At 39.1% G+C, this 72,089-nt stretch overlaps 1 protein-coding gene and 1 long non-coding RNA gene across 2 annotated transcripts; one reads left to right on the top strand and one right to left on the bottom strand.

The window, feature by feature from the left end:
• Positions 1-34,571: 34,571 nt before the first annotated feature.
• Kcna4 (potassium voltage-gated channel subfamily A member 4) lies at positions 34,572-42,194 on the bottom strand. Its single transcript, XM_006975852.4, has 2 exons — positions 41,742-42,194; positions 34,572-38,507 (listed from the first exon to the last, which is right to left on the bottom strand). Exon 2 carries the CDS (start codon positions 37,744-37,746, stop codon positions 35,782-35,784), a length of 1,965 nt encoding a protein of 654 aa, XP_006975914.1. The 5' UTR covers positions 37,747-38,507; positions 41,742-42,194; the 3' UTR covers positions 34,572-35,781.
• Positions 42,195-42,339: 145 nt separating this feature from the next.
• On the top strand, positions 42,340-64,410 carry LOC121828768 (uncharacterized). Its single transcript, XR_006071318.2, has 4 exons — positions 42,340-42,458; positions 47,510-47,653; positions 51,620-51,859; positions 61,980-64,410. It is a non-coding gene; the product is annotated as an uncharacterized LOC121828768 (long non-coding RNA).
• Positions 64,411-72,089: the final 7,679 nt, after the last annotated feature.

The raw sequence follows: 72,089 nt of genomic DNA, 5'->3' as shown, positions 1-72,089 counted from the left end.
CTAGTTAGTAACAGCACTACCAACAACTGTCTTTCAAAGAAATTTGACTCTGGGCATGGTGGCTCATGCCTTTCACCCCAGCACTCAGGAGGCAAAGGCTTGTGAATCTCTGTCAGTTCGTCAGCCTGGGCTACAACGTGAGCTCGAGGACAGTCAGGGCAGTTATAGAGAAACCCTATCTCTAAAAGGCCAAAAGGAAGGAAGGAAGGAAGGGAGGGAGGAAGGGAGGGAGGGAGGGAGGGAGGAAGGGAGGGAGGGAGGGAGGGAGGGAGGAAGGGAGGGAGGGAAAGGAAGAGAGAAAGAAAGGGAGGAAGAGAAAGAAAGAGAAAAAGAGAGAAAGAAAAGAAATTTGATATTCTTAATATGCATATGCACTCCCTAAATTCAAGCTCTAAATAAACATTCTGAACTATTCTCTCTCAATCATTCTTCAACCAAGAGGATGAATGCACTATCCCTCAACAAGAATGTTATTCTTTTACATTTTAGGGTCCTTGTAATTTTCCCAACCTGATATTGATCTCCATCTTCACATAGTTCATATCTCTCTGTCTGCTTGGTTTAACATGGTTTGTATCCACTCTGATCCCCTCACTTGAAGGTATACTTTCTGTGTTGCAATCTCTTAGAAAGCTCAGAGAGTCTATCAACATATTCTGCTTCTTGTCTAAATATAAATTTTTAAATATACTATTTAGTAGAATAGAATATTAAAGACTCATGGAATTTGGACATCACTTATTCTCTCAAAAGCAATGCTTCTGATTTAGTTAGTACTCAACCAATGGCAGAGTCTTGTTTTTCAGTATTCTAAATTAAAAATACTGTTTACAACGTGACCTCTCTCATTACCCCATTTTCTTTACAAATTAAAAAATATTAGTGTCTTTAATGCATGAGTCACTCCTGTATTTAAAAATTCTTAACTAGAGCCTTCTTTTTGAGATAGCAAATCTGACATTCAATATGTTATAGGATATTTATTTTTGTCCCCTCCAAATCTGGCATGCCTTTATTCAGTGCTCACCCTGGCACCCTACCACCTACCATTGCTCAGAAACAAGACATCTGGTCAAGCTTTACATTCTGTTGCTTGTACTCTGAGGGAGCAAGCCAGTTTTGTTTCCTAATTATGCAACTATTGCTTTGAATAGTTTTTGGATGTTTGTTTTGTTGAAAAATCACTATTGCCGTCACTTTGGATGAAGAATAGCAACAGTAATGCTGACTCTTGCTTTGGCTCTCATGGCTTATACGTTCTCATTTGGGTGTTTATAAAAACAGACTCTCTCATCCTGCTCATTTGGTCTGATATGCACTTTGACTTCTATTCCCTTCCATAACAGTATGGTGCCACCAATATTTATTTACTCACACCAATGACTAGAAACACATTGTGAAATTTGTGAATTAGTGATGAAATGGAACAAATCTGCAAAATAAAGTAAAAAAAAAAAAACTCAACAAGTCTATTCATTTGCTTTGACAAGAGCAATTTTGTGTTAATTACTTAGAGTAGGAGATGTGTTGTAGCATGTTTTCTCAAAGTAATTAAGCCTCATTTTCCCACCATGGTACTCAGCTTACAGAAAAAAAAAAGAAGAGGGAATACACATATTTCATTGAAATTGGTAATGGTTTGTGGATTGAGGGAAAAAAATATGAAACTCCTTCAAAAGACAATACCTGCTTCTTTTCAATACATATATGTGCCTTATGATTATCTGAAGAAAAATGAGTATTTATTTGGAAAGATAAATGGATATTAAATGAATTTGCCTTTGTATTTGAAAGGTATTTCATTCCTACTCCAAGGGGAAATGGTTTCAACTCTACTGTTTTAATGTTTGTAGACTTTCAGGGATGAAAGGACTACCAATCTTAATATATTAGTAGATATTACTAGATTTAATATGATGTATTTTATATCTCATATATCACATTGTAAAAGGGCTCAGTCCTCCACAGTTAAAAGAAGACTTTTTGCTCTGTGGGGAATATTTAAGTTTGGTGCTAGTTTTTGATTCACATATTGGAAAATACATGATCCATTATGAATAAAGAGCTTTGTGGCAAATCACACCTTGTCCAAAATCTACCACTTCTCCATAGTGTAACCTGAGATATTCATTATATTCATATATATCCTATCTCTTTCTCTCCTCACTCTCCCCTATCTCTCCCCCCTCTTTCTTCTCTCTCTCTCTCTCTCTCTCTCTCTCTCTCTCTCTCTCTCTCTCTCTCTCCTGAGAATAAATCCATGGCCTCACACATACAAGATAAATGTCCTATCATTGATACTGCATCTCCATATTTTTGTATTGTTTGTATTTTGAGATGGGTTATAAGTTGTCCTGCATGGCCTTAAACTGTGACTCTCCTGCCCCAGCCTCTCAATAGCTAGAATTATGAGCTCGTGCCACTAAGTCCAGCTTGGGCATATTCTTTACACTTTCTAAGTCTCAGTTTCTGAGCCTGGGTGTCTAGGTCAGTGGTATGTGCACTTGTCTAGTATGCATAAGACTTTAGCTTTCAAATTTAAAAATAAAAATAAAATAACAAAAATTTGAAAATAAAATAATGATAATTTAAACAAAAAATGGAAACAAACATGCTTGCCTAAATCTCAGTTTACAATCTTTTTTGTTTGTTTGTTTGTTTTTGTTTTTTCTAGACAGAGTTTCTTCATGTAGTTTTGGCACCTGTCCTGGATCTCACTCTGTAAACCAGGCTGGCCTCAAACTCACAGAGATCCACCTGGCTCTGCCTCCTAAGTGCTCAGATTAAAGGCATGCACCACTGCTGCCCAGCTCAGTTTACAATCTTCTAAAAAACTCAGATAATAATGACTGATTCCTATTTTTTTGTTCTGAGAACTTGAGCATGTGGAGTATTTACTCCATCATATGGTAAGCAATGTCAACTATTTATAAGACTATCGCTATTGTCTTATGTGACAGTTTAAACCAAACACAAGTTTTAGAATCTAGTCTCTCTCATAGATTTACTCATTAATTAGGCTGAACTAATGAAGTCTCCCAGTAACCTGATGTTCATCCCATGAAGCTAAGTTTGGTAATTAATTTTTTAAAAAGAGTCTATTCTAGTTGAACATAAACCCAGAACTATCCAGGCTAACATCTTCCAGCACATAATCAAAAGACCTATTACTTTTATTTTACACACAAAGTATATTATGTATATGTCACAAGCCTCAGTAACTCATGTGAATACTAGCATATTTTAACTCACAAAATTCTCTGACCCTGGAGGGAAAAGAGATGCCTGAATGACTTTTTCCTGCTTCCGTCATCAAGTATCTTCCAGAAGGAGAGAGGGAAATATGGAAAGGGGAAGGAGAAGTTGGGAGAAAAGAGGAAAGGGGAAAGAGGAGGGAGGGAGGGAGGAAGGGAGGGAGGGAAGGAGGGAGGGAGGAGGGAAGAAAGGATGAAGGGAGATAAGGAAAGAGAAAAGATTAAGTAGCACTTTTACAAACCCACATCAAACCTAAAAGTTCTACATTTTAGTATTATTTCCCATCACACTCTTGGAGCAAACCGAAGACCATCACGCTGCAGGTCAACAGCAGGCAGCCATCATCTATGCATGATTCATTGGCTTGCATCAGGTCCCATTGTGAAAGTATCTTCCAGTTTATAGAAAGTTTTTATAGTTCTACTTATCATTCAAAACCTCTCCATTCTTGCTCTTTAAAGCCCCAAGTCCCCAGGTTGCCCATGTATCTTAATGACTGGATATCTGAGAGGCAATTAAACTTTGAACACAATTTGATGATTCATTATTCTTCACCAAAATTCTAATGGGTGTGTAGACATCAGGGCTGAGCCAAGAGAAGCAATTCAAAGGAAGAAAACCATACTCAAGGATGTAATGTGTCCGTAGCCAATAATCTAAATAATAGAATCAGACTCAACAAACTCAAATACTAAAATAGACAGCATGTTATTAGAACAATTGATTTAGCAACTGTTTCAACTTAATTAGTTCATTGAATTATTTCTTCACTCATTCCCAAAACCATGCCTGGCTTTTAATTAACATTTTACCTAGAAATGTTTCATGTTATAGGCTCCCTTACTCTTTTTGTCTGCTCTTATGTCTATTAAAACCCAAAGAGGAAAAGACATGATGTGGGGATTCTAGTCAATATACTTTCTTTTCCAGAGCAGTGCAGGGATTTGCAGGGAGACAACTATAAAAGATGTTGCCCTCCTCTCTCAAAGAGGATTATCCATCATGCTATGATCTCCTCTGTCCTGTGCATCAGAGATGTGATCTATAGAAAGCTTTGTGAAAGCCAACACACAGACATCAAGACTGTAAGTGTAAGCTTACAAACAGATCTGAAAAATATTTATCCATTTTTCCCTGCCTGCTCTCCCCATTCTTTACCTTTCCTAATGCAAGAATGAGGAAACAATATTCTGTACAGGTATTTGATTTAGTTTTTTATTGTCTTCAGATGCAGTCTTAATTATACAGCAACAGCGCTGAATATACAGCTGTAGAATATGATAGATGTTGTATTTTTCCATTACATAGCTATGATATATACCCTATTATAACAGTCAGAGCCATTCCTCTAAATGTAAGAAGAGGTGAATACAAAGGAACTCCAAATGATTACATACAAATCACAATTGAGGAAGCTACACCCAAGTTCTTTGTCCTAACTCTATTATCAAGATGGAAAAGCTTTAATTTGAAGTTGTACGGGGAACAAGAAAATACAGCAAAACCAAAACACCATGTAGCAGCATCAGCACAGAAACATGGACAACAGAGTATACAAGCACCCAGCAGATTTTATGTCACTCAAAAAGTTGTAGTTTATAGCTAAATATATCCCTGCAGAACTTGAATTCATTCATTTTTCACACTGGGCATCTATAGCATGTTGAATCTGTCTTGTTCTGACAAACTGGGTGTATCAGACATAAAAAGACGTGTCTTTCTATTGGTATTACCAGATTTTTATTTACATAGCCTCAGGAATATGATTAAATCATGATTTAGATTCAATTATTTTGACACTTTAGATATGATAAATCTGATCCCTTAGATCCCTGATAAAGTATTTATAATCAGACTGTAAGAAATGCATTCAACAATCTGAAGAAGAAAAACTTTTAATGAGTCCATCAATTGTATACAAATAGGGGTTTCTAGCTGCATATAACTCTTAAATAATTCTCTGTAACAAGACTGCTATCAGAAAGAATTTGAGTGAAGAATTTGAGGAGCAACAGATCCTAATTAGCAGGAAAAAGCAGCTTAGAGAAATAGCATTGTATTCATCAAGACAATAAAGTATTTCATTTGAATATTGGACCACTTAAGGAAAATTTAGTGCTGAAGACGGTAAACAGCACTTGGAGAAAGCAGTTTTTTTTATATGATAGTCTTATCCCAAAAGATAAATGTGTGACAACTGATGCAACTTAGTCATTGATTTTAGTGATAATTTCATGCTTTCTTATGGATACCAAATATGTAGCCCAATTCCATGAGGGTATTTCCCTTCTCATGACCAGGGTAGATATTATTAATCAATTGTGTCTCTTGCTCCTAGCATGCTCAGACCAGAACTTTGGAATCATTCTACAGATACCATTTTAGATATTAAAGAGTGATTAGATGGCGCAAGTGGAACAGACATAAACAATTTATTATCTTATCTTTAAAACCCCTCTTTAATTACTGATAAGTTTTCATGTTGAAATTCAGCTAAGAATTTGTCCTAAGCTGAGTATATAAGTGTCAAGATGGATAAAGGATTAAATGGTTGGTATTACTTAGCATCCCCCATGGTATATTTCCCATTCAACATTATGCTTTACAGAACAAACAAATAGACTCTCTTGCCAAAAACTTTGTAAAAGGCCATAGAATATTCAAACATACATGGAAATTATCAAGGCTTGTAGCTACATAGTGCTTAGGTCTGAATTTGTGTGTGTGTGTGCACGCGCATGCTGCCTAGGAAACAATATAAGGAAAAATTAAACAAATTTTAAGTATAATATAAGTGTATCACCTAGCTGCTTATTGATCACCAGCCTCAATACCTTAGTGGAATACCTTTCTAACCAGCTCACCACCAGACTCTAGGAAACAGAGACCATCTTTAATCTGGGAACATCAAACACGTCTAGATGCTTATGACCAAAGCTGTGGCATTGATGCCAAGTGTGTATGTATCATTTTGGAGCTTATTATGAATAAAAACAGTCCTCTCTAGAATTCAGTGTATATATTAGCATATTATAGGCTCCGAGGAACACCATCTTGGGGAAAGAAAAGCAAACAAAAAAATTTTGCTTTGTTTGATTCAATATGTCAAAACAGAAATTATTTTGACCATTGACTAGTTATGATGATCCTTTGGGAAAATTACTATAAACTATAATTTCTTTTAGCTAACAAAACAATGTAACTTGCAGAGGTCTCCTACTATTCACACTTGGGATCTAATTTTATTCAAAGACCAAGAAGATACATGAAGTCTCTGGTATATCTGGTTCTAAAAACTCCAAAAGTAAAAAGAAAATAAAAATATTGGCTTGGTCCTCAGAATGACCTATATCAAAACAAACAGAATAAGATTTTTGCTGCATTAGATTGTATTCATGAAGCTCCTGTTTGCTTGGAGTCCAAAATAGAGATGAGCAGGCAATTTGAAACTGATCCCTGTCAATGTATGTGAACACCATAGGAGGCCACTCAATGACTTTGATGGCCTCTGCTCATGCTTTCAAGCTCAAAGTCCACAGTCATCATATTGGTCAAGATGAGTCACAAACACCAAAAACCAAGTTCTGGCCCGCGTTGTGAATATTTGTATAGATTCACAGTGAGAATCCTTCCCTCCAGCTGTCTAAAGACTATAATCAATAAATTAGTCAAATACAGAGTACCACTTCACACTCAACTTATCTGTTCATTCTGTATCACATGAACCCATACATTTTAAGAAAGCAAATATTGCCTAAGGCAGTAGCTAAATAAGAGAAGCTGGGGTGGTAACAATAACAAAATATCCTATCCCTTTATTTCCTGTCTGTCTTTCAGATACATCAAATTGTGAGGTTCTAGACTCATACACATGTGGTGGTATTGTGTTCCCCCAAATATTGTGTACCCTAATAAACTTATCTGGGGTCAGTGACATAACAGCCACTTAGACACAAAGGCTAGAAAATGGTGGCACTCACACCTTTAATCCTAGCATTCTAGAGACTGAAATCCCTCTGGATCTCTGTGAGTTCAAGGCCACATTGGAAACAGCCAGGCATGGTGATTCACGCCTTTAATCCCAAGAAGTGAGCCTTTAATTCCAGGGAGTGATGGTAGAAAGGAAAGATATATAAGGCGTGAAGACCAGAAACTAGAAGCATTTGGCTGGTTAAGCTTTTAGGTTTTGAGCAGCAGTTCAGCTGAGCCATTCAGGTATGAGAACACAGAGGCTTCCAGTCTGAGGAAACAAGATCAGCTGAGAAGTTGGCCAGGTGAGGCTAGCTGTGGCTTGTTCTGTCTCTCTGATCTTGTAGTGTTGACCCCAATAACTGGCCTCAGGTTTGATTTTGTTAATAAGAACTTTTAAGATTCCTGCTACATACACATACAGATTCTTGTCAAATTCTCAGTTTCTGTCACTTCCAAAAGAAGATATATAAGTGGGCTTTTTAATTTTACACGCTCAGAATTTTGTTGAGTTTTAATTTCTAGACAAGTGTTAGCCTAAAGGAACACTTCAAACCAGTTATGAAAGTAGCTGGGTCTCCTAGGGAGAACCAGTATCTGTGACCCATGCATCACTGAGCTGCCCACTCAGATGAGCAACACTTGATCATAGGACTGAAGACAGAATCCTCCTCTGTAACAAACTGCTACTTGTGGGAGCCCCAATTCAGAGGAAAGAACAAAAGAACCCCCATGGGCACCTATTTTGGGAAGCAGATGTTGTATTAGAATCATCATGAGCAAGATCTCAGACAGAGTGATTTAATACTAGAAGCTCCCTGGCTTCCAATACATCAGCATCAAGGACCCAGCTATATAAAACTATTCGTTCCAAACCCAAAAATGGAATCCTTGGGTAAATTTTGATACGAGGCCAAATAGACAACCATTCAGACACTTACTGAACATATACCCAAAGCTAAATGCATTCTCCTACATTAGCAGCTATTAATAAGTGATAATAGCTCTTGATACTTTATTCTCTAACCAGATGTATCCCTCTCAAGGTCAAAAGTTTGGTGCTGAAATTTAAAGGGTATTAAGTATTTGTCACAATTGATACCCAAAGGAGAGAAAAGATCTGCTGTAATAGTAGTGTATAACAATCAACAATGTTTGAGCTACAAGTATGGGTAGATTGATAGACAGATATAGATGCAGACAGACACACATACACATAAATATTCATGTGTACACACACATACACACTAGATACTAGGTTACAAACTTAATCCCATGTCGTAAAATATAGGTTAAATTTGAATGAGAAAATAGAGTCACAAAGTAAGAGCAGTGAGGTGCTTTAAATAGGTCATGTGACTTTGAAGCTAAATAAGGAGGGGATGCCAAAATTGTGGATTTCAGCTTGGTCAACCCGTATGTCAGTAGAAGACAGCTACTCCAAGAAACTTTTCAAAAACTCATCTGGAATGAGTTAATTTCTAATCAGAGCCCCAGAGGCTAACAGAAGTGGTTCTGCTGTTAAAGTGAACTACGATGCCAAGTCACATAGGTGGAGGCAGCTGTGTGGGCAACTGTCACAGGATCCCGAGTACCACACAACTAAGGGAAAAAAAAAAACACCTCTGTTTTTTTATCTCTAGAAGAAACTCTTGGTTTTATGGGAGATGAACTTCCATCGAGATTTTTTTCCCCAAATAACTAGGTTCCTGCAAACCAACACCATATGACTAATGTGACCTAGCTCCTGACAGAAGTTATTTAAGGAGCAAAAATGATTTTACTCTTAAAACATAAGTAAAAATTATTATATTTGGCACTAGTGTGGTGATTCACACCTTTAATCTTAGCACTTGGGTGGCAGAGAGACCATAGTGAGACGTTGCCTCAAGAAAAAAAATAATAAAGCTTCGTATTTATGTTATGCATGCCTTTGGGAAGTCTGAAAACAGTAAGTAAACTACCAGGAAAGCAGAGTATCCTTTGATGACACTTACATGGAATCAAGAGTTAGATTGGAATAGACAATGCCAGAATATAGAAGCAATGGACAACACAGAAAACATGGATAGGAGAGTTAGAGGAGAGATCAGCCATGAAGCAGGAAGAAAAATCACAGGGCTGGTTATCTCTACATGCTAAATCCTCCTCCCCTTTTAACAGCCAGCTAAAATGCCATGAAAATGCTGTGACCCCTGTCATTTTATCATTTCTAAACTGCCAAAGCTCCTTAGCTGGACATTTCATTGCTCCTGCCTGGTCCTAGAGGTATTTATAGGCATCACACTTTCTCTCCTAGACTGTGAGGAACACTCATAACAGCTCCATGCTTTATGCTCAGGACCAGACACTGTTATTTAGTATTTGCAGATGCATCACCTCAATGGAATTCTAATAACGGCCCTGTGAGGTGTGTCTCTTTAGTCACTTTGGGGGGTAAAAAGAAAACATGTTCCAGAGGCCTAAGTACTTACAGCGTTCTTGTTTTTACAGAAGCCAGAAATGGAGACAAGATTTCAAGTGAAATCTGAAAATGGTGGTTTTCCTGCTCTGAAAGGTTATCCCATTCATCATGGTATTCCCAGCATAGTTCTAAGAACACAGGTGGTGCTCCACAAAGCTTTGCTCACTGGACTAGGGGTTACAGAAATTCTAATGAATATGAAAGACAAGATCAATCATCTTGTGTTTCAGATCACTCTCTAAAATGCAGCCTAGAAAATAAAACAACATCAAAATGACTGGTATTCTTCTCTACAGGCCACAAAATTTCCAACTACAAAAAGAGCACAAGAGAAAGGGGAAATGGAGACAGCGAGCTTATTTCTAATTTGTCCTTGGGTCAGCTCAATAGAAGACACATATATTGTACATAAGAACAAACTGCTCTAACTGACAAGAGCATCCTACTTCCTTACACGGATGAAATGCAGAAAATCAGATGGGCACCTAAAAGCTTAAAGTCTATCACCTGAGCAATAGCATACCATACATTCAGAAATGTCAGCTGTTTATCCTGGAATTGTGAATATTTCCTGACTGTGGCCTGAATAAGAAGGACCCACAGACTTGAGGTTTTCTTCTCTGAAGGAGAAAAATGCTGGAGTGGGAGACATCAACATCAGCCACAGTCAGACATTTCAGAGGCTTTTGTGAAGAGCCCTAAGGCATTATTTTCTTTTTAAACAAATGCCACTAAACCAATTTTAATGTATCCACCTATTCTGTTAAGTGTATCAAAACTGAAGTCCAAGAGGGTTGACTCACTTCAGATTACACATTAGCCTCTGACCTAAAACACTATTTGGTATTTATTTCTAACATGGTCTCTAACAAAAACTAATTAGTAGCTGAGGGTACTGTGTTAAAAATGGTGCATTGAAACTGTGTAAAAAGTCACTGAGTAGAGATATAAGATGTGGATTTTAGTATGGGGTATTTTAATCCTTGTTAAAAATTTCCTCATCAATAAAAGGGTTGATTTAATGAATGCACTTTTAGAGCTAAAGACCTGTGGTCTCATCTATCAAGTACCATTGCTTTCATTGTATCTGCAACAGGCACTACAAGAGACCCATCCAATGTCTACATCCTGAGCCTGGTCCTCAGATTTTTCAGGAGAGATTTCGTAACCATATTTAAGAATCTTGAGATGGATAGATAATATGAAACCCCAGATCATCTGTGTGGACCCAGTGAAATTCCAAGAAAGGTAAAAGAGCCGGGTCAGTACAGAGAGGGCTGGGAGAAGTTAGAGAGATGTGTTTGCTGCTTAGAAGAAAGCCAGGGAACCATGCAAATGGTCAGGTCCCAGGAGGCAGAAGAGCAAGGATTCTTCCTCGGGGTCTTCCAAGGGAGTGAAGTCCTGCTGACAGCTTCATTTTAAAACTTGTGACCTCCATAATTTTAAGATAACAAATGGGTGTTGTCTCAAATCACATACTTGTGGTATTTTAAGCAGTAATAAGAAATTAATGCAAAACTAAATATGCTTTGGTAAGATTTGTACACAGCTATGTCACAAAAAGGAAAATCCAGAAAAATGAGCTTTTGTAAAAATTGATTTGATATCAAAGGTGAAAAATGTCTATTGTTAATGGTTTTGAAGTGAGAAAAGCCTCTGTGGGTGTAGTCATGAGATGTCTACAAAAGCGAAGCAGAGTCATGAGAACAATAATCACAGTAAGGAATAAATATTGAGCCGTTATTACATGCTAGGTGCCACAGTAAGAATGTGGCAGGTGCTATTAAGCCTTGTCTTCAGCATGCTCTGATTTCACTGACCATCCTCCTGCCTGCCCTGCCATTTCACGTGATACATAAGAGCAGCATTTAACCCAGCAAGAGGGACAAAGAGGAGCTGGGAGCAGATGAAAGGATTCGATAATGTTCTTCAAAAGAGAAGCCCGAGCTCACTTATCCTGCTTTAGTTCAGAACATACTCAGGGTTGTGAGTGTGAAATAGGAGGCAGGGCCTTTCATCAGCCTCATGTCAGACACCAGTTGACAGTATCCCAGACTCTGCTTCTTCTCATGGATGACCAAATACTCAGGCACCCCATTGAAAACCCATCTCCTCTAAGCCAAGTGCAGACACTTGAAGGGGAAAGAGGCATATCACAGATCTGCTTACCAGGTAGTTTTCATAGGAAGACTTACAACTGCTCAGCTGGGATTTACTATGCTGAATTTTCAAGAGAGTGGAAGGATGTGAAAAAATATAGTGATGAGCTGCACATTCGTCCTTGACTCAGTTTCCCCAGAAAGTAAAATAAACTGAGTTCTACTATTTTAATCTATAGATTTCTACTTTATTTTCTGTATACTATTTTATTTTCTGTGCATGGGCATTTTGCCTGTATGTATGCCTGTACCCCATGTGTATGCAGTGCCTGCTGAGCCAGAGAGGGTATCAAAGTCAGTCCCAGGTGCACAGATATATACATAGAACAAACACTCTCTCCCAGTGTCACTGTGTAGGTAGTGGGTTGGAAGAGAACCCAGGTCTTCCAAAGAGCAGCCAGTGTTCATCACCACTGAGACATCTCTCCAAGCTCTCAAATCCCACTATTGTTAAAACTATTGAGTAATACCTTCCCCCCTTTTAGATCACTCTGCACAAGATATAGATGCTGAGCTTACCAAAGCTGTCTCTGTGAGCACCATCACAGCAGCAACTCCTAAAATACCTTGTTAATGAATTAATTATGGAAATTAATCGTGGAAACAGCAACAGCCCATAGTAAATCTCAGTGTCTAGTTCTAGACTCATGTAGGAAGCACATGTCAGCATTTATCAGAACACTCCTGCTTTCGCTTCATTCTAGTCACGTGTCCTCGGCGTCCTCTAAATATGGACAACAATGCTTCTTTTCATTATTTCAGAATTTCAAAGACAACTGACTACATTACTAGGGGGTAAACCTCTGTGTGGAAGCACAAGTCCAACTGTCTAATTGTTATATCATTATGACTGAGCTAAAGAATACTGTGATTAGTTTAGCATGAAATGGAATGAAATAGAATCCCTGGAGCCTCACAAAGTGCAGGCAAAGCAACTATGAGAAGGAGGGAAATACTGTTATTGAAGTAGAAGAGGAACAGCTTTGTGGGGCTTCATTACTTCCTTCACGATGTGAAGATGTGTGTCCTATTTTACACACAGGCATGTGAGCGCAGGCACACACACACACACACACACACACACACACACACACACACACATTTGTATTTTATATAAATAACTATTACAGTGATTAAGTGGCCAAACATTTTGGCAAAACATTTTAAGTATATGGATTTAACTAGAGTTCTCTTTGGATAGCAGTCTGAATACTACTACAAAGATCTTAAGGCAGCTTCTAAAACAGTCATCCCACCGGGATTAATTCTAGGAGTTCTGCCAGGGTATAGGAAGCAGAACTAGCTCTGGCAGTATTGTTGAGATTTCTATGTAAGAAGAGCAAAAACTCACAGAAAAAAATGTCAAGATACAGAACTGGACAAATAAATTCCCTTTGAATCTTCAAGTATGCCCTAAAAGATCTGTTTGGCTAGAGGAAAAGAGGGTGAGAGAGAGTAAGAGAATGGAAGAGGGAGAAGGAGGTGGTGAACCATGGAAAAGTAAAGGAGGAAGGAAAGAGGGAGACTGATGTAGGAAGGAAGGCAGAAAGAACTGTAAATATAAGTGCAAAGTAAAAGGGTAAAAGCACTACAGGGAAAGAACAGAGGGTTGGAAGGGAGATGCGAGATAAAACTTTAAGTGAACACAGACATTAGTATTAGACTCAAGGGACTACATCTGAGGATGTCCAAGACAAAGATACAAGAACAATTCTCTAAACTATCATTGCTTCTTGCTTTAACACTCACACAAAAGTTGGCGGTTCAAATTGGTCTTCATAAACTTGCATCTGCATAAGTTATTCTTGAATGCAACCTGTAGCTCAGATAATTATTGTGTAAAAATACTAAAGTCTCAAAGAGTTTGAGCTTTCAATAGATAACAAACATTTCATTTCATTTACCAACTTCCATGACCTAAATCCTTGTAAGTGTCATTTATGGTTTTTTGAACCAAAGAAGTGCTTGCTGGAGGGTTATATGTGTACCTGTGTATCAGCATACATGGCTATAGAAATCATCAATGTTGCCATCAAAGTGACAAAATGAGATAAAATAGCCTCTTGAAAAAAAGAAAGGAAAGAATGATGCATAATTATCTGAATTTCCTTTAGGAAAGAATCTATTTCCAATAGATTTTTAAAAGTTATACATCTACTTACATATGCTTGTCTTACATAAGCTCTGAATTGTATATTGGCTCTCCTTAAGTATAAAGAGAATGATGCATCCAAGTCATACAGTAAAAATCAGAATATGGATGAACTTAATATTGAGTGATGAACTGTTATACAATGTACAAAGAACAAGACTTACTAGTGAAAAACCACATTAAAGTAAGATAAACTAGATATTCATCAAGGGGAATGATTCATCCATCAGGATAGACCAGATATCCATCACCATGAACCAGCTGTTTGTCAAGATGGACCATGGCTGCACAAGATGCTGAAAATAGTGTTGAGTCCCAAACAAAACAATCATATCATATCCTCTCAGGATCAGGGAACTTGTGGAAGAAAGCAGAAAGAGTACCAGACAATAGGTTGAAGCACTGTCAAATGCCATTTTCTGTGCAAGACATAGCAATTGAAATTATAAACTCAGAGCAGCTGTAGATACCTCCATGAAAATGAGCAATCAACAATTAGGCATGGATGAATGGCCCTACCCCTCACTGCTGGACCATTGACTTCTAAGAAATTCCCTTCAGTTGTATGCTATAAAAGATTAAATGCCCTCCAAACAAAAACACAATTTATAAATCTAGGAAAGAAAGTGTTAAGGATGGGAGGGGTGATGGGAATAGAAGGGAGATAATGGGAAGGATGTATGATCAGAATACATTTATACATGAATAAAATTGTCACAGAACAAGATTAAGAAGTTAAGAAACATATTGTAGGTCATAGATAACTATGGCAAAAATGGAGACTCAAATATATGGATATCAGATTATAGTATCTGCTATCATCTGTAAACTCACCATTGATTTATTCCATAGAAGGAAGAACTACTTTGGAATAACTCATATCTATATAATAATTACCTAATATTTGTTGTGAATGAAATACAAACAGATATCCATCAATATCAAGAAAATATCCATCAAGGTGAATCAGATATTTGTCCAGAGAGATCGGTAACTATCAACATGGACCAAGTATCAGAAAATATGGAACAGATATCCGTTAAAGTAGACAGACTCTACCAACATAGATCAAATCTCCATCAAGATAGAATATCTGTCAAAATTAAGCATGTATTTATCAAACTATACTGGATATACACCAAGAGACAAATGGGTAAAGCAGAATGTCCTGAATCTATGCCCCAAACAGTATCGAACAATAAAATGAGAACAGCTGATGGACTCAATACACTAAATGGAAAGTAACCAAAAACAAGAGATCTCACAGTAGGTGATTCTACTTATCTAAAATCTATAAATTTCAAACAGATGTAGGTGACAACATAAAGAGTTTTCTTATGTGTTGAATCCATGAGACCATTTGAAGAAATAGACTGTGGACTTCAAAGGATTGTGGTGGTAAGTTGTGGAATTCCAGTACATATTTCTTAAACTTTATTTAGTTATATACTTAGGTGTTATCATTATACATCACTAGTACTTTAACAAAAAAAAAAGGTCTTGTACAATGCTGCACAATATTAATAATGCATCAGAGGCCTAGAGAGATTGCTCAGTGGTTAAGACCATTTGTGATCTTGCAAAGGATCTGAGCTCAGTTTCCAGCAACCCATGTGGTGGCTCACAACTTTCCCTAACTCCATTTCCAGGGTATCTAATACCCTTTTCTTACCTCCAGAGTACCCAGTACCCATGTAATATAGATGCCTACATATAGGCAAAGTACTCATACACATAAAATATAATAAATAAAGTTGAAGGATTTTTTTAAAGGGCACAAAATTGGCTGGGAAGGGAAGGAGAGTAACCCAGGAAAGGTTGGGGAGGGAGTGAATATGACCTAGTAAAGCTAACAAAAATAAATGTAAAAATTAAGCCAATACCAGCTGCGTAGTGGTGGTGCATGCCTTTAATCCCAGCACTTGGGAGGCAGAACCAGGCAGACCTCTGTGAATTTGAGGCTAGCCTAGTCTACAGAGCAAGATCCAGGACAGGAACCAAAACTACACAGAGAAACCCTGTCTCCTAAAAACCAAAAATAAATAAATAAATAAATAAATAAATAAATAAATAAACAAATAAATAAATAATAGCCAATATAAAAAATTGTGAGAGAATGCTTTAAAACGATGATGCATAAATATTTCAAAAATCTAAAAGAAAGGATTTCTGAAAATTTTTATCACAAAGCAATTATACTTGAGGAGGCATTATGCAATGTATACATGCATTAAAATATACTGTTCCCTGTTAATATGTTTTATGTATCAGTCAAAATTTTCATGTAAAGAGCAAGATAACAAGTAAAAAGTAAAGTGAATGCATATATAGATAGATAGAGATAGATAGATAGATATAGATATATTTCCCCAGATAAATTCAGAAGTCATTTGAAATTCCTAACCATTCTATGATGAATGAGTGGAATTTTTATGGTAAGAACCTCTCCTCTCAGGATTTACCTAATGTTTCTGATACTTCTAATTCCCTGAGTAAGTCAAAGGAGTGAATGCCACTGATCTCCAGTGATGGAGGAAAAAGATCAAACCCTGGAAGACCTAATGAACAAGACAGCCACAAGAGAGAAAAAGGGGTCCAAGAAAATAATGTGTTCTTTTGCTTCTGGAATGTGATATGCCTTGATGCGAACAGATTTACCTAAAAGTCTCATCAACCCAGTAAGCCCATACCCTGGAAAATTTTGACAAACATTCCATATCACACAATTTTGAAAGCCTCTCAGTCCTTGTACCTTTGTGCTTACTTTCTGAACACATTTCACCCTCTGTTTTGAATGTTGTCAGCCATATAATTGGGCAAAGAACACCGAGAATGGCATTTCATTATGCCACTTATTTCCACATAAAAAGGTAACAAAATATTTAAGAAAAAGCAAGTGGACTTATTGCATAGCTTTGGACAACTCCTGTCTCCTGTAACTAAATGCAGGAGCACACTTCTCAGGATGTTCCGCTAGTCCTTGGAAATGGAGCAAATATCAAATGAAACAACTCATGCCAAGTAATTAATACAATAATTTTCTTGCTAACAACTATTTTAAAAATCATATTTACTCCAATTAAGCCACAGGATTTTAGTTCTAGGATTTCCCTCCGATACCCAATCTGTGGATGCTAAAGTCTCTATGACAAATGATATCTCATTTACATGGACTCACATCCTTCTATATGCTTTAAATCATGCTGAATTATGTAGAATACCTGGGACAACACAAATCATATATAAGTTGTTAAACTGTCTCATTTATGAAATAATGACCAAGATAAAAGATCTGTATGTATTCAGCACATATGCAATTGTTTGTAAATATATTTCATTCACAATTGGTTGAATTTACCAGTGTTGCACCCACAGATGCAAAGGTTTTGTTCTGTTATCCAAAATTCAATCTACATATACCCAGAGCACACTAAGAGTACTCTGTTTTCTTGTGTGCATAGAGAATTGACTCTCTCAGAAATGTAATTGTTGATGGCATCCACAGAAGAGGTCTATTTTCAGTTATTAAAGAACCACTGCCTTCATCTTATAATGGCTACTTGGAAGAGAAAGGCAATTCTTAAGCATGAAAATGCAATATAAGGAAGCAAAGTCTTTTATGAATAAGAGCAAAGTATTTTAAGCCATGGGAAGCAAAAACCACAACCACATGTGTATCTATTCAGCCAAAGCAGGAAAGATAATTAAGTAGCTAATATTATGACTATAGTAGACATGAGATTTTTTTAATAAATAAATCAATTTTTCTGCTTCAGCAATCACTTTTTCAAGGAACCTGAAAAAAAAAAACAGTTAAGAATTTGCTAGCACATATATTAAGAAACATGTCTTTAAACCATGGGGAGAAAGAAAAATAAGCTGTCTCAAGTTTTTTCTTCACACACATGTCAGAAAATTCTCTCAGTTCCTTTATCCCAGGAGTAAAACATATTCCTGGCCAACATGGCTAAAGACATACAGAAAGTCAAACAGAACTGTTATTGATGACTGCAGTGAGCAAGGATGAGTGTCTGAAATTGCCTGAAACAGTGGACAGCTCTGAACTCGCTAGCAAGCTGTACTAACTCTCAATTTGATGTTGAATGTTCAGCAGACTAAACTGTTGATATTCACTAGGTAATGGCACTCACATTTTCTACTTTTATTTTCTAACCAAACACCAAAGGGAATGAACATTAATTCTACAGAACAAAACAATGTTTTCAGTTTAAATTCAAGGCATAAAGAGATGGCAAATTTTATTAATATAAATATTTATTGTATTCTATTAATTGTTTTTAAACAACTACAAAAAGCCACAATATATCACGAGCAAATATATAAAATATATAAACATGCTTACTGTGAAATTCTTGTCTGTGTAGCCAGGGTAACCTATAGTTTAGGCAATAATACTATTTGTGTGCCCCTAGACTATGAAAGTTTGCCAAAACACACAGTGAGCTCTCTATTCCTCAAAGCTTATAATTTGCTCTACATAAAAAAAAATGTAAGATGTAAAACCTAATAGAAATGAAGATAACTTTAAAACACGCTTTATAAAATATTATCTCCAAAAGTACATGTAATCTAGACACCATACATATCCTATGGTTCAAGGGTAAAGAGTTTGAAAGACAGGCTAAATTAGACAACTCTTTTCCCATGCGTTGTTTCTACACACAGAGACAAGTTAGCTATAATATTTGTTCTGGGGAGAAATTCTTCATAAAAAGAGATATGGTAATAAGCTGTTATGAACTAAAGAAGGATATGAATAGTTCATAATTCCTGTCATCAAACAGTGAACTCTGTCTTCATCTCCTGAATCTACAATTGGCCATATGACTTGTGTGGCTAATTAAAACATTAACAGAAAGACAGAGATAATACAAATAGATGCTTGAGTGGTTCATCCATGATATTTACTCTATCTTAACTGCTTCAGAGCTCAGTTTCATGGGAAGCTTACCCTACCCCACTGGGTTTTGAAGATGGATTTTTGGTCACTCAGGTGACATTTGTTTAAGGCAGTTTGGGGTGAATCGGCCAAGAGTATACCTCTGTGCTGAGTATAGCCACATATGAAAACTCTGATGATCCCAAAAGAACCAGCCAAGGGAACTCAGCCAAACTGCCAATACACAAAATCACTACATTCTGAAGTTGGTTGGTACTTGGAAAATGCTAACTGATACATGTGCTAAACTAACTTACAATGAAAGCCTTTAGCAATTTGAACTGGGATTTATGGCCCTATTTATTATAAATTGGTTCCATTACATGCAGGATTAATTTACATGGACTGTGGTCTAGTGAAAAAGAAAGAAATCTAGAAGATTGGAACCAAAGTTGATTTCTGAAATATAAACAGAATGGAGAAATACAAATTAAACTCTAGAACTAATAGTTTCATAAACTAAATCCCATAAAACGAATTGCCTTAGCATTGGAACTAAGTTTTGTAATTTCTCAAGGGGTCAAGAATTTACCTTGAATTTATGGATCTTGAAAGAATATAAGGGGGATATTCCAAGACGCTGAAGACTCAATGGTTTCCACATATCTGTTGGCCTTTGATCAGTAGAGCCACATTTCAGGCTCTAGCAAGCGGCAGAGCTATGACAGTGTGCGAAAGTCCGTTCCAAAAACAGCCATGAGTCTTTAAAATCAGAAGCGTTGTCATAACTTTGCTACCTCATGTGGCATATTAATGTGTTTTAGGTTTTTATGTGCTTATTTTAGAAACTGTACAGTAGCTCTTGGCTTTATAGCCTGTTTACAGAAGTAACTGAATCCTGACTATGTAACTATGACTTGGGGTGTCAAGACCTCTCTGGAAAACAAGGTACACTTAGAAGAAATAGAGAATTTATTATAATATAAATGTATTCAAATTTTTAAAAGATTACTTGTTTCTTTCAACAATGTATCTCTACTAAAAAAGGAATAATTGAGACCAGTTATAGTTTAATTGAGTCAATTATTCCAAAATTGGTAATCACAAAGACGAATGGCTAATAAGAAATATAATAAGGTCTCAGAGGTTAGAATGAGAAGTATTTGAAAAGTATTCCAGGATGCTTCAAATGTTTCATAAATCTGGGAGAAGAACTTGAAAACAATGGCCATAGTGGTGGGGAACCTAAGAGTCTTTCATTAAAATTTTGAAGCTGGGAAGTTATGCAGACAGACTGTCCCTCAAGGGCATGAGAAAGTACCAGAATATCCTGTGCTGTTTTCAGAACACAGTGAAAAAACATATCATCTGTTCTCCTTAAAAACCAGAGTTCTATGCAACTGGACTCAAGCAGGACATGGGATTCAGTCCTCCAGTGCTGAGGTGCTAAAAGATGGGCACAAATAAGAGAAGCATTGACTCCTCAATAGTAACACATCAAGTCAGTGAAAAGTTAGATATTCCTTTATGAAAATGTGAGGAAAATGAATAAAGTGGAGGAGGAAAACAAAAAGGAGGAAAAATGGAAATGAAACCTGTGTTCAAGTATAAATCTTCCAGAGCGACATTCCTGTGAATCTGCTGAGAAGTATGCAGACAGTGAGTATCTTAAGACATTATCTTTCTTGAAACTGAATAAAGGCATAAGGGATGATATATAGTGTCATTAAGCAAGACAAGGTAACTGAAGCAAGGATCTCCAGCTAGAATGAGAAGATAGACATATAATTAACCTGATCTCCATGATCCAAATGAGAAGGAACAGGGGACCACTTAAAAGAGGATGGAGAACTAAGAGAAAAGACTTTGCCTTCAACTGCTTCAGCAACATTTGTCATTCTAAAGCAATTTACTATATGAATAGGCAAAGCTGAGGTCAACATATAGCCACTCTATTATTGATAATATTTAAATGATTCATGCTGCTGAGCTAAAGAGAACAGCAAAGGATTCCCAAAGTTGTTTCTTGCCATACCAGTTTCATTATTGATATAATACATCCTCTTGTGAAAAAAAAGGCAATGTCAGAGAAATAAAAATCCTTTTATTTACAAGTGTTCAATTTTCTAGGGAAAGCAAGCATCAAAAGATGTTCAAAAACTAAATATATATGTGAAGATACTTATCACATATTTGTTTATAATAAAAAACGTTTAAAGTTGAGAAAATACACACCATATTGGAATGAACAAGAAAAATTATGCACATTGAATGAATAGAATATCGTATAGGTGGAAAATCTTCATAATAAAATAAAATAAAAAATAAACTATGTAGTAATAGTAAGAAAATGGTAATGATATATGCTCAGGGATAAATACAATTTGTATTATAAATATATGACAATTGCTATGAGGTAGGATAGAGATGCATAGAGGAAAGGGAACTGGAGAGATGTTATTAAAAAGCTTTTCCTCTCTGTTCTGCTTTATATATTAAAAACATAATATAGTTATATTATTATAGTAAACCAGTTATTTAAAATAACTCCTAAGGTTTTTATTACAATAACTATGGCTTTCTTTCATTATCCCTGCATGCCATCATAGTTACTTGAGGTCATTATATTAATCTATATTACTATATTACTGTCATAAGATAAACATACTTCAATAACACTCTTTAAAAATACATAACATTGACTGTGCAGCATTCACAAAGCAATGAGCAAATAATGTCTTCAGCCTTCTCAGTATAAATGTACAAGTTGAATCCCCCAACAATGTGTGTGTTCATGTCTCTGTGTGTCTGTGTGTATCTGTGTGTCTGTGTGTGTGTGTGCGTGTGTGTATATAAAGGTGTATACATGTGTGAATGTGAGAAACAACCTGAATGTCTGCTTCCAACTTGTTTAAGACACAGTCTCTTCTTGTTCAGTGGTACATTGCTAGGCTTGCTGGCCCACAGCTTCTGGGGAATCCCATTTCCACCCTTGTATCTTGCCATAGGAGCTACAGGTAGCCGGTGCTACCATATCTGGCTTTACATGGATACTGAAGATCTGAACTCGGGTTCTCACTCTTGGAAGCAAGCTCTTTACCTATTGAGACACCTTGCCAACCCCAAAACATCATACACATCAACAACTGTTGAACTACATGGAGCACACCACATTCCCGTGGGTCTCTATACCACTGAGTAGCATAAGCCAGGGAAAATATGTCATTTAGTTTCTACTAGAGTAAATGCAAATGAAGGTACTTTTCACAATTGTACATTAGTCTCTTCTAAAAGACTGCACATAAATAAGAAGCACAAATTAATCATTTTATTCACTCAAGGAATAAAAAGATATAGGTAACTTGATTTAGATGTGAACAAATAAAGTGAGCCCAACTACACGTTCATCCAACTCTTTCTCCCAAAACTTCTATTGCAACAGTATATGAAAAAGCCTAAGCACTTCCTTCTCTGAGCAGCTGAAAGAGCTTGCTGTTGTTGTTGCTGCTGCTGCTGTTGTTGTTTTAGAGCATTGAGCACAAACATGTTTATTGTCCTAGTAGAGAGGGACAATGACAAATTCTGGTCATGTTGTTCTTCTGCTGACTCTTAGCTGGCTGTATTTATCTCCACCCCCAGGCATCCATAGAAAATAACAAATTATTTCAGTGTGATGATTTTTAGCAGAATAATGAGAGATTCTATAATCTAGTAGGTTTGAGTTTTCATCACTCATGCAAGTATACAAAGACGAGTTTTAATTATTGATGATTAATCTGGTTTTCAACATTTTGTCCATGTTATCCATTTAGAAACCAAGAAATATCTCTAAATAGAATTTACTTATAGAAGTAGTGACAGTATCTAAATTAAAACAAAATATTATTTTATGTCATAATAAACCCTGTCTACTGATTATCCTCCTTAATATCTTATTTGATCATTTGCTAGTAACCAACATCTCACAACTAAGGTGATCTGAGAGGTTGGTACTAGGTCAACACTGAATCTGCTAAGAACCTGTGGAGTCCTAAGACTGAATCATCTGAGTTGTCTGCCTAGTGCTTCCCATTCACTATCTGGGAGTTGCCTAGAACTGTTCTTGAGTACATTCTGTGAAGCCATCTTTCTGGCCAGAGTTTCATAATGAGATACTTTTACTCCTATTCTAAGGAGACAACAATGTTTACTTCTTCATGGCAAATGACCAAGTTTTATATGTAGAATGACTAAACTGTAAATAAACAGTGTACTTTGTGAAATTATGTGTTTAAAAATATTACGGAATAGAAAAGCATGATTATTGAAAATTTGTTTTAAATAACTAATAGAAAAAGAAATGACTGTGACCTTATTTTTTCTAGGGGTCAATGGGGATTAATCATTCCTCTGTTTAAGTATAAAACTTAATACTTCTATAGAATAATTAAGTAATTGATAATCAATGTTAATTAAAAATTTTCTAGTGTCATAGAATCCATTCATTGATTCTAGAAAAAAAAGAAACCTAAAGTCAAGTTACAGAGATAAAATCTAAAATGAAAGTTAAAGGTAATTAGGCTAATATATTTATGTTCAAATGCACACATAAGGAGGCATTTTCTTCTGAAAACATAACAGCCCTTCCAGGGATACAAACCTCCAAATTGTCAAAGTTTGTTCTGCAATCATTCAAACACAACTTACAGGCTTTAAAATATTGCCCCAAACAGGATAATCTTATATGATATAAAGTTATTTAATAACTAAGAAATGTAATCTACTTAATGTAATTTTTCAATTCCAAATTCCACTCTCTGGCTAGGTGAAGATGCATCTTAAATGCATTTTCTTTCTCTTAACGTGCTTCTGAATGAACCACACAGAACATTCTGGCATTGATTATTTTCAATGTGTTTCAGAAACTGTAAATAAATACATGTCCTTTCATATCTAATTTCCAATATTAAGAAAAATGTCTACCTCATTTCCTCCTTCGCAATGTGTCAACAAGCAAGTCAACTGTTTCAATCCCTTCAAATATTAATGATGTGCTAGCTAATTTAGGACAATATACATTTTCAAGTATATAGAGACTTCAGATACTTTCACAAAAATTATGTAGTGTAGAAAAAATATCTTACTCTCAAGAATTTGCATTTAATACACAACATGTCATATTTTGAAGGCACCAGGAATAGTCACCACTTCCTAAAGTAAAGCCAAGAAATCCCATGAGATGATGTTTTTATAATTAAAGGTATTTTTCCAGAAAAATGCCTAGAAACTGAAAAACTTTCAAATTTAAAGAGAATCCAGGATGCATTTGATCCTAATGGCTTTAATGAAGCAAAATTGAACTAATGCTCCACAAAACCAAGCAATCCACTTGGCTTTATTTTGTTCAGTTTTTTATTTATTTTCCTTTCCATTCACTGACCTGACCAAGTGTTTTGGCTTCAAGTAGTAGCAACTTCAATTAAAGATAATGTTTGTTTGGCTTGAATGAAGCCTCAGACCAGGGACTCTAATGTCAGTCCCAAGATACTCAGAAAATAAACAAGGTAGTCCTTAAGGCACACTTCACAGAAGAGTAGGCTGTTCTCAAGGTAATGATAGCAGGAGAGACCCGCAGATGCCATCTCAACTGCATCTCAATATTGGAAGCCTCACTTCCAAGACAGAAGATCTAGACATGGTATGACTTAAATTTAAGTTTAAAAGAGAAGCTGGCATGAAGTTGCCTTAAGGATGAACTTCATTAGGAGACATATATTCACCATTATAATCATCCATGACCAAATCTAGAAGTAGGAGAGCATTAGAAATGATGGCCACCAAGAATAGCATGAAGGGGTGTCCTAAAGAGACAGACCTTTCGCTCCAGAGAACAAAAGCACTTTTCAGTGGCACCAGGAAGTTTTCCCCATACCATGTGGTTTAGTTAGATCTAAGCTATGTCTGAAGGGGTACTAGGCAGGTACTACAAGCTTGTCCTATTGCTATAACCTGCAAGGCCACAGAATAGCATGCTTTCTTATCAACTTTCTGTTCCAGAAAGAGACTGTAGGGATGGAGACAAGGCCTGATTTCTGGAAGAGAGAGAGGTATATGGAGTCTCTACAAGCTAACAAGACAGTGTCTTGAGAACAAATGAAAATGTGAGCCAACACCAGCTATATTTCAGCAATGCAGACTAAAAGTCTCACAGAAACATTAAAATTGATCTCACATTCTCTCACTTGACCAACTGCAATGATACAATTCTGTTTTCTAATAGATGTAGTAGAAATACCCACCCCAAAAAGAAACTTTTTGCATTTAAGAACAAAATCTATGCCCTTATTTAGGTCAGACTTTGTGGAAGCAATATCGGTTGTATTTTTTTAAAAGAAAATATTCTTATGGAAACATAAGAATGATGATCTCGGAAATGCTACTCAAGAGATTTTTTAAAATAACATTTACTCTTTTTCAGATATTTCTGATTTGTGTTGTCTCCTTTCACTTCTGTACATCTCTTTGTCTATCTGTCTACCTATCTACACATCTGTCTATCACTCTATCTGTCCATCATCATCATCACCACCATCATCATCGTCATCTGTCCCTATACTTCTCTCTCACTATAATTTGCTCACATGTTACTAAGTTAAAGAATGTTGAGAGGCAGAGGCAGGTGGATCTCTGTGAGTTCGAGGCTAGCCTGGTCTACAGAGGGAGTTCCAGGACAGCCAGGGCTACACAGAGAAATCCTGTCTCGAAAAACAAAACAAAGGAAGGAAGGAAAGGAAAGGAAAGGAAAGGAAAGGAAAGGAAAGGAAAGGAAAGGAAAGGAAAGGAAAGGAAAGGAAAGGAAAGGAAAGGAAAGGAAAGGAAAGGAAAGGAAAGGAAAGGAAAGAGGGAGGGAGGGAAGAAGGAAGGAAGAAAGGAAGGAAGGAAGGAAGGAAGGAAGGAAGGAAGGAAGGAAGGAAGGAAGGAAGGAAGGTAAATTCTGTGGAGGAAATACTTCCCACACAATTACCATCACTATTTGAAAACACTAACTAATGTTACAGCTTTAACAACCCCCCCCCCCAAAAAAAGTAAGTTATGTCAGCTTGGATTTAGAACTATTTATTATTCTGTTGGTTCAGAAGCTATTATTTAAAAAAGCACATTTCAGGAAACAAGATATGATTTTTTAGAGTGTCATTTCTTCCTAATAGTCTGGCAGTTCAAGCTCCAGTAAGAAACTAGACCCTGTCACACATGTAGGTAGCTTCTGAGAAAGAGGAAAACATAGGAACAATGGGCAAAATTGGATTTTTTTTACAAAAATGAATCTTTCCATATCTTAAAAATTCATTTACCTAGATATGATTTTCTGAAGATTCAGGACATCTTACATAGCCCGGCCTGCACTTAAGGAACATCTATGGAAAAAATAACTGCTGAATTAGAAATCTGTACACAGGATTTTTCTTCTAATTCTAGTCTGGATAGGACACCCATAAATATCATTAGAATTGTTTTTTCCCTTTGGTAATACTATACAGTAGGATAAATCTGAAAATCTTCATAATAGAACACTTCATTGTCTTTGTTCAAGCTTCCCAGTCAGGGTTGATGTCAGCCACAAAGGGACCAACCTAAAAATAGACTGAGTGAGAGGACTATAGCTTGCCTGCTGTCAGCTCCTCACGTTAGCCCTGAGTGGAAAATTCAGGTGCTGCCTCTTTGTGTATAAACACCTCCCCTTAAGCAAATCAATGTAGCAGTCAAAGCAGTTTCAGTAGCCTAAGGTGTAACACAAGAGGCATTTAGAAAGCTGGCAAATCAACATTTTTGTCTAGGCATCAAAATGAGGCTGATGTTTATGTTTATGAAAATGAGGACATGTTTATGAAGCAAAAGATATCAAACTCCCCTTAATTGTGACTCAATACCTAATAACAACTATATCAGAACAGATTTTATTGTTGTTATTATTATGTTCCCAGGTCGTTCCACACCAGCATTGTTTCTACACAGTACTAAAGCATCTGGATGAAAAAATGGGAAGAAAAAATCTAATCATCCAGCTGTTTCAAAAATCCCAGCTGTTCAGTAATAGGCAGAAAAGAGCCAGCATAATGACAGGACAGAACAGACTCACAATGCAGGTGACAGCGGGAGCCCTCTGGATGTGCACTGCTATGACCTGATTTATAAAATAGCAAGACATCTACTTAAATCACACACAAATAGCTCCTGCTAAGAAATGTGTGAACAGAGAATGGCAATGTCCTTCATACTGCAGGCTCAGGTGGAAGTAATGATGTGTGACAAGAGTGAGGTCTTGGGAAGGTGGGCGAGCCAAGCATTTTCTCTGTCTGTCTCTTCAACCTTAAAATATGCTTAGTAATCAGGTGAAAGATCAAAAAGCAAGCAAAAATGACATCTCTGTATACTTTACTTTTTCTTTAGTTTAAACATACATTAGAATCTTACACCATTACTCATCATCAAACCCCTTCAGGGAAGCAACAAAATATTTTCAAATCAGATGGCTTTTTTAATCTCTTGCAAAGGTTATAATGTAACTAAACCTTTATAAAACTGAAAGGGGGGGTTCCAGCATGTGGTTTCCAGCATGTTTTAGCAGTGAAGGTAGGATTTACCTCCTGTGACATGATCTCTGAGAGTGACACCATGGATGTACAAGGAGGAAACGGCAGTTCCTGAAGAGAACTGCTCCCATCTAAAGATTCCTCTCGATCCCTTGAGAGAATAAAAATAGGCTGGCATCACAAGATGACTCACACCTTGAGATACTGTATGTTGCTTCATGCTTATCTATCTAATCTAACCCTTTCTTTCTCACACTGCCTGGAAGCCTGTGAAATATGTGGATTCTGATAGTGAAATGACACCTCTTCTCTGCGTGGATGAAAAGCAGTCACTGCAACAGCTAAACCAGCAAGGAGCATATGACAGCAGAGTTCTAATTAGGTTGCACAACTTTTATGATTTCTCCATTCCTCTAAGCATTACACACAAGCAATAACCAACATAAACATACCACATAGCTCTACATTAGTGATGTTCATTCCCAGAGCTTCTGTTGGCTACCTAGCTCAGTTTCAATGTACGACCAGTGCCTAAGTGTCAATCTTTGAAAGATGTGAGAATACCCTTTGCAGAAGGGAAAAGTGAGTTTTAGCCTGATTTTGCAGCAGCGAGTGTAGCTCTCACATGTAAGGAGACAGAAAGCAGAGAATTGTGACAGTGGGACACACACATCCGTATGCCTACTCTAGGAGATACATGCACTCTTCTAGATACCTTGGGTTAGCAAAAATATATAATTAGCATTATAAAATGCAGCTGTTTTTAGACTGATCTAGCTAATCATTCCAACAAATTGATGACTTCATTTAGGTATCACTCCTTGCTTGTTGCCCACCTACCTCCTACTCCACCTGTCTCTCAGTTGGCTCTGGTCCTAGATTCTAATTCTATTCTGGAAGAAATTGGTCAGGAACTCTGAGGTCACTTAATAGATACTCAGAAAAGGTACCCTAATATTCCAACAGTATCTGTTTACTATGATACAGTGAGCAGGTACATCTTGTGTTGTATTTTATAATTACTGAAGACAGCTTAAAAACAGACCAAAAGCAAATGTTGCAAAAGAAGGCATCAAATACACCTGCCATCATCCAATCAATGCACAAGTGCCTATTACTATGTTAGAAAGCCAAAATGGTTAAATGAAATCTATCAATTTAAATATAATATTGAAAGTCAAGGAAGGGAGTACAAAAATACAAAGGGATTTCATTATATTCTCAGGAAGAATGAGTTAAATAAGTCACTATTTCTAGGCTAAATCTCTCTCCAAACAAATAGTTCTGACTATATATTGCAACCTCCAAATAGATTAATTTCTTAAAATGCTTAGCTAGAAATATGCCTGAAGTTAATAAAATAATATGAAGCTTAGGATCTCTAACCACTCTTTTCTCAAATCTCATTCTATTATTAAGACAATCAACCTGAAATTTAAAAATTCTGGGAGAAGGACAGCTAGTTTATTTAAGAGCAGCCCCTGGCAGGTCAAACACATTCCAGTGAATGACACACACCTAAGAATACATAGGCAGCACTAATTGGCTTCGTTGTTTTGAATGCAAGCACAAAGTTGAGTAGGTATGGAATGGGAGATAGATATGGAAGAAAACAGGGTAGGGGAGCAAATATGAACAAAATGTATGAAATTCTCAAGAATTCATAAAAAATATTTTTAAAAATAGATAATGACCTATTAAAATTTTGTTTCAACCAGAAATGGCAAGTAAGTAAATAAATCTTAAAACAAAGGCTTTCCCTAGGGAGTCTATAACCTCTTCACAGACATCAGTCCAAAGAGACTCATTAATTATTTCCTACTCTCCCTGGTAGCAACTGAAAGCCTCGTTTGGATCGTGATCCCTACCATTGAGAAGGAAAAGAAAGACTCACTCATGTGCTATCAACGCCATGAGTGTTCTTTGGGGAAATCACCAATCCATTCAAGTACAAGCTTATTCAGTCTATAAATAGAACAGCATGCATCTTCCAAGCTAGGGAATATGGTCCTTATCATGACTGGGTATGGATTCAGATAATTATCATCTGGTCTTATTTGAAAGCCTGCATTCTCCAACTATTTTATGTGAATGCCTTCAGAGACTAAGAGATATTAATGACATAAAACTTTTAATATTATAGTTAAATTGGACAATTGAGGAGACAAATCCAGCAAAATTTACAAGAAAAACACAGAAAGATAATAGCTTTAGGTAAGTCTAATTTCTAAAGACTACTAGGTTCCTTTCCATGTGCATCTTTTATAGAATGAAAATAATGTGTCTAAAAATAAACATTTTGCAATGTCCCATGAAGGAAAAATCAAGCTTTCTTCCTGAGATGGACATTCCTTGTCCCTGTATCCCATGGGACTCCTCAGAGGTTTGCTCTAATGCCATTGTAGGTCTAAGACACAAAATCTAACCTGAAGTTTAAAAAAAAAAAAAAAAAAACACTTTTCAATCCTTAAATATCACCATTTCTCCACAACGCATATTTTCTTACTAATGGAAAACTTCACCTTTTCACTTCAGGCTGTCTTTTTGCAATATCTCAAATTACTCATTTGCTTATACATATTTTGTCCTAACAAAGAAAGAATAAGGAATGCGTAATACATATAACATAAATGTATGATATGTAAATGTGATTCTTCTGAAACAAACGAAATTAGTTGGTCCAGCTTTAGTTGATACTCAGACTCTGTTTATATAACTGCTTTTTGAAGTGGTGGACCTCCACTAACCAGTAATTAAAGAAGCTGTGGGCCAAAACATCCTTGCTTTCCTGATACATGGAAAAGTGAAAAGAATAAAGCACATTTCTGCATGATATTAATGTCTAGAAGAAGAGAGACCATCCTCTATATTTACTGAGTTTTCCTAGATGACTGTTAAGAATACTGTTAAGATGAGCTAACATGTCATCTGACATTTCACAGAAAATATTAACCTGCATATTTGATCCATAGTTACTTTCTGGTTTACAGTGTCTACAACAATCGCCTCTTCATTATCTCTGAAAACCACAGGAACCAGACAAAACTGCCCTGTGTATTTCATATTTATCTTCTGCACTGGCTCATCAGACTTAGCTGCACAGTTAGGTCTTGCTTATTTTCTGAATTCTGATTTTTTTTTCTTTACACGGTGTTTTTTTTTGAGTCAAGGTTTTGATACATATCCCTGAAACCACTTATGTAACCCAGGCTTGTCCTGAACTGGTGACCTCCCTGGCTCAGCTCCTCAAGTGCTGGGATTAAAAGCATGTGACTCTAAGTCCAGATCTGCATACTCTATTGATGTACCCTTTTATGGCTTTGTACTTCCAAACTGTCTATGTATCAATAGAAAATGGAATTCAGAGCCTGAGTAAAGACAGTCCCGAATGACAAACCAACTATGAATAATCTATAAAATAGATCACTCCTAGGTCAGAAAGCAAGTTAATTAACTATTTCTGGATCAAATCTCAAAGTCATCTAGATGCTGGTGACCACCATACAAATTTACATTTTAAGACACCAGTAACAGCAAATAGATATAAACTAAAGCTTAGGTCAGCCCCGCTGTGGCTCATGAATTGGAGAATATAATTTCCAGAATGATAAGGCTTCATAAGGAACACGGAATTGGCCTGATAAATCCACTCTGATCCTGAAATCTGAATGGGGAATGCCTGGCTCTCTCTTAGAGCCTCAGCTGATAAACATGTGCTATGCTCTTCAAAGGTACCAAGTCATGCCTGGGGTTTAATCTTTCTCCCTCCTCTCCAAAATGATCACATTTTCTGAACCTCAAATTGGACCAGATGGCCTGATACATATTAGCATACTTTTATGAAGAAGATACTGTGAGAAATCAGGACTGCTATGGAAACAGACAACGAAGCCAGAAATAAAATTCCTATCACAGTCCTAATCTTAATTTACTTTTTAGAAGTACACATTCCCATTTACTGAAAAAATAGCTTTGGTTTCTTCAATCTTAAATAAAAAATATTTCATCAGCCTTCATTCAAATAGGAATTCAGATCCCAGTATTAGAAAGCAAGATTGTGGTCTAATCTAGGGAAGCTACATTGGTCTGGAAAATTATATACTTAGAATCAAGTTTCTTGTCAGCAGGAAAACCAAGCGGTACCTTTTGTCCATATCAAATGTCCCTTGCAGAAGAATTCAGAATGACTTTTGGGTCAAGAAGATTTCCTGGAACAGGCCCTTTTGTCACTGAATGACAGCCCATAACCATTCTAAACTGTATCAATAAAAAAAAAAAAAAGACACAAGATATCCATTACACTCTGCATGGCGCACATGAGCATGTCACCACAGGAGCACTTTTTAAAATGTAAACAAAATCTACATATATTTCCACTTGATTTGGTAATGACATTAATATGATAGACACACCAGTGCCCTGAAAATTGGCAATGGACAACACCATTTCTGATTCTGTTGAAAAGCAGAGTTCTGCTGTTATTATTTAAATGAGATGAAAATTACTTCCCATTGATTGATAATGACTTTTTAATGAACTAGGACAATACATATGTTAGCCCTGTATATTTTCCTTGGTTATATCTATTCATAGTTTGGGTTTTATTTAAACATATGCATGTTTAATGAAAAGGGCTTTTTGTTTTATTTTTCAAAGCTTCAATGGTTCTATGTGAAATAAACTCGACAAGAAATGCAAAAATGCTTGTAAAGTACTACACGCGTCTAAGCATAAAATGAGTTCCCAGCACAGGTCAGAACACTATGACAACACTGCTCTTCAATAAAGAAAAACAATAAAAATATTTACTTACCAACCTTCACTTGTATGTATTCAACTGGAGACAGAGGAGGTATTTTTCACTAACTGAATACCTTCCCTTTATAAGTTTGTAGAATAAAGAGCTTTAAAATACACCCTATTGACTCAGTTTGGTTTATATTTTAAAATTCTCAAATTCTTGGTTTTTCAATTAATTTAACAATGATTACAAATATTATGATGTTGTTACTTAAAAAAAAAAAAACCTCTGCAGATGGTGTTATCATCTCAATAGCGTATTTAGTTAAATCAGAATGGTCTTATCAACTCCATAGTAGAATCTGGGTACTGAAGGGATAAAATAAAAATGTACCCCAATATTCCAATTTGTATTTTTAAAACGAAGTAAAGAAATAATAAAGCTTAAGAGTCAAATGACACAATCTGTGCACAGCTCTCGTGATTTCCCTGGACCAACCATCACTCCCCTGGCACCATCTCCCTTTCACAGAAATGAAAAGAATATCTGCTTTTCCTTTCTTTCTCATAACCATTAGGTATCACTGCTTCCTTTTCAAGAATTTGCAAGAAATAACAGTGCATCGACCTGTGAAAGGATCCTGATTGAGATGACATTCAGATGGTGTGATCTGGATGTCATCTGGAAAGGGCTTCTGATCCTGAGCATAATGATCTTGAATGGGATTGCTTCTGTTTTTCTTCCCTGTATGGTAAACCTGTACATATTTCAAACCTGTATGGTGGCATCTAAGAAAATACAGTTTCCTAAATCAGTTTACAGAGCAACATTATTCCTTGGTAGAAAATCTTCACAAAGGTCTTAAAGCACTTTGCATAGCTTGAACCTGGGAATCCCTGTCAGTTCACAGGTGAACTGAACAGCCAACTTCCACATGAAGAAGTGCCACTTGCAAAAATGCCCACCCTCAAGGCAAACGCCTAAAGCTTTCCTCTCAAGGTAGAATTAATCCACGCACCCTAAGATAAATGCATCTTGCATGGAGGAAAACACTTTGAATGACGATCTAATATTTGGTTTGAAAGCACATGACTGACAGTTCCATCAGTTTCCCTAAAAAAAAAAAAGAAAAAGAAAAGAAAAGAAAAAAGAAAAGAAACCTCTGTGAGATAAAGGAAGCCCCAGGATTCTTAATTATCTATAGCTTATGAAGTCTCAGAATTATCAATATAATCCATATCATCAAGTAAACTTAATATAACTTTTCTGATTTAGAAAGGAAATGCCAAAGAAACAAAGAAATTCTAAACATTTCCCACCTTATTACAGACAAAGCATTACTGTTACTACTACAAAATACTCAATGAATGCCCCATGCTAGAGAACTGTTGAATAATTTAGTAATCATATCAAGCACTTGCATTAAAACGCAACATTTGAGAGCTTTCAAGCTTTCCTTTGCTTTCCTAAATCCTGGGACTTAATATGCTTTTCTACTCATTACAAAAAAAAAATGAGGTGTAGACATGTTTAAGTGACTTTTGCCAAGGGATTATGACCATGCCTGTCAAAGGCTCATTACATTTTACTCCAATGCAATGTATTAGAACGTCATTGTATTAGAACATCTGTACAATGCATTAGAATGTCATCTCTGGAATCCTGATCACAAGGTGCCACCGTCTCATTCAATCATCTCCACTGCTTGCTGTCTTTCCTTCTCCAGAGTTCTAGCAAAATGTTTCCCTATGAGTGTAGAGAAAAGACAGGAAGAGAAGCATTGATTGACTAGAACTCTTGTGAATTGACTAGAATTCACTTTAAACACCATTAAAGGAGAGGGAGAATGTATCCAGGGATTTGGAGGACCAAAAGTATTTGAGAAAACCAATTATAAGGGTGATGTGGGGTGTTTTCTTTGTTATTTTGGGTTTTATTGGGGTTTGTTCACATTTGTCACGTTTGTTACAGGCTGAAATGGCAGACACGGTGTTATCCCACAATGCTCGGGACAACCATTTTTTAAGAAGATTTTATTTTGTTTTGTTTGGAATATATATATGAGAGTAAGGCCTCTTCTGTGTTTTACTGAGTGGTCTGAGCTGTATTTCATGGTGACACAGTGGTGCAAGGCTCATCACTTCATGCTACCTCAAATTCAAGAATACCTGTTGTCAGTTAAATGGAAGTGTAGTCCTCGGAGACCCTCTGTGATAACCATGATACTGATTACAATGCCGATAAGAAACCAAATGTTCCAAAACCATTCCTCTCTAGCTCAGTTTTAGCAGAGTGCTTTAGCATTTGAGGTGAATCCCCAAATTTTGTGTTTGTTGTTTTTGTTTGTTTGTTTTTGTAGCTGCACACATACACACATACACAAAATGGACTAAAGTCTAGCATTTTGGTGCATATTTAATAAAAAAAAAAAAAGACCTCAAGCCATAATTGCTGTAGCTGCTGGGTGCCTTATTTCTTCAAGAATTCTTTCTGTGCATGCAATAACTTTGGTTAAATTATTCTGGACTTAGAAGGCATAAGAGTATTTAAAATAGTACGGTTTCTGAAGCATCATTGTAACAAACCAATTTCAAAAGATTCAGCTGCTGAAATTTACTTCATAGTCCCTTTGTAGATCAGTTGTTCAGATTTTAAAACAGGAATCATGTGCTGTTATCTGTGTAGTCATTAGTCTCACGAAAGGAAAAGAATGATAAAATAAGACTAAGAAAGCATTCTTCCAATGATTGTCATTGAACTGATCAGTATTTTAGTAAACATTCACAGTATGAAGTCTCTCTCGGTCTTCAGCATAGAAAGTAGTGCAAAAGAAAAAAATTCCAGTCTCATGACCTGTGAACAAAACTTGGTACATTTCCTCCAGAATGTTAGGCATTTGCTATTATACCTCCCCAAAATTAATAATAAAATATAATCAATTTCTAAAGGCCCCTGCAGCCTTTTCAAAAGTTAATTTCCAGTTAAAAATAAACTTTAATTAAATCCAAGATTAAATTGTGACCTATATTCTATTAAATAATTTACTTTCTCTTTTTTCTACACAGTAATTCTTACAATTTCTAAAAAAACAACTACGGAATCCAAAGACATAGGAGATATTATTAAAACACTGATAAAAGACTGCTCAAATTCATTAGTTCTTACATAGTAAATACTTCAGAATGCCAACTTTTCCCATCACAGCACAATTCCCAACAATGTTGACAATTTACTTACATACCCATGTGCACACACACTCACACATACACACACACTCGCTCTCCTCAGGACCATCTTTACTATTAACATTTTTCCCATTATGTGCAAAATTCTTGCATTCTATTAAAAAATATAAAGATAGATCTGCTCTATTTAAGCCTCCCTCTTCTCCAAGATGTATCATTTATTTGATATGCAATACAAATTTAGTCACAATTATGCCATGTATTACCATTAAACAGTGTACTACTGTATGCATTGCAATCATTTGCATATTTCATTTTCATAACTGCACTCTCTATGCATGAATATATTTGGAGATGGGGGGGCAGTGGCAGGTGGAGAAAGCGATTCACACATCGGTCTCCACAGCCTTTGCATTAGAACAATTGTTTTTATCTGTCTCACTATCATCCCCCTTTCCCTGACACTTCTCTTCCTTTCCACATAGAGATTCCTTAACCCCTTCTTCCATCTCTAGATACTCTGACTTGTCCCCCAGGGATGAAGAAGTGGAGCTCCGAAATTTCTTGAGCAAATTAGAAGGGAGGTATGGACAACTAACTGCATTTTGTGTCAGCTGGGTCTGCTCCTCATTTTCAGTCTCTCTGTGGTAGAAATAGTTAAAGTTAGACACAATCACCGGCACAGGCAAAGCAATGGTTAAGACACCCGCGATGGCACACAGGGACCCCACAATCTTTCCTCCCACTGTGATGGGCTTCATGTCCCCGTAGCCCACAGTTGTCATGGTTACCACAGCCCACCAAAACGCATCCGGGATGCTTTGGAAATGGGTAGTGGGTTCATCTGCCTCTGCAAAATATACAGCACTGGAAAAGAGAATGACCCCGATGAAGAGGAAAAAGATAAGGAGGCCCAGTTCCCGCATGCTGGCTCTGAGGGTGTGGCCCAGGATCTGCAGGCCTTTGGAGTGTCTGGAGAGTTTGAAGATCCGGAATACTCGAACCAGACGAATGATCCTGAGGATGGCAAAGGACATGGCCTGCTGCTGCTGGCCATTGCCACCTCCTTGCTGCTGGGCCAGATCAGTGCCCAGAGTGATGAAGTAAGGCAAAATGGAGACAATATCAATGATGTTCATGATGTTTTTGAAGAAGAGAGCTTGGCTGGGGCAAGCAAAGCATCGAACCACAAACTCAAAGGAAAACCACACAATACACACTGTCTCCACGATGAAGAAAGGGTCATTAAATATTGTGTGCCCTGAGTTCTCCAGGTGGGATGCCGATGTGTCATTCAGCAATCTGCTGTGCCCACCTGCACTCAGGGCCATGATGAGATCTCTATCATCTCTGAACTCGGGCAAGGTTTCCAGGCAAAATATGACGATAGAGATTAAGATGACCAGGACAGATACAATGGCTATACCCCTGGCAGGGCTAGAACTCTCTGGATATTCAAAGAGAAGCCAAATCTGTTTTTTAAATTCGTTCTCTGGCAGAGCCCTGTCCTCCTCTTCTCTCACAAAGCCCTCATCCTCGCGGAACTTGAGCAGGGCTTCCTCTCCCAGCTGATAGAACTTCACCTCCTCAGTGAAGATATCAAAGGGGACATTGACTGGCCTCTTCAGGCGGCCTCCTGACTGGTAATAATATAAAATGGCGTCAAAGCTGGGTCGGTTCCTATCAAAAAAATACTCATTGCGCAAAGGGTCGAAGTACTGAGTCCTCTTCTCAGGGTCTCCCAACAGAGTTTCTGGAAACTGGGCCAAAGTTTTCATTTGGGTTTCAAAGCGTAGGCCGGACACATTTATCACCACACGTTCACAGCAATCACTGTAGCGGACTGAACTGTAGCCACCACCACCCCCATCATCCTGTGGCAGCAGGTCTGTGTACGAACACCCATCCCCATGGTCATCTTCACTATAGTAAAACCTTCCCTCCTCTTCCTCCTCCTCTTCCTCCTCCTCATCTTCCTCTTCCTCACTCAGCTCCCTCAAGATCTTCTCTTCAGAGCCACTGGGCATCAAGTCTGAGCAATGAGGGAAACTGCTCTGCCGATGGTGGAGTTTCTTCTTTTCAGTTCGCTGACGACGCCGCCTCCGGCTCCCTCGGCTGCCTTGAGGATCATGGGAGGAGTAGGCCCCTCGCGTCTGGTGGTGATGATGGGGGCCTCCACCAGAACCCCCAGTGCCTTCAACAGCAGCCGTGGCAGCTGCCACAGCAGCAGCTGCAGCCGCCCTGGAGTGAGCAAGTCTCTCCCGCTCTCGGGCCCGGGCCTGGGCTGCATAACCATAAGGCATATGACTGTTGCACCCTGAGCTCTCTGCACTCACCATTGCAACCTCCATGGTGGTGGTTTGGGGGAATGGCTGGTTCCAGTTGTAAGAGAAGAAGAAAGAAAAATAGGTCAGCTTATTTTCTTACCAAATTAAGGTAAGTTTGGAAGCCTTAAGCAGATTGCCTGGAAGACTTAGGATATTTTCAGTCCAACTTTGCATTTTCTGTTTTTAAATCAGCACACCCCATGCTCCCTCTTCTCAGAGATTCAGCGTTGCTTTCCAGAGCTTGGCTAGTCTAGACAACAGCCTAGTGCTCCTCAAACATAAGTCATGAAATGTTGCGGTCTCCCAAACACCTACGTGTTTTGGGGTAGATGTTCAAATCGGGAAGTATGTCTGGGATGCGGTTGGTGATGACGCTACAAGACTCAAAGGCAGCAAGAATCTGACAGCCAGAAGTTGTGCCTAGAAAATGAAATATATTTTTCTGCATGGAAATTGTCCAAAGCCCAGTCCATCCAATTTAAATAAAATGTAAATATGTCTTTAGTCTTAGCACTTGCCTTCTAGTGATGGCTTGACCCATGTTAAGATGTGGCTTAAAATATGTCCAACCATTGCTGCTCAGTCTATGAGGATGATTTCTAAGATCATTAAAGGCTTCATGGACCCACAGACAATGTCAAGTTGTAGAAAGAGGCAAAGACCATGGAAGGCAGAGAGGGTGGAAGATGAGGTTCCAGCAGAGGCAAACCCAACTCTGAGGTCTCCATAGAAATCAGGAAATGAAGAACATCCTTTGGCTAGACTCATTCAGAGAATCACTTCACCTGAGGAGGGATGGGAAACAAGCACAGGAGAAAAATAAAAAGAATCAAACCATAGAGAGCAAACAGCCCTTTAATCCTCATACACTTCTTCTCTTGTCCTCAAGCAAAACATGAGACACACACCAGGAGACCATAACTTTTCAAGAGCACAGGGCAGGATGCTCTAAAATCTCTCCCACTCAACATCCATCTTGCTTTCTTCTTTGGTTATTAGTTCAGCTCGGTCCAGTGTGTGTGTGTGTGTGTGTGTGTGTGTGTGTGTGTGTGTGTATGTGTGTCTGTGTATCTGTGTGTCTGTCTGTGTCTGTCTGTGTCTGTGTCTGTGTCTGTGTGTCTCTGTGTGGCAACTCATCTATTTTGCTTCTGTCCATTCTCAACCCACATGGGTCTTGCTTTCCTCTGCCCCTTCACCAATGCCAGGTTTTAATTTCCACCAGCATTCTCTTCACTCCACACTAGCAATGCTGTGGCTGTTTTCATTATTCATTTATCTCAAGGAATTCTCTTTAAAATTTTCACTCATGAAATGTTGCTGAATTAAGAACCCTTCCACTTTCTTTTTATGACTTTACTCAGAACTAAAGAAGTGGGGAAAAAGAAAAAACAGTTGTCTTCAGTCTAGACTGAAACTACTTGAATGAACATCAATTACCTCACCTATAAAGTGTAAACAACACAGTCCATCATCCCCTCCCCCCCTACACACACCTTTGTAAGGACCAACTGAGATCATAGATGCTATCAGATGGCACACTATCATGCACATAATGAATGGCAATGATATGACAGTTATGGATAACACAGCATTAAACTATGTGGTCACCTACCCACAGTCTTTGCCACTGTCTAAAGTAGGGAAGGACGGAACTTGAGCACATCCAGGGTACTACGACACTCGCCAGCGCCTGTGAGAAACTGAATCTGGCATTCTCTGATCCCATGAAACATGCCCCTGTGGTTTTCTTCTCTACTCCAGCTTCCTGAACGCTCCCTACCACCCACAGCCTCGAGGCAAATCCCAGTTCCCACATCTCTTAGTCACCATCCCCTCTCCTTGAAACCTCTGTGTTCACCTGCTCTACTCTTCTGGAATGTGTGGATGTTGCCCTTGGAGTGCACACTCTACCCCCTTTTAATCTTATCCTGCTCTCTCATTCTCCAATTCACCCCACAATTTTTGGCAGACCCCAATCTGTCCTGCCATCACCTCCTGGCCCTCTTTTCTTACTTTGCTCTCCTAAGTCCATTGAATTCATCTCCCCAGCCAGAAGTTCAGAAACCTTCTGCCCCTAACTCCAGTCTCCTCCTGCTTCTTCCAAGAAGACTTCTAAGAACACAGAAAGTGACCCAAAGAATTGGGAAGGCTGATAACAGGTAGAATTCAGGGCATCCTCTGGCTTCTATTATTGGAAACACTTGGGCAGCATGAGAGCAATGGCTTTGTGAAGCCATTAACAGGATCCTACCCTTGAGCACCTGCTGCTCTTTGCTGGTGGTGTCCCATAACTTAAATGACAAGCAGGAAAATGGCAAACAGAAGATCACACACACACACACACACACACACACACACACACACACACACACACACACACTTGATTAGGAAAAAAAAAAAATCCAGGAAATACACCTCAGAAGTTATCCCTGGTGACATCTCCTCCTCTGTCTGACTCATCACATCAGCTTACATTCAGAAGTGTTTACCATGGAGAGGTCTCCAAGACTTTACTTATAAAACTGTCCTATGACTACGTATGTTCACTGTGGCATGTCAGCCAACATCCTTAAGATTGGCACAGTCCAAATAGCCTGGGAATTTGTTCAACTTCTCAATATCCACAGTTTGCATAGATATCACTTTAAAAAGTCCTGAGTAACTGACATGCCCATATATTTACAAATGTACAGATCCCCCTCCCACCCAAGCATCTCTCCCAAAGGTCGTGGATTAGAGGATCTTCTAGTTCACTATTAACTCTACCAGCTCTAGAACCACCTTCTTTCTGCCCTACAGCAAATGTTTCCTTATTCATTTGTTTATTTAGGCTTGTTAATTACTGTTTTTCTAAGTCACTCTTCCACATTCAAAAAGCAAACTGTGTTCCTTTTAATTGGCTCCTAGTTACCTCACTATCCTAGAGAGACAGAAAGAAGGAAAGGGAGAAGAGAGGAAGGGAGAGAAGGAGGGAGGGATGGGGAAAGGGGAGATGGAGGGAAGGGAAAGAAAGAGAGAAAGAAAGAAAGAAAGAAAGAAAGAAAGAAAGAAAGAAAGAAAGAAAGAAAGAAAGAAAAGAAAGAAAGAAAGAAAGAAAGAAAGAAAGAAAGAAAGAAAGAAAGAAAGAAAGAAAGAAAGAAAGAGAAAGAGAGAAAAAGAAAGAAAGAAAAGAGAAAGGATAAGCTCATCAAACCATTTTTCCAACAAACCCAATTGGTTTAAAATCTCTCTTTCTCCAGGTATTCCTCTTAGGAGAATCAAGCATACTTTGTGCAAGAGACCTTTGCAGGGGTTTTCCTCCTCCTTTCTTAATACCGTTAAACTAATAGGATTTTGCAAGGTACCTATTCCTGTCTCTATACTCCCAAACACCAGCCAAGCATCCCTCTTCTCCTCTTATCCAACAACAGCAAGGCTGTTTTCCTCTCTAGATGCTAATTTCTGCAACTGTGGTAGGGTGGTACCTGAACCAAATCTGAGAGAAGAGCAGAAAGAAAGGGGACAAAATTAACAATTAAAAAGGTGATAGAATCAGACAAGTCAAGACCATAAGAAACACGTACTTCATTGCACACCATTTATCCAGTCCCTGTGGACTGCTCAAACACTCTGAAAATGCATGCCATCCTAATGTTGGGAGAGGCAGCAATACAGACCCGCTCATCAGCTGTTCGCAAAGGAGAGGAACGGTGAGGCTGGGATCAGGCAAAACGAAAACGATGCTGAATCTACACCCCACCTCACTGGGGAACGACATCTTTAATTGCGCCCTGGCCTCCAGACCTGGGTTCCCGCTCAGGCACATTAAGCGGGGCGCACTCGCCCCATCCCCTGGGTTGCCCCCAGAGCGCCGCGTTGCATCTGCACCTCCCTTCTCCCACCTCCTGGTTTATTTTTAACCGCCTTCCATTCATGTCCTTCTGTCACATTCTCGATATTATTTATTCCTCAAATGTCCACAGTTTCTCAACAGCCAAAAGAGTAGGGTGGGGAATAGATAAGAAAGGTATCATACTTACCGTTCCCAGCAAGTGAGAAAAATAAAAATAGAGAAAAATCCCCCGGCGATTTGTTTTCCCCCCTCAAGCTGCAACAGCTGGAGGAGGGGCAGAATCATGGGGGTTGGGGGCGCAGTACAAGAAATCACTCGGATTTGGCAGGTGGAGGCTCCCAAATATCCACGGAACAAGTTCTGTCGCCTTGGCCGGGGTAGGGGGTGGGGGGTGTCACAGAGTCCTCGTTACTGGAGCCCAGAGGTGGGGATTAGGGACGCCCCAAGGTAGACCCCGGAGATTCTTGGTTCCTCTGGAGTTCGGCACAGCAGACCTGGGCTGGGAACGGAAGTCAAGGTTCCCCCGAAAAAGACTCAAAATCCTAGACAGCAGCGATCACTTGTTAAGCCTGGATTCCTTCTCCAGTATTCATCCCAGTCTCGCTCTCTAGCTGGCTGCAGGAGCAGCACACGCCTCCCCTAGCTGCCAGCGCGCACGGGCGGGGGCGGGGCCAGGCCGGGCCGAGGGTGTGGCCTTTGGGGCTGTCACCCGGGGCGCCTCCCCGCGTGGCTGGGCGGGCACAGTCACGACGCTGCGACCCCACCCGTCGGCCCAGCCCCCACGACTGCTTAGCTTCTGGAAACCGTCCCGGGAGCACTTGACTATCACCCCCAAGCGAGGAGCAAATCCTGGAGACAGATGTGTCCCGCAGGAGCTGGAATAGAAGTCCACGCCACAGTACAGGTGCCACTAGAGAGATTGGGAGAGGGACTTCGATGGGAAATGCAGTCTAGAAAATGGGGTGGATATCTTGGGGCGGCTTCCCTCCCTGCCCTGATCTTTCTTCATCTCCCCTGGCACTGGTCCTCTGTTTTCTTCCAGAATGTGCAGGAGTAGGGGCTCAGGTGCATCTCTGGCGAGACTGAAGGTCCGGGAACCCCTGTTTCCCCCTGTGAGTGCACCCCAGCCATAGTTTCAGTCTTCCTAGAACACCAGAGCCTGCAGCCTCAGCTCCTGGGTTGGGCCTCCCAGGCTGGGAGAGAGATCAACTTGACCCATGTATAAGACCATGTATTAGAGTGTGAGTGGTCCAATCTGGAGAGTGACTCTGGGTGAAGGTTACTTTGCACCAGAAGCATAAGTCGCAACAGGAGGTGGTCGGAGGGTTTTGAGCAAACTGCAAAATGGCCTAGGCTGGAGACTTTGGAAGGCTGAGGTGACGGTCACCTCTGTGAAACTGCTGCTGCGAAAATACCTGAGTCTTAACCAGAGGCTCCATGTGGGGGCGTTGGGGAGACTTTATATTCGTGTCCCTATCTTTACTGCCATCCACCTACTTTAAAAAAAAAAAAAAAAAAAAAAAAAAAAAAAAAAAGTATTCCACATTACCAAGCCCCTCAGGCAGGGAAGTGTGTCCCAAAAAAGGCAACCACATCCCAAATGAACTTTAGACGGTTTCCTGGGTGGTTAGTTTGTGAAATGTCTCTGGGACATAGATGTGGGTGTGCAATTTTGAATAATCCCCAGAAAAGAAAGGTTAGCTGAGGGGGAGGGGAGTGAGGGGAGAGAGGAAGATCAGGTTCAGGTCCCAGGGCATCTTCCTCAGCAACCCTGATGTATCCAGCAAGCACTATGGTACCCAGCTCCAACTACTGGAGCAGATCCGACCTGGGTTGCTCAGTTGGCACCTGGGTTGCCATACTTACAGGCAGCTTTGTTCGTGGGCCCTATTGGGCTTCCTTCTTTTGTGATTCCCAATTAATTATTAAGGGAAATATTCCTGAGCTGAATTATAGATATGCTGTGTGCACTGCACTCACCTCGTCACCGCTGATGCAGAGAAAGACACCTGGAAGACTGCTGTACTTGTTTAATTTTTTAAATAATGGGGGGGGTGAGGTGGGGGGAGTCCTGAATTGGAATTAGTGATAGGGAAAAAACAAACAAATAAAAACCTGGTGCAGGATCTGGTTTCTCTAACTTCTCCCAGTCAATGCCCTGTGAGATTTTGGCATGAATAAATTTACCTGGGAACACCCTCCACCACCACCCCCACTCTACTTTGGTCGTAGGTGGAGGACCAGAGACAAGTACCCCCAGGCAGCTCTGGAGAACCTGGATGTTCCAACTCGTTCCGTACTGGAGCTCATTCCAGCAAACAGAAGGGCTGATTTCTCCAAAACTGAAAGCGATCATGTTCACTTCCAAAATAGGCTAGGTCACTGTGCAGTCTCACAGGTGCCAGAAACAGAGGATGAACTTAGTGTTGGACCATCAGAAGGACGTTTCTTGGGGAGATAGAATCAGGGCTGAGGGCATACAGTATAAGATCCTGGGACCAGTTTCTAAAAGCAATTTGCGAGATCAATCCACAGCAACTATGGAATGCTTCCAGGGAGGTGAAAGACAAGATTGAATAATGTACTAAAGATAAAGGTTCTAATGAAGCTTAGATGTCTTAATTGGATCACATGGAAATTTTGCAAATTGTGCTTCTATAGGTCATTGGCTATTTGTTGTTATTATGGGCCAGAGAATTTTGAACATTTAAATGCTTGAAATCTTTATAAACATCTTTATTTCTTAGCTGTCAGGAGGAGCAACTACTAAATTGTAGCAATAACACAGCTGAATAAAAGCCATTCTGATGAAGGTACTCATTTGGGGTATTGAATGAGTATTTCTTGAATACTTGGTCATGACATGTAATAGTCATTGAGTGACCAGCCCATCACTGACTATGTTCCAACTTCTCTGCATGTACACTGTCTTGTTTAAGAAGCATGACTAAACACTTTGTATGACAGGTACTATTGCATCAGGAAATTGAGAGTTACATGGGTTATATAACTTGGCTAAAGATGTCTAACTTTTGACATAGTAGCAGAACTAGGCCTTATATGTGTGACTTCCCAGTGTGGGTGGAGTCTATACTCAGTGACAGCTATGTTGCACAGTCTATGCCCACATCCCCATGTAAGCTAATAGCCATCAGAGATTCACAGGCTGGTGATGAAGCAAGACACCTCATGCTGTGATGCAGATATGAAAATGCTGTGTCTGGGATACAGAGAACCTAACAGCATCCATTCTAAAGGGAACCAGCAAGGACTTTCAAGAAAAAGAGAAAAGTCTAAAGACTTGTGAGAGTTAGAGTGGCTATTATGGAAAATAGTTGGCTCCTGGTGGTGAGGTAGGGAGCACTAGCAGGTGGAACTGTTGGGTTAAGATGAGACTATCTGTGAAGATGAGATGTCCCTCTCTCAGCCCTCTGGCCCCATTCCAGCACACACACATACAGACATTTGCATGCCCACATATATACTACCCTTTTTAGCTCTCTGCCCCCATTCCAGCAGACACAGGCACACGCACGCGCGCACACACACACACACACACGTGCAGACACACACGTGCAGACACAGGCGTGCACACACATACACTCCACTTTGCCCACTTAAGTAATTTTTTAATAAAATAACAATTACATTTCTCTCCCTCATACTCTTAGGAACTCTTTAGAAACACACATGTTGAGCAGAAAGACTTTTATTTTCCTTTACTTTTTTATGACTGATAAAATATTTGCTTTGACTAAGTCCTAAAACTCTCTTTTCTTTAGAAAAGTGTTCTTGCCTTTCTTAATCATCACGTAGTCAAAACTCCAGAAGCTTCTCCACATCCACACCACACTTACCTATTACCTCAAATAATTTATCCTTGGCTTTGAAGCCTCCTATTCGTGGTACAAATATTCTTCTGTTCTCCTTGACTAGTGTGTACTGGTCCCAACTGAACAGCGATGTTCAGTTTAGCCCTCATCGCCTCTTCAACAACCCTGTGACACTTCCTGAGAATGTGTTGTGTCTTCAGAAATGAACACTGTATCTGGCCCAGGCTGTGGATCAGGAAAGAGCTTTCCATCACTGCAGGAAGTCTACAAGGTATGCTGGGGAAACACAAACTGGAGATCAATACTTTTATACCTTCTAATTCCAGATCCTCAGAGCTCCAGTTTTTAAGTTCTGATATGATGTAAAGACGAGATAAAATCAGGGAACTTGTTTTCATGCCACCCCCTCCAGATTCATAGGTAAAGATCCTCTGGACAGACCACTACTCTCAATCCAAATGAGCCACTCTGCTAGGCGTTGCTCATAGTTGGGCTTCCCAATGGTTCCTAATCCTCACTTCCCATTCTATTATATCTTCTATGCTACTCAGGTCTTAAGATTACAGAAAGGCACATTTATTTCTGACTACTGTCCATTTCAGTTTCTGTAACAAAATACTGTAGACTTAGTGACTTACAACAACAGAATTTATTTCTCACAATACTGCAAGCTAAGAAACCCAAGAACATGATGCTGGCAATATCTGTATTTACTAAATATCGATCTCAAGGTTCACAAAGGCTCCTTCTAGCTAGGTCCCCACATGGTAGAGGTGGTAAGCTAGCTCTACAGGGCTTCCTTTATAAGGGCACTAATGGATTCTCAAGAGATTTCCTGGAATAATAGTACAAACATCTCCTAATACCATTCTATCAGGGATTACAATCCCAATTTTAGAATCTGGGATGGACACAAGTATTCAGACCACAGTAGAGAAAGAGAGACCATTCAACTCAGTGACCTTGATCACAGCACTTGCCAGACAGCACAGAGAAGAAGACATTGCCACCTGCTCTGGGTGAAAGCTGGTCATCCATAGGTGAGAGACAAGAATCAACCTACTAATGCAGTAAAGCTGACAGAAGTCACACAAGAGACAGAGAGAATAGATGTCCAATGGAGATTACAAGGAAAGGTTCTTGGGCAGAAGTGGGTCCATGCCAGAGGCTCATCAGAAAAGAATGATGTGTGAGAGAATAAGCAAACATCAGAAGAGGGAGGATATAGCATGAAGAAATGAGTTTCTTCTCCTCCAAAGTATTTTTAGACACAGTGGTGATAGAGCGAAATTGGTTTGGTCTTAGTTACTGTTCCATTGCTGTGAAGAGACTATATAACCAAGGCAACTTACAGAAGAAAGAGTTTTGGGGCTTGGAATTGCAGATGGTGAGTCTATGGCCATCATGGCAGGGAGCACAGCAGCAGACAAACAGATGCAGAAGCAGTAGCTGAAAGCTTACATCTGGTCTACAATCACAAGGCAGAGAATGTCATGGGCTTTTAAACTCTCAAACTCCACCTCGGTGACACATCTCCTCCAACAAGGCCACACCTCTTAACCCTTCCCAAACAGTGCCACCAACTGGCAACCAGTTATCCAAACATACAGTCTTCTAGGGGGCATCCTTATTCAAACCACCAGAGTATACCATACTCAAACTAAGGACTATGAGAAAGCATTTCAGGATGGGATTCCTGACCCTTTTTAACTCCACACACACACACACACACACACACACACACACACACACACACACACACACGGCACATGTGTAGAGTGCATATCCCTGCTCAAAACCAAGTTAGCAACTTTGTAGTGACTAAATAGGATGACTTACAGTATCTCCTGGCTGTGATGACACCTCTCTCCTCCACCTATGAATACATCTTAGAAGTCAAGTGGATGAAATGAAACAGGCAGAACCTTAAATCAAAGCAGGCATAGATCTCTAATCATAAGCTATTCAGAAGATAGCCCAATGAGTTCAAGTATCTCATTCTCTAATGCCATCCACATTAACAGTTATGCACCACTGCAGTTGAAATCCACTCTGCTAAAGATACTATAAAAGGGTAAAATTGAATCATCCTTTTTATCTCCTTGTTCTGTTTTCTTTTTAGGTGACTAAGAAATAAGGCAGTGGTGGGACTTGTTGAAGATGAAGCAGATGTTGGTGGAGGAAAAAAATTCACCCTGCTCTGGCTTAATTATCATGCCTCAAGCAGAAACAAACTTGAGTCAGGGATGGACCGAGGCAAGATGAGGTAAGAGATAGTATGTCAGTTTTACAGACACTACTACCACCATATCCCTGGGGCAAATACTCATAGTTTGTATCAAAGAGTTTTTCACAGACACCCACATGTGGGCCTTTGCAATTTTAAAAATCCTAGAGTACAGTATAGAGCTTGTGAAAAATGAATTCCAAACTCTCTTAAGGATCCTTTAAAGATGGTCACTGATATTAGGCTGGGTCTCCTTCTGTTAAAAGTTGAACTCTCGCCGGGCGGTGGTGGCGCACGCCTTTAATCCCAGCACTCGGGAGGCAGAGCCAGGTGGATCTCTGTGAGTTCGAGGCCAGCCTGGGCTACCAAGTGAGTCCCAGGAAAGGCGCAAAGCTACACAGAGAAACCCTGTCTCGAAAAACAAAAAAGACAAAAAAAAAAAAGTTGAACTCTCCCTACTACCCCTGTTTTGATTTTAGTTGGCATTCAGCCTCTGAGGACAGGCATCACCAGTTCTTATAGAACATCACTGTTCTGTAGCCTAAGATATTCGTGTTCTGTTTCCTGGCTGCTAACACCAATGCACCCTTGACTGTTGCTCCTTCAGTAGGCCCATATTCTTTCCAATTTGGACACATTAGAAACACCTAGCCCAGGATGTGCTTTGCAAAACAAGAACCATTACTGTAGAAAAGATGCTGTGACAAAGACGGAAGGAAGATATTTCTAATGGGCAAGGATCAGTTTTAAAATCTAACCAGGTTTGGAGAGATGGTTCAGAAGATAGCATCTGACGCTCTTGCAGAGGACCAAGATGCAGTTCCCAGGACCTACATGTTGGCTCACAAGCATCTTTAACTTCAATTTCAGAGGGTCTGAAACCATTTCCTGGCCTCTGTGAGCACCTGTCACCCACATAGTGCACATACATATATACAGGTGAAACACTCATACTCACAAAATAAAAAGAAATCTAACTATTGGGCTTGAGATGATGCTCTGTCTTTAAGAGCACTTACTACTCTTTTGGGGATCCACGTTCAGTTCCTAGCATCCATGTCTAGCATCTCACAATCACTGTAACTCTGGTTACAGGAATCTGATGACCTCTTCTGGCCTCTACAGATCCCTGCATTCATGTGCACATAGCCACATACCCACAAACGTAAAATAACTAAATAAATAAAATATTTATGAGATGAAGAGATAGGTCAATAATTAAAACTAATTCCTGCTTTTCCAGAGGACCCAAGTTTGGTTCCCAACAGGTATGTTGGGTGACTCACAACCATTTGTAACTCCTGCTGCAAGTATTATCCAATAGCCCTCCTGGTTTCCATAAGCACCTGCACACACATGGCATATTCTCACACAGGCACATACACGTAAATAAAATGAATAAATAAAATATTAAATTAATATAATCAACATTATTTCTTCTACTTACTTTTTCCACTTTTGGTTGAAGGTAAAAACACAGTTATGAGAGTTAGCTAACAGATATGTCTCAAAAGAAAAATAAAAACAAAAAAGGTTGAAATTATGACTGTGATAAGGAGGCTAGCTGACAGTTTCTTGTCCTTGACTGCAGAATGTAGACAGATTTTAGGGAGGCTATCAGCTCACAAAAAAAAATGACACGGAGATATATTATTACTTATGAAAGCTCAGCCTAGAGGTTAGGCTTGTCCCAGTAGCTCTTATAACTTAAATTAACCCATTTATATTAATCTACATTTTGTCTTGTGGCTTTTTACCTCTCTTCCATCTTGTACCTCCTATATTCTCTCCATGTCCACTGACATCTCTCTTGCCTAAATTCATCTCCTCTTCTCTCTCTGCTCGTAAGTCCTGCCTAATCTCTCCCTGCCTAGCTATTGGACATTCAGCTCTTTATTAAAGCAATCAGAAGGTGCCTTGGCAAAGGCACATCTTCACAGTGTACAGAAAGATTATTCCACAACAACAGAGAATAACAATCCTTGGCCAGTTTTTGTACACACATGAAGCCACACCAATTATTTCTCAGGCTGCCTCACAACCTCAGTTACTGTTCCAAATAAGCATGGAGAACATGGACTGACATTGCCAAAGGTCACATGCAGGGCACATGCTTCTTAGTTCCTCTCAGGTGTGTCCTACCACAGCTGATGGACTGTATGTGGCCAAGGATAGGAATGGATCATACATAATACAATATAGTAAACTTACATAAAGCATAAGAAAATTTATGACTTTTTCCTTTTTTCCATCCTTTTTTCTTTCTTTTATTTGTAACTCAATTTTAATGTTTTCTATCATGACTTTGTATAGAACAACATTGGGTTGCTTTTTGAGGACAAAAACTTGGACCCACCTGTATGGTTTTTAGAAAGAGCTCCTATCTGAATTCATATGTATACTTGAACTTGGGGTGTACTTCTAAACTTACAGTGAAATTCTAATGATTCATAATGGTGCCTGGAAAAAATTAAACATAAACCAAAGGAATTACTTCTCAATAGCTTCATGGGCCGGACTAAAGGCCAGAACTGGACAGCACAATTTTTCCTCTGGCTCTGGATGTCATGAGCCTCGGTTTCCTCATTTGTAATACTGGGAAAATCAGCATCTCAGTACTATTCCAAAAGATCATGAGTGTGAGTCATATAAGAGAATGTATGACAAAGTGTTCTAGGAGCAAAACGGTGCAACATGTTTAGAAGGCACAGTATTTTAAGGCAATAAGTGTCTGCCACAGACTGCCTAGACTGAATATATCCTCTTTTCTCTTAAATCTGTATGCTGAAGCTTGGACTGAAAAAATAATGGTCCTCACATCATATGGGACTATTATGGGGTGTTGGAGTTGGATGTGATCATGGGGGTATAGCCTACATGATGACAAGAGCTCCCATTAGAAGGAAACTTCTTCAGGAGACACAAAGAAAAGTCATGTGAACACACACAAGATGGAAGCCACCTGTGAACCAAGAAAAGAATGAAATTTTGCTGTGACATTTTAAACTCAGCAATAAACTCTTTAGAGGAGGTTCTTTTGTACAGATTCTCTTTAAAGAAATTGAGAGAAGGGTTTGTAATCAATCTATTGATAATAGGGCCCCCAAATTTGATTATGCCTCCACAGCCTAAAATTCATCCAAAATCAATTTGGAATTATGGAACACTTTTTTGGTAAGCTAGCTTGATATGAGATTAGTTTGAGTATTCACAAAGTTGTTCATGTTCATCCATTCAATTATCAAAATTTTGAGTATATGCATTGACTACATATATTTTATCAGTAAGTACTGAACATTAATATAAAAGAAGGGTAAGTCTTCCTCTGAAATAAGTGAGATAACTTTAGACAATAAGAACTGTTATGATGAGAACCATGTAGAGAAACAAATGACGAGGAATGGGGCTACACATTTAGAGGGGCAATTCAGGGATATAGAGGGGATGGTGTTTTCTCAACAGAAATACTCTGGTTAGTTTTCTCCATGCTTTGATAGAATATCTTGCCAAAGTAACTCAAAGAATAAAGGGTTGCTTTTGGCTCACAGTTTGAGGGCACAGTCAAGGAAGACATAGAGGCAGAACCACAGGCAGGTGGGCACATTATATCCTCAGTCAGAAAGCAGAGGGATGGATATGGAGACTCCGTTCACTTTCTCCTTTCCATTCAGTCCAAGATTTCAGCATGCAGAATGGTATTCTTTCTTCAGTTAAAACCCACAGACATACCAAGAGGTATGTTTCCATACTGAATCTAAATCCAGTCAAATTGAAAATTATGATTAACCAACATGAGAGGCCACCCCAAGTTCAGTACATTGATTTTTTTTTCAAGATCTTAGGACAGGCCTGGTGGCAATCAAAACTAGCTTCAGCTACCAACTGAAGTCACTTGGGAAAATGGAGCTAAAATTGAGGAATTGCCTACATCAGACTGGCCTGAGGCATTTTATTTTTTAATAATTTATTTATTATTATTTTTGTGCATTGGTGTTTTGCCTACAGGTATATCTGTGTGATGGAGCCAGATCCCCTATAATGGAGTTACAGACCATTGTGAGCTGGATCCTCTGGATGAGAAGCCAGTGTTCTTAACCTCTAAGCCATCTCTCCATCCCCGTGATGTGTTTTCTTAATTGCTAATTGATGTAGGACAGTCCATCCCACTGTTGGTAGTGTCATCCCAAGGAAGATTGGCCTGGCAGTATAAGAAACATAGCTGAGCAAATCAGAGTGAGTGATCCGGTAAGTAGCATTCCTCCCCTGTCTTCTGCTACAGGTTCTTGTCTTGAGTTCCTGTCTTAGCTTCCCTCCATGATGGACTGTAACCTGCAGGATGAATAACGCCTGCCTTTCCCTACCTGTTTTATTCAGTGTTTCATCATAGTAACAGAGAGAAAACAGTGACAGTGGTACATATCTGTAATTCAAGCACTGAGGAGGTTGAGACAGGGAGAGCACCAGGAGATTGGGGACAACCCAGGTTACATAGTAACAACATGTCACCGAACAAATAACCATCCATCAAAAAGAACTTGAACCATGCTTGAGGCTTGCACATCCCCAGAGTGTAATACTCAGCACACGTGAAAGTGTTTCCACATTCCACCTAGGTGTGTGGTTTAGAATCTTACACTGAAATTTTGCAGCACTTTGTGTTTTCAACTGTTTCCACAGCTAATAATTCCAGTTCAGATCATAAACACTGTGGCCTCATTAAAGTTATAGACACAAGGCACAGTCCAGAAACTAGCCATCTGCCCTGCATGAAGAAGTGGGCCCTTTATTACTGACAAGAACACAGATTCTTCCACTTTAAGGAATTGGCCCATCACCCCATGAGTTGTTCAACTCTGGATGAAAGGTACACCTGTTTATTTGTGCATGATTCTGCACTGACGTATGTGGAGGCATCCTGTGTTTATGTTGTCTTCTATGTTGTGTGTAATCTATACTGAGAAAGCTAATTATTAAACCCTGAAAGTGTGCCCAGAGGCTATTGTGAGAGATGCATCCAAAAAATAATCTAAAAATAACTAAGCAATAAATAACCATTTGCAGATGGGAATTGTTCATGCAGTATTCTAAGCAACAGTGAGTTTTGTTTGTTTGTTTGTTTGCTTTTAGACATGGTATTTTTGCAGTTTTTTACTAGGTATACTAAATTCAGTCTATTTAAGGCAGATCATTTAAATAACAGTGTGATAAAATTGACTGGCTCAAAATTAATGTTACTTTAAAAGACAATATTGAACTATGGCTTTTATGTTAGAAGCCCGTTGCTTGTGCATATCCTTATACATTATTAAAAGCTCCCAGGGAATCATTTCTGAGAGGGAGGCAGAGCATGCCAATCATTATTTTAGATTATATTGTCAAAAATGCAAGGGCCACTCTTCAAAGTAATAACTTGACTGCTCAGTGTTTTATTTGTTCACATTCACCGACAGTGAAAAAGTATAAAAGAAAAAAAAACTAGACATAAGATGTCTCTTGTGCCCTGGGAACGTGCTACATGAATGTGGTTGCTGAAAGCTGAAGCATTTGCACTGAAAGACTTAGAAATGTAAGAGAACAGGAGACTCATAGTTACAGTGTCATACCAACCTTTACAGGGCAAACAGATGGCAGTAAGTGAGCAAGACTTAGTGCCAGCTTACACAGGATTTAGCATGATTTTTGGTAACACTGAATGACTTATTGCAAGGGTTCTCAACCTTCCTAATGCTGCAACCCTTTAATACAGTTCCTCATGTTGTACTGACCTCTAACCATAAAATTATTCCATTGCTATTGTTACGAATCATAATGTAAATAAATGTAAAATGTAAATGTGATATGCAGTGACCCCTGTGAAAGGGTCATTCAACCCCCAGGTTGAGAACCACTGGACTCAAACAAAGTGTTTAGTGTGCTTTTCAAGGATGCTCTTGTTTATATGGTCTTCTGTCATTACTAATGCATGTACAGCTAGTGGTCTGGCCATGTGCTTCAGACTTGTTCAATAAAGCCACAGTGCTTCTATTTAACAATGCAATTAATTTTCCTATTCAGAAAAATACCCATCCATCAAGTAAAAGACTTTGGCTCTGGTTTTAGGAGTCAAGAAAAATAGAGTCATACACTTACTGTAGCGTAACTTGCTGGATATTTCCTCTGTTGAACATAATGTGTGGAAAGAATAATGTGACTCTTTTATGCCCTTTCTGGTGAAATACAGCTCAACAGAGCAAAAATACAGACTATAAAATTCCAAAATCTCATCACTTATGAGACAGAAATCATAAATTAAAACAACATAAATTTCTTACATTTTCCAAAAGTAGTGCTCAATGCTAATAAAGGATAATGATAGACAGATCCAGGTGTAGTCATGACATCTCTAAAATTATTTATCAGTGCTTGAAAGGCTGAGATAGACGGATCATGCATGAGTTTGAAGCTAGTCTGAGTAACACAGTGAGTATAAGGTCAGCATTGCAACAAGTGAGATCCAGTCTCAGTAAATAAGTGAAATTTTAAAGTAGATTATTATAGCTCTATTATAAGAAATCTATGAGAACTAAAGGAAGGGTTCGGGTAAGACTGGAGGAGTGGGAGGAGCCATGAGAGGGGGATCTGTGGTTGGTATGTAAAATAAACAAAAAAATTCTTAATAGAGGAAAAGTTAAAAAGAGAAAATTGAATCACAAAAAAAATGAGAAACAAATGTATCTGATAATTGAAATTATTTTATTTAAATTATATAGAGAATATTCATTAATGAATAATGAAAGTCTCAAAGAAATGGTGAGGGACCTAAGTTTATATAGAAAGTGATAAGGATCTCACTATGGTTATAAGCTGGGAAAGTATGGGAACGAATCTTAGAACATGCAAGGATAAGCTGGGTGTTTGGGTTCCTATGTTGGGTGAAGAATGATTAAAGATATTCTGAGTGATTTTTGTTGTCATTATTTCTTTAAAACTCATTGAGCCATCTGTTGAAAGGTCATAGCAGGGCTGGAGAGATGGCTCTGTGGATAATGCTCTTTCTGTGCAAACTTGACTACCTGGATTCATGTCCTCAAACCCCCATAAAAAGCCAGATGTGGTAGTGTGCATGTTTTTAATCCCAGAACACTCTTGTAAGGAGTTGTAAAACTAGGACAAGAGAATCCCAGGGCCAGATAGCCTAGAATATACAACAGTGAACAAGAGTAAAGACCTTGTATTTTAAGAAAGGTGCAAGCTGAGGCCTGACACTTAAAGTTGACCTTTGACCTCACTACACATTCTGTAGCATGTGCACATCTGTACTTACGTGCACACTTCACACACACACACACACACACACGAAAGGTCATAACAGAGATTATTGATTCAGAGCTCCATATAAAAGATGGATGCCGAGTATGACAAAGACAAATACTCACATAGAAGTCTACAAGAGTCAGCTGCTAAACTCGGTGCAACTAGTTTGATGCATTGTGCAATTCAGAAATCTTCCATTATACAACACCCTTGTTTAAGGGCACTGAAGCTCCCCAGCTAGTGTGTAGATAGATACTCTTGGTGATGCTGTGCACAGTCATGCTTGCCTCTGCAGCCTAAGTGGTAATAAAGACATACTAAAGTCACCATAAAAACAACCCTAAGAACCAAGTCAGTAATCTAAACATGACATCACTTTAACAGAGGACAAGTCTAAATTCTAGCTATAGAGTGATATAGTATTTGACAATAAAGTGCTTAACTTTAACGAGCATTATCCATGGCAGATGAAGTTCTTATGCAACAAATTTGTTATATACTTTCCAGAGAACATAATTCCTCAAACCAGCAAAAATGAACACATTCACTAATAAGCTAGGATAGTTATATATTATTGTCAACCTATTTAGATTATGGAATCAGTGAAACACCTCTCCATCTGTACCTGTGTCTTTCCATAGAGACAATACCCACCCTGAATATGGCATCACAATCCATGTTCTGGGATCTACAGCTGAGGCCTGATCTGCTCAGGTGTGAGCATCATGTTGCTGCTGAGAGTCACCCTGACAACCATGCCTTTCCAGCTGTGCTGACTGTACCCTCAAACTGTGGGTTAAAATAAACCTTTTCTTACTGGTCAGGTATTTGCTCACAACAATGAACGTAACTACTTCAAGGCCTAAGCATATAGTTTGCTTATAGCACATGAGGGTAAAAAGCAAAAGTATATAAATGTAAAACTGTGATACAAAAATACTATTCAATATTCTGTTACTTGAATCTAATCTATATCTAATAAGTGACTATTTAATATCAGTCTAAGGTTTGCCTCCTAAAGATCTTAGAAATTGCCTTTTAGTTAGCATACTAAGGAATATAACTACTTATGAAATAAGTATTTTGAAATAATGGTCTGATTTTTAAATATAATGTACAATTTTCATATCTTCAACACTAAGATGAAATATTACCATATTTACCAGTAAACCTATGTACATTTAGAAAACACATATGCAAAAATAATAAAGGTATATTGGTGTTATATTTAATGCAAGTCAGAGAAGACAGCTGTTCCTATTAAATTAAAACTTTAAAATCTTATTTGCCAACTATTTGCCTAAATTATGTGAACTTGAAATCTATATGTGAGTTGGTCTCTCTAAGGATAACTTCAAATTTTAACATACTAACAATCTTAGTAATTTCATTTCTTTAATTCCTGAGAATTTTTTAAATATTTAGTATATGTAAATAACAATTTATTTCTAAATCTGTCAGAATAGAAATCCTATCCTTTCCAGTCAAATTTGAAAATGGCATCTGTACATAAGGTAAGAACATACACACAGTAAAAGGTGAAAGGTAAAGGCTTTTGAATGACAGGCATACACATAAGGGGGAGCTTATGAGCAACATTCTAACTTTTCAGAGTGAGTCTCACAAGCACAAATGTGCACTGTTCTCTGCCTAGTGTTTACAGGTTCCCAGCTGATTAAAGTTCAAAATGCTGGTGTTAAAGAGCTCCCACAGGAGGTTAAGAGTGATGAGGAACTCAGCTTGTCTACCCAGCACTCATGGAAGAAGCCAGTTCTGTATGCAGAGTACTACAGACCAGTGCTAGAGCGTGGACTGAGGGATTAAAAGAGAAGAATCCTGGAATGAGAAGCAGTCCCTGGCTGCCAATCTAGCAAAACCAATGAGCATTGGGCTCAGGGAGAGATCCTATCTAAAATATAATAAGGTGATGAGTAAGAAGAGGACATATGACTTCTCCCCTTGGCCTCCACAAGCACATCCATGGAAGGGTGTAAAGGTACCCTTCACCCTTTAACATTGACACTTTCACCCACCTGCACATGCCTACCCACCCTCTCTCCAAAATACACACAAAAACACACACAGAAGACTAACAAACCAGTGTACCTAGTATCTTTTACCTGATACACACATACTTTCCATTAATCATTCATTCCTTTACAGAAATAAGCAAGCAGTCCAACGACAAAGCCAGCACCAAAAGACTCCAAGTCACATCCTTATGGTACTTCCCATGCACAAGCACTCATAACACAAGTTTAGGAACCAAGCTCACCACTGGGTTTCAGCACAGGCCTCCAGGGAACCTTCCCTGAACATGGAAAAGTTACTACAACAAGAAAGCCTGGTCCTAGGCTACAGTTCACAATCCCAGAGAAGCTAAGTAACAAGGAGGATCCTAAGAGCGACATGCATGGATCCCCCTAAGAAGAGGAAATAGATAAGATCTCTTGAGTAAATTGGGAGCCTGGGGGAGGGAGGTAAGGGAAGGTTAGGAAGAGAACATGAGAGAATGGGATGGTCGAGTTGGGAGAGGGACGGAAAGGGAGAGCAAGGAAAGATTTCTTGAAAGAGGGAGCTATTATGAAGTTAGGGAGAAACCTAGTGCTAGGGAAATTCCCAGGAGCCCAGCTAAGACTCTAAGCAATAGTGGAGAGGGTCCCTGAATTGTCCTTCCCCTGTAATCAGATCAATGACTACACAAATTGTCATCATGGAACCTTCATCCAATAACTGATGGAAGCAGATGCAGAGATCCACAGCTAAGCACTGGGTGGAGCTCCCAGAGTCCAGTCCAAGAGAGAGAGGAGGAACTGGCAGTGGGACATGAACTGCCTATTTGTCCTATTCCTAGGACATGAACTGACTTTTTAGAGCCCAATCCCTGTGGAGGAATACCTTGATCAGCCTTGATACAGGGGTGAGGGGCTTGGTCCTACCTCAGCTTGATATGCCAGACTTTGTTGACTCCTCATGGGTGGGCCTTACCTTCTCTGAGAAATGGATTGGGGATGGGGGGAAACTGTGGTTAGTATGGAAAATGGAAAAAAAAACTTTTAAATTAAAAAAAAAGGAAAAAAGAAAGCCCAGTCCTATGTAAGTTACGGGAGCAAACCTGAAAGAGATTGTGCCAGACGAGGGGAATATTTTCTCTAGATCCCTGCAATAGAGATGCTCACTTGCTAATGAGAAAGCATGAAAGAAAACAAAGGAGGCTCGAAGACTCCTAGAGGCATACAAAGCCACTTAGGAATTTGTGGGCTAACAAAGGATGTAGGTGAGTCTTGTCTGGAAATGCACTAGTTCAGGATGACTCTGAAGAGTGACAGCATTTCTTCACCATTGCTACTTTCTAGGAGAGAACCCAACTGTTCCCTTGCTTTCTATAGAGACTGCTTACTCAGAAAGGGCCCAGGTTGTCAGGTACTGCTGGAGAAGACAGTGCACTTGCCAGTGTACTTAAGTGCTGGGGTCCCACCCTGCCTGTGTCCTTCAGTAGATTATGACTTTGGGAACACACATAATTTCATTCTTAATTTCCTAATCATCTTCCTGGGCATTGAAACAGTAGCCTCATCATAAAGTTTTTATGACTCAATAAAGCTATAAAATTCTAGAAGGAGATTGTACTAATAGGTAAGTTGTCATAAATGAAAGTGAACCATTGTCACCTTAGCTGTTTAAAACTAAATGAATGCTGTAAGCAAATGTATTCTATTCCAGAGGCCTATAAGACATAGTAAACCTTTTTATAACACCATGAGTGTATTTTATTATTTAATCTGCCAAGTTGGATTGTTAATTCAAATGGAAATTTTAATGCTCTTTAATATAATAATTAGAGATTTTGTCATTAGGACAGAGGGATATTGTAAACCTGTTCATTAAAGGTAAATGCAAAGAAGCTTAGTTGTCCCCAAGTAATCAAATGAATATTAACAAATTAAGCCAAAATCACAGTCAGAAAGAGCAGAATGATGTCTTTCTGAACTTGGTTACTTTTTTTTTCTTTTTCCCATTCCAGCAAATGCAAACTGCATATCAGCTGTCTAAGGGTGGTGCAGGCATTAGATTTCTTTCATCTTAACATCTGCTTTCCTTTGGGGAAAGGAAATGAATGGCAAGAGAGCATGGTTCGAACTTCCATTGTTGGAGAACAGAGCGCAAAGGAGTCCCAGAAACTCTTAAACAACCATGTGTTTCTCCCTTCCCACTCACAGCTTGGTCACAGGATTAGTCTACATTTCTTTCCATTCTAAGTCCCCAACCAAAGATATGCAGCTCGATGCCATCTTATGAACTCTATATTTTCAAGAAGAAAAATTGTTTGTGCTGCTTTCTTTGACTCCCTTTGTAGTCTTTTAAAGAGCATCTTTTAAAGGTGGGAGCGGTGGTAAGACGAGGGAGTAGTTTGTGTTCATTTGGGCCTCTCCCCTTGCCATATGCATTTTGCACTGCAAAGGGTGTTAGAGTAAATGTCTTGTTTGGGAGCAGAATAGAACTAATAGCTACAAAATTACTTGTTTTTAAAGCATCTTTTCTTATTGTACATCTGTATTTGTGTGTAGGTGCACATGTGAGACACCACACACACACACACACACACACACACACACACACACACACACACACACACACGGAGATCAGAGAACAACCAGAAGGGGTGAGTTCTTTCACCCTGTGGACCCTGGGTATTGAACTCAAGTTGTCAGACTTGGTGGCAAGAACCTTCACCTGTTGAGCCGTCTTGCCAGTCCTACGGAATCATTGAGATCATGCAATACGTTAGAAATAAGACGATTTCCGAAATACACAACTGGACACGAGGCAGAGATCGATGGATAGTGACGAGCTCTGGCCCAACAGATATGTCTGTAACGTAGCTCCTGTGTGTGGCCATGGTTCAGGAAACATCACGGGAGAGTGGAGCTGGAAGATGTTAAGAGCCAGGCTACCCGGAAATCTGCTATAAGATTATGTCTCCTAGAAATGCCTATCCAAACAAAACCTGAACAATGACAATATGTGTGTACACGTTGTCTTAGTCACTGTTCTATTGCTGTGAAGAGGAATCATAACCATTGCAACTCTTATAAGCAAACACATTAATTGGGGAACTTGTTTACAGTTTTAAAGGGTTAGTCTGTTATCAGCATGGTTGGGAGCATGGCAGCTCACAGGCAGGTGCTGGAGCAGAAGCTGAAGGTTACATCCTGATATACAGGCAGAGAGAGAGACTAGTCTTGACTTGGGCTTCTGAAACATTAATGGCCACTCCCAGTGACACACTTCCTCCAACAAGGTCACACCTACTCCACTAAGGCCTTACCTCCTAATCTAATCCTTTTAGTCTTTTCAAATAGTTCCACTACCTAGTAACTAAGCAATCAAATATATGAAAAAAATATACGAGACTATAGGGGCCATTCTTTTTTGGTTATTTGTTTGGTTGGTTGGCTGGTTGGTTTTTTAAGACAGTTTCTCCATATAGCCCTGGCTGTCCTAGAAATAGCTCTGTAGACCAGAGCGGCCTCAAACTCAGATATCTACCTGCCTCTGCCTCCAGAGTGCTGGGACTAAAGGAAGGTGTGCACCACTATGCTCTGCTTTTGGGGACCATTATTATCCAAACTACCACACATACTAATGGGGAAGAGGGGAACATAATCTCTCAATACCCCACCCCTAGACAAAGAACTACAGACAATAATGATTGCTGAGCAAGGGAGAATTAAACCCTTCCAGGGATGAGCCCCCTAATTGGTTATCCAATATGAAGTGGTCATCCCAAAAAATCATATACACACAAACACTGAAACTGGACCTGGTGGGTTGTGTTTACATATTTGTGAATATATATATATATATATATATATATATATATATATATATAATAATCAAAGACAATAGCCATAGACTTGAGAAAAAGGCTAAAGAGTGTGAGATTAGGGAAAATAAAGGGAAGGGGATAATATAATGATATTTTAATTTTAAAGTGTATTTAAAAAGGAAGAATAAAAGAAAGAAAAAATAAGACAAAACTTTCATTCAATCCAAAAACTTAGCAAAACGGTAACAAGCAACTGTGGGAAAGGGAAGTACAGCCTTATACCATTTTAACTCCACCTAGACTCAAAAGACTACCCAATGTGACCTTCCTGCAACAGCAAATGCTAAACAAGATGTGTGTAGGTGCCCTGCAAAGTTTCATGTCCTTCACCCAAATTCTCATTCCATTACCTAAAGACCATGGGCAAATAGCTTAACAACTCTAAGCTCTAATTTCTTCCTCTGTGAGAAGTGAGAACAATAGAAACCCACAAATTGAAGAATTAGTGTGAGGATTCAAAGAGAAAATCTCAATGTTTAGCTCAGTTCCTAGCCCATGGTGATTACTTTAATGAAGATTAGACATGGTACTACCTCAGTGGAATAAACTACACAAGTAGTAAATGTTATAAAGAATTTTTAAAGCAGGTGCACGGCAGTCTACAATTAATGTATTCAGCAGTATATAATTAAATTGTAGAGTGAAACAGGCACTAGCATCATAGAAAGTCAAAGGGAAGAAGAGAAGCGGCATCAATAGGGAAATTGTGCCCTGGGTAGCAGGTAGTAAGCTCTTGGTAAATATTAGATGTTTTCGTTACCACTGCTGAACAAGTAGAGTTAGCAGAGGATGGTAAGGTTGAGGGGAAACTCAACAAATGAGTGAGATGAGGATTGTACAAGGCTCTCTTGCATAATGACATGTCAGGAGAGAAGTCACTGATGGAGAAATTACTGTGTTAGACCACTAACATAAAAATGTCAGTCTAATAAGAGCTAGCAGAAACAAGCTCCAGTTTCTCTTAGGCAGTTGTTGTCATTCTCATTCTCATTCTCATTCTCATTCTCATTCTCATTCTCATTCTCATTCTCATTCTCATTAGTAAAAAGCTTCTTTTCCTTGTAGTGTATATGTGCTAGATGCTGTGATAGTAAGCCAAAAAATGGCCTCCAAAGAAATTCATCTCTATGCTGACCCTCAAACCCGTGGATATCACCTGAGTTAGAAAATGTGTCTTTTCAGGCTTAATTAAGGATCTCAAGAGGAAGAGATCTGCCTGGATTATGCATGCAGGCCCTACCGCATCACAGAAGAAACACATTGATGAGCCACAAAAGAGGTAAGGTGACCCCAAAAGCACAGAAGGAACAATGCACAGAAACTGAAGATGAAGGCACCAGAGGCCGAAGAAGCAAAGCATGGACAACCTTCCAGCACATCATAGGAAGCAAGGCAGCGATGCCACTTTGATTTCTAATTTCTGCCCCAAGAAATGTGAAAGGATGGATTTATGTTTATTGGATTAACCACCAACATTGTGGTATTATTTTATAACAGCCACAGAAAACAAACTATGCCAATTATTATCTTTCTAGCCTCTGGCTTTTATAATCGTGCCATTATCATCAATATGGGTGTTTCAGGAATACTCAAGGGACACAGCTACTCTAGCCTAGAGGAAGAGTCAAAGAGGCCTCTTAAAGAAGAATTACCCAAAATACAATTAGCTAGATGGGGAGGCCTCAGCTAAGACATGAACTTACAGGAATACAATGCAGGCAGAAGCACCACATGGAAGTATAAGAGACTGAGCCAACTTTAGAGATGCTCAAGAAGACAGGAGTCTAGAAAAGAGCACTAGGCGATGGTCCAGGATGGAGGGACTCACATAAGTCTGGGATGGAGGTCCTAGAAGACAGAGTGAGATGAGCCTGGTATGGACACCATACCAAGGAGACTAGTCACTGGCTAAGACCAGACTGCTTTGGCCAATCAACCTGGTACAGAGAGCTTATGTCCTTTCCATTGTTAAGAATATGTAGAGGTAAGGTCTTTGGGATTGATTTGGTCACAAATGAGACTATTGCTTTTTTAAAAGCTCCTCCTGAGACCTCCCTTCCCCTTCTGACATGAGAAAAGGCAGCAAGAATATGTTGGCCATCTATGGGGATGGGGGTGTACACTAGATATCCAGCACCCAGAACTGTGAAGTTAAACCTCACCTAGTTGTAGCCCATCTTTCTTATGCTGTGACTAAGACACAGGTCAACCACTAGCCTTTGATAAATAATAGATTGCAGGATTATCTTAATTTATGATTCTGCAGGACAGTAAGAGCAGAAAGAGGAGTTAAATACATATGGAAATTGACATGTGCTCTCCAGGGTTGTATAGAAATCAGGTGGTAGCCCCAGAAGAAAATCAATAGCCACTACATCTATTTGTGGCTCTTTGTCCACTGAAATGTGTTCATGGGTGAATTTAGAAGGCATACTAACAAAGCCAAAACAACCAGTCTTGGGGAGGGGAGCCAAAAAGAAAGAAAATCCTGACAAACTTTTTTTTTTTAAACTATAGTTACAAGGCTTGGTATCACTGACATTTTTCCATTTAATTACCTGAATTTGAAGGGCTTATCAAACTCAACTATGTTCCTTCAAACACCATAACACTGAAATCTATGAACAGTCCTTGTTTCTGTGTTAACAGAATATGTTAAAGGCGGCAGGAAAATATTCAGCTGCCCTATCCAGTTAAACCTACAAATAAGAATAATTAATACAGGCAGATTTAACTTTAGGGAGCTGTGCTAGTGAGGGCAACTAACATTGGTTATGTCATAATGGGATGTAGGGAGAGAGATTAAGGGAGGGCAATTCAAAACACACCCTGTTTGAAAATGTCATAGTGATATCTAATGCTCTGTATGTTAATTTCTTAAATAGAAAGTAAATTTAAACTAAAAAGAAAACAAATAGGAGAAGAGAAAACCTCAGTTTTGCTTTGCTACTTGCTAAATCTGAAGTGTCTTGGCAACTGTACCTGGCACTTTATAAAAATATACTTGAAATTATCTGGTGATAGAGTATAAACGCCCCCTTCAACTCAGAAAGATAAGATTCTGTCTTAAACTCTTTGTTTGGAAAAATAATGTATCATCCCAAATGCTGGAAATGTTCAGAACTTTTGTCATCTAAGAAATATAAAATTATTTTTAACCCACTGACTCCAATAAGTTCTGTCAGTATGAGCATGGGTGCAGGATCATCTATTAGGGTACAGGAAACTACCAAGGGCCCCACCTCTAAGAGAAACTTACTGTCTCCCCCCTATCAGCCATCATGTGCCAATAAATCCTCAGCTATGGGTGGATCATGGTGAGATTCTTCCTAACCATTTGAATTTTTGACTGGCTTGGTCTTGTCCAGGCATTATGCAGGCAACCACAGCCACTGTGAATTCATATGTGTCATAGCCCTGTGCAAGCCAATCCTTAGCTCTTATAATCTTTACATCACCTTCCTCTAAATGATCCCTGAGCCTTGGGAACATGGGGTATAATATGAATGTCCTCATTTGGAGCTGAACACTCCACGATCATCTATTCTCTGACCAGTTGTGATATCTGTATTGACCACCATTCATTTATATTAATTCATGTATGGAATTCTCAAAGAACAAGGAAAAATATACTTATAAATCATAAAGTTGTGATAGTTCCTTTTTAAGCCTATATCTATATCAGTTTCTGAAGGGAATCTGTCTTCATCAGCCTACATACAAGGGTAGAAAAGAGGGCAGGAAAAGAGTAAGGTAATCAGGCTTAGCTGTGACATCTGTAGGAAACCAAAGGGAAAGTTCAGGAGGGATCACAGTAGCTTGAAATGCCACAAAGTGAAGTCTTTCCATAGCACCCGACACTCTCCACAAATGGAAAACTGCACAAGCTCTCTTAGGTCAGATCCTTCTTCTTTTCTCATCTGTCTTCTCTTAAATAGATACCAGTTGCTTACCACCATCCTCTCCTAACTTCCCTCTTAGGAACAACACCTGGAATAGCATGGCCTTTTATATGGCCATCATTACCACTTCTGCATCACTCCATAAGCCTCCTAATAAACCCTCTTATTTCGACTCTTGTTCCTCAAGATAGTTCTCATCACCTCATCACCTCTAGAAGTTAGCTATTTAAATAAGTCATAAAATAAATACCTCATTTAAATGACTCCCCCTACTGTTGAGAACATCTAGCTTCCTTATGATAACCCACAAGTTCTAGACGACCAGAAAATACCTCTATTTCTGACCTCAGCAGTATTTCCTTCCTTCTTCCTTTGTTTCATTTCCTTCTTTTCTTTTGTTGAGACAGATTCTCACTGTGTAGCCCAAGCTAGCCTGTAACTTACAATCCTCCTGCCTTAGCCTCCCAAATACTGGGGTTATAGCTGAGTGCCACCATACCTAGATGCCTTCTAGTTTCCTAAACATACCAAACTGCCTCCATGTTGGGGACCTCTGCCCTCAGAGTGTTCTGGCATTCTTCTGCCTGAAAGGCCTGATCATCTCAGTTCTTTGCATGTCTGACTCTTGGTTGTCATTCAAGTGATACTCTCCTCTGAAACCAACGCCCCAAAGCTTCATCCCAACACTGTGTTCCGTCTCACACTCTGCACTGCAATGATCATTGCCCAAAGTACTCCTACTTATTTTTTTCCTAGAATGAAAATATTTTTGATGCTAGAAGCTTTTCATCACACTACTACCCAGAGCTTAAGGAGTATTCAATAAATATGTGTTAAAGATGAGGAAGAGAGGGAGAAGGAAGAAAGGAAAGGAGAAAACAAGATCTGATTTCAAGGCCAGTTGCCAGCTACATAGCAAGTCCAAAAACAGCCTGGGCTACATGAGATGCTACTCAAAACAACAACAAGAAGAAGCAAAAAAATTCCAGCTAACTGGATCTAGAAGTAATCAAAATACACTCTGACTTAGCAGACCCGCCAGCTAAAGAACATGAAATTGGGTGCGTTTCTATATAACAGGACCAGTGAGCTGGCTCTATGGGTAAATGTGTTTGCCTCTAAGCCTGGTAACTGATGACCTAAGTTTGATCCCCATAACCCACATGGTGTAAAGTGGGAACCAACCACTCTCTCAAAATGGATGCTATACCATATGGATCAAATTACTGATAGTTTTTAATTGCTTGATATGTATAAATGTTTAGCTTCATTTCTTTTTTTAATTTAGTTTTATTTTATTTTACAATACAATTCAATTCTACATATCAGCCACAGATTCCCTTGTTCTCCCTCCTCCCACTCCCCTCCCCTTCCCCCCAGCCTACTTCCCCCCCATTCCCACCTCCTCCAGGGCAAAGCCTCCCCCAAGGACTGAGATCAACCTAGCTTCATTTCTGTTTTATTGCTACTATGAGTGTATGTGGAAGTCATGGATTTGTTTTCCCAGAAAATGTATAAATAGATTATTAAGCATGTGCTCCTTTAAATGTAGTTAATTCTGGCCCTGGTCTTTACACATGTAAGCTAGCCCTGAGGGTATGAGAGCAGGAAAGCTGACTCCCCCCCAACCCCAGCCCTGTCTGCCATGTGCCATGTGGTAGCATAGCTGAGGGAAAATGCTCTCCTCCCCTACCCCTTGCCACCTGTAGCAAACGGGAGAGCTGGCCTCAGGGGCATTAAGAGTAGGAGAGCTGGCCTCAGGGGCATTAAGAGTAGGAGAGCTGGCCTTGCATCTCACCAACTGCAGCACTCGGGAGAGCTGGGCCTGCACCTCGCCTGGGCAAAACAGTAGAGTTGGCCCTGGTGGTGTGGGTGCAGGGGACCCGACCCTGAGTGCATGAGAGCTTGCTATAATGGCTGAGCTAGTGGGGGCGGTGCTGGAGAGCTCCCCCTGGTGGTAATAATGAGGGAACTCTGGCAGGCTGACCAACACAGCTATGGACCAGGACCAGAACCAGGGCTATGAGTTGGACCACTCCAACATCCACCTCATCTATGAACTGCTGGAATATGTGAAGGGGCTTGACCTGCAGATCCAAAGCTGACGGATCACCATGACACAGGACAACAACAGGATATTCAAGAGGAGCCCCAGTGAAGGCCCAGTACCAAGGATACAGCAAAAGCCAGAGGCCTCAAACCAGGTCAATGACTCATTGCAATGAACACTTACTTGCAGGTAAAGATGTATGGACTAAAGGGTATACTGTGGGACTCCCTGTGTCCACTACAGCTTCCGTGAAGAGATTGTTTGCTTGTTTGTTTTTGTTTTTTTCTTTTATCTTTTAAGTTTTATTTTTTGTAGGGGGGGGGAGGCATTTGCAAGGGCAGAGGGTGAATATGAAGGGATGAAAAATGAATGAGATCAGGATGCATGATGTGAAATCCACAAAGAATCAATAAACAGTTTAATATATAAGTAGACATACACTTTATAAATTTTGTTTTAGTGGTTTGAGGGTCTGATGCAGATAAATATTTGCTATATTAAACATATATTCTCCATCTACTCAAAGAATTTGAGTTAATATTTGATACAAAATATGTTGAAAATACTGAGTTTATTATTTATTTGCCCTTTTTTCTGACTAACTAAAGAAAACATGAATCAGAAATAAAAGGTCCTCTGACCTCTATATGTGTACTATAGTACACCAACAAAATAAATATATAATAAAATGTAATATATTTATATATAAACAATAGAAATAAACTTAGTAAGTAAGTGGTTTTTAAAAGCATAGATAGGACATACTTATTTTTAATACTGCACTGGCTCCCTTCAGCATGTGTTCCCTAACCGTACCTCTAATGGATCGAACTGTTCCTAAGAAAAGTAGCTTCAGAGTCAGAACACAGAATTAAACAATAGATGCTGTGTCACTTGGCAGTTCTTACGTAGACTCAGAATCTGATGGATTCTGCAACTATAAAGTGTTTCATGCAGGGCGGTGGTGGCGCACACCTTTAATCCCAGCATTCAGGAGGCAGAGGCAAGCAGATCTCTGTGAGGTCGAGGCCAGGCTGGGCTACAGAGTGAGTTCCAGGAAAGGCGCAAAGCTACACGGCGAAACCCTGGGGGGGGGGGAGTGTTTCATACTGAATCTTGTTACCAGCCGATTTTTAAAGTAGATTTTGGGCTCCCTTGTTTGCAGTAGGGGCTAGTGAATGAATCACTCCATATTGGGTCCCTGTGTGATATCTGACACTGATTCTCCGAGTCTTGGCACTGTATTCCATTCTCCCTAATAATAGCCAGAGTACTTTCTTCATCTGCCAGGCAGCCATGCCTGCTAGGCTTTTCTTTCCTCTTTATAAAGCCCTCTTTTATCACAGCTTCACATATGCATCTCATTTGGTGTCTGCTCGATGTGACTGCTAGTGTGTAAAACCTGTTTGATCTTGATGGAACGACAGAAGTAGAGATGGGAATTTAACAGCATCTCACAGGCATTGCCCTTTTTCTCCTTCAATTGTATTGAGTGTCTTAGAGATAAAAATAAAGTGGCATTATTTTCAGAATGATTCCCATAGAAACCTTCTTGTAACTAAACAACTAATAAAAGACACAAAATGGACCACAAAGCCTTTGAACTATATGTATGTGGTTAACAAATGCTATGAATCAAATGTATCCAGAGAAACAGATGCTGGCAGACACAGAGAATATATTACCTAATCAAGTAACCCTTATAACATGCCACCTACCTATTCTCAGCAATATGAAAGTTTCCATGGAGAAAATATATTAGCATTCCCATTAAACCAAAGTTCTGTATTTTACTGAATTCTAGTTTTACAATTGCAGATTTCCTGATATTTTTATGGCCTGTGTTTATCATGAAATGAGGCATAAACAAAATATAAAAATGGTTCCCATAGTGTACTGAGGACAAGACAAGGAAGTACTAAGGAATAAGGAAGCACTAGGAATAAAATAGCATAATTTTGTGTAGTGATAAATAGCTCTTCTCCAATAAGTGTGGTTTAATTATACATCTTTAAGCTGTAGGCAAAAGTTACAAATGAATCATGCCACTATAGAGTAGCCTATTTGGCAATTCATTCTTAGATTCAAGGAACATTTACTATATGCCAAGTGCTGTGCTAGACATTGCCTCATGTTATCTCACTTATTTCTCATAATTACTGTATGGAAAATGTACAATTACCATTTTTTGTCATATGAGGAAAACTTACGATCAGAAAACTGAGCTCAGTTATGCTGAGTTGCACAGCTAAAAATGGCTTTGGGAATGACATCTGGGTTTAGCATTCCAGTAGATTTCACAGTTACAGAGCTAACCAAATCCTAAGAAGCTGGAGGCCACGGTATATATGTGGGGAGGAAAAAAGGTAAAAATAAGTCTGTGGTACTGGGATATAGCTAAGTCAGTAAAGCATTTGCTACACATAAGGACCTGAGTTCAACCCCTAGAACCCATATAAAACACTCAGGTGCAGTGGAACAGAGGTGGAAATAGGCGGGTCCCCAGGGATGGCTGGCCTACTTGGAGATCTCCAAGGCAATGAGAAACCCTATTTCAAATATCAGTGTGGGTGGTGCCTGGGGAATCACATCTGAAGTTGATCCTGGCCTCTACCTGCACATGCACAGAGGTGTGCGCATGCACACACACACACACACACACACACACACACACACACACACAAAGTTTATGATTGAAAATTCTCAGAGTAATAGAGGAGACACTAAGAACTTTCCTATTACAAAGGAGAAAAAAACTAATAAATATTCAGCCTTTATGAAGCTTTGCTGCCTCAACTTACCATCCTGTTCCTAACTGTGGATGATGCCCCAAGGTTCTTCCCCTAGGGCCCTTTTTTTTTTTCAAAGAAATTTTTTATTCATTTTACATACCAGTCACAGATCCTCCTCTTCCCTCCTCCCACCCCTCCAGACTTCCCTCCAACCCATCCCTCCATTCCCTCCTACAAGAAAGAAAGGTCTCCCATGGGGAGTCAACAGAACCTGGTACACTCAGTAGAGGCAGGTCCAAGACCCTCCCCCTGCCTCCAGGCTGTGCAAGATGTCCCACCATAGATAGTGGGCTCCAAAAAGCCAGCTCATGCACCAGTGATGGATTTTAATCAGCTAAAGCTACACAACTGTCTTGCTTATTCAGAGGGCCTAGTCCAGTCCCATGGAGGCTCCACAGGTGTTAATCTAAACTTCATGAGCTCCCATTAGTTTGGTTTGGTTGTTTCTGTAGGTTTCTCCATCGTGATCTTGATGTCCCTTGCTCATAGAATCCCTCCTCTTTCTCCTCAACTGGACTCCTGGAGCTCAGCCTGGTGCTTGGCGGTGGAGCTCTGAATCTGCTTCCATCAGTTACTGGAGAAAGGCTCTATGATGACAGTTAGGGTATTTACCAATCTGATTACTGGGGTAAGCCAGTTCAGGCACCCTCTCCACTATTGCTAGTAGTCTAAGCTGGGGTCATCCTTGTGGATTCCTGGGAACTTTACTAGCATTAGGTTTCTCCCTATCCTCATGATGTCTCCCTCTATCATGGTATCTCTTTCATTGTTCTCCCACTCTGTCCCTGTTCCAGCTCAACCATCCCATTCCCTTATGTTCTCATCCCCACCCCCTAACCTCCATTGCTAACCCCTCATCCCCAGTTTACTCATGGAGATCTCATCTATTCCCCCTTCCCAAGGTGATCCATCTGTCTCTCTACTAGTCCTTCTTATTAGCTAGCTTCTCTGGAGCTGTGGGTTGTAGTCTGGTTATCCTTTGCTTTACATCTAGTATCCACTTATGAGTGAGTACATATGATGTTTGTCCTTCTGAGTCTGAGTTACCTCACTCAGGGTGATATTTTCTAGTTCCATCCATTTGCCTGCAAATTTCATGATGTCATTGTTTTTCTCTGCTGAGTAGTACTCCATTGTGTATATGTACCACATTTTCTTAATCCATTCTTCGGTTGAGGGGCATCTAGGTTGTTTCTAGGTTCTGGCTATTATGAATAATGCTGCTATGAACATAGTTGAGCATGTGTCCTTGTCGTATGATTGAGCATTCCTTGGGTATATGCCCAAGAATAGTATAGTTGGGTCTTGAGGAAGATTGATTCCCAATTTTCTGAGAACCTGCCATACTGGTTTCCAAAGTAGCTGTACAAGTTTGCACTCTCACCAACAGTGGAAGAGTGTTCCCCTTGCTCCACATCCTCTCCAACACGAGCTGTTATCAGTGTTTTTGATCTTAGCTGTAAGACAGCTGTAAGATAGTATCTCAGAGTTGTTTTGATTTGCATTTTCTTAATGAATAAGGATGTTAAGCAATTCCTTAAATGTCTTTCAGCCATTTGAGATTCTTCTGTTGAGAATTCTCTGTTTAGCTCTGTAGCCCATTTTTTATTGGTTTGTTCAGTATTTTGATGTCTAGTTTCTTGAATTCTTTATATTTTGGAGATTAGCTCTCTGTGGCTATGTGGAATAGGTAAAGAACTTTTCCCATTCTGTAGGCTGTCGTTTTGTTTTATTGACTGTGTCCTTTGCCTTACAGGTCTCATTTATTAAATGTTGCTCTCAGTGTCTGTGCTACTGCTGTTATATTTAAGAAGTAGTCTCCTGTGACAATGCATTCAAGGCTACTTCCTACTTTCTCTTCTATCAGGTTCAGTGTAACTTGTTTTATATTGAGGTCTTTGATCCACTTGGACTTGAGTTTTATGCATGGCAATAGATATGGATCTATTTGCAATCTTCTACATATTGATGTCCAGTTATGCAAGCACTATTTGTTGAAAATGCTATTTTTTCCATTGTACAGTTTTGGCTCCTTTGTCAAAAATCAGGTGTTCATAGGTGTGTGGGTTAATGTAGGGTCTTCAGTTTGATCCTATCGGTCCACATGTCAGTTTTTATGCCAATACCAAGCTGTTTTTATTACTATAGCTTTATAGTAGTGCTTGAGGTTGGGGATGGTGATGCCTCCAGAAGTGGCTTTATTGTACAGGATTGTCTAGCTATCCTGGGTTTTTGTTTGTTTTTTCATATGAAGTTCAGTATTGTTCTTTCCAAGTCTGTGAAGAATTGTGTTGGGATTTTAATGGGGATCCCAGGGCCTTTCTTAATGTTTCCCTCAGTGATGCATCCTTTCTATGGGTCACCTCTATACATATAATTTACAAATTGATGCCTCCAGGTTGACTCCCTCCAAAGCCTCCTTTTCCAAATTCCAAGCAGCAAATATGGAGAATAAACAACTGGGGAAACTCTAATCTTTAACACAGGACTATAGCTAGTAATTGAGTAGTAGTGTCATAGGCTATTCTCTTCAGGATTTCTTTTCTTA

Source organism: Peromyscus maniculatus, chromosome 4 (assembly GCF_049852395.1).
Source record: "Peromyscus maniculatus bairdii isolate BWxNUB_F1_BW_parent chromosome 4, HU_Pman_BW_mat_3.1, whole genome shotgun sequence".
NCBI classification, from domain to species: domain Eukaryota; kingdom Metazoa; phylum Chordata; class Mammalia; order Rodentia; family Cricetidae; genus Peromyscus; species Peromyscus maniculatus.
The sequence above is the reverse complement of the archived record's forward strand: the minus strand, read 5'-3'. Positions and strand labels throughout refer to the sequence as shown.

Coding starts and splice junctions, on each gene's coding strand:
- Kcna4 (XM_006975852.4), bottom strand. CDS start 37,746: ATGGAGGTTGCAATGGTGAGTGCAGAGAGCTCAGGGTGCAACAGTCAT.